The sequence below is a fragment of the Drosophila kikkawai genome, chromosome 3L (genome assembly GCF_030179895.1).
Source record: "Drosophila kikkawai strain 14028-0561.14 chromosome 3L, DkikHiC1v2, whole genome shotgun sequence".
Classification (NCBI taxonomy): Eukaryota; Metazoa; Arthropoda; class Insecta; order Diptera; family Drosophilidae; genus Drosophila; species Drosophila kikkawai.
The window spans coordinates 35,864,154-35,935,198 of record NC_091730.1 but is presented as its reverse complement, the minus strand read 5'-3'; the positions used below and the strand labels follow the sequence as shown (position 1 = coordinate 35,935,198).

The 71,045-nt window shown below is 48.5% G+C and overlaps 4 protein-coding genes across 4 annotated transcripts; all 4 read right to left on the bottom strand.

Moving 5' to 3' along the window:
- Positions 1 to 26,340: 26,340 nt before the first annotated feature.
- LOC138928481 (uncharacterized) lies at positions 26,341 to 27,282 on the bottom strand. The gene has a single exon (XM_070285561.1). The coding sequence runs from the start codon at positions 27,280 to 27,282 to the stop codon at positions 26,341 to 26,343; it is 942 nt and encodes a 313-aa protein (XP_070141662.1).
- A 273-nt stretch (positions 27,283 to 27,555) lies between these two features.
- On the bottom strand, positions 27,556 to 32,552 carry LOC121502621 (uncharacterized). The gene is made up of 2 exons (XM_070285560.1): positions 31,546 to 32,552; positions 27,556 to 31,219 (listed from the first exon to the last, which is right to left on the bottom strand). Exons 1-2 carry the CDS (start codon positions 32,550 to 32,552, stop codon positions 27,556 to 27,558), a joined length of 4,671 nt encoding a protein of 1,556 aa, XP_070141661.1.
- A 13,663-nt stretch (positions 32,553 to 46,215) lies between these two features.
- On the bottom strand, positions 46,216 to 48,051 carry LOC138928480 (serine/arginine repetitive matrix protein 2-like). Its single transcript, XM_070285559.1, has one exon. It carries the CDS (start codon positions 48,049 to 48,051, stop codon positions 46,216 to 46,218), a length of 1,836 nt encoding a protein of 611 aa, XP_070141660.1.
- A 229-nt stretch (positions 48,052 to 48,280) lies between these two features.
- On the bottom strand, positions 48,281 to 48,922 carry LOC121502622 (uncharacterized). The gene has a single exon (XM_041776319.1). It carries the CDS (start codon positions 48,920 to 48,922, stop codon positions 48,281 to 48,283), a length of 642 nt encoding a protein of 213 aa, XP_041632253.1.
- Between the last annotated feature and the right edge of the window lie 22,123 nt (positions 48,923 to 71,045).

Sequence of the window (71,045 nt, the reverse complement as noted above, 5' to 3'; positions counted from 1 at the left end):
AAAATATCCTCGTATGCCGGCGGCGGGGTGCCCGGTGGTCTGAAGTCTGGCTCGGCGTCGTCGGAGTCCGAGATCTGGATGATCTCGGGCTCCACTCCCTCGTCGCTGGAGATCTCTTCATACTCCGGCAGGAATTGCGGTGACGGGGTCCTTGGCTCGTCGGCGGATGGGTTGGAGACGGGGCGCATCGGGAGCTCTACCCCGTCCTCGTCGGGAGACTCTCCGAAGAGGTCCTCCAGATCCATTCCCTCTGCTCCCTGGGCCATCTCCTCCAGCACGCCGGGTGGAAGGTCGCCTAGGCACTCTCGTAGCGCCGCTTCCACCTCGTCGTCTGGGTCTGGCGCCGCTACAGCCCGTGACGGGACCAGCGGGGCTATGGCCTGGACGGTATGTGTCCCAGGCGCTGTAGAGGTCGGGCCGGTGCGGGCGCGTGTCGCGGTGAGGGCAGCTCGCGGCGTCGCCCGTGGTGATGAGGCTGTTGTGGCGGCCCGGCCGGTGTGCGGGCGCGTTGACGGGGCGGCTGCTTGGAGCACTGCCCGTGGCGATGAGGCTGTTGTGGCGGCCCGGCCGGTGTGCGGGCGCGTTGACGGGGCGGCTGCTTGGAGCGCTGCCCGTGGCGGCTGCCGCTTGTTGCCGGTGGGCGTCGTAGGCAACTGGCCGGCGTGTGGACGCGTCGGCGGGCCGGTTGTCTGTGGCGCTGCCTGTGGTGGCTGTAGCGGGACCAACGGCGGCGGCCCCTGGTCCGCGTCTGGCTGCTTGCCCTGGTCGGCAGGCGCGCGGGCGGCTTCGGTTGGCCGTGGTCGTGGCGGGGTGGTGTCCACCCGTATTGGGCCGAAGCGGTGGTCCGGCGGGATGTCCACCTGCTCCGCGGACGGGATTCGCCTGCGGATTCCGGCCACGCTGAGTGGCGCGAGGACGGAGGCTTGGGGCCGATGCCCCATCTGGAGGCCATCTAGTAGGTCCTCAAGGGCGAGCCCCATCCAGGCGTCGTCCCTGGGTGACGACATCGTGACGTGGTCTGAGTTGGTGGTGATGTGGCCGTGCTCGGGATCGTGGGCGGTCTGCAAAGCGCGTGTGATCAGCGCTGCCGTGCGCTGGATCCTCGAGGATGCGTGTCTTTGCTGGCGGTTGCCTGTGGCCGGTTGGCGATGGTGCACCGTGTGCGTTTGCGCTGCGTGGTGATCGATGTGTCTGTGGGGAGAAAAGAGCAAAAGAAACGGCGTTGTTAGGGGGCGCTTTCGAAGGACCCTACCCAACCGAGAGTTGCTCGATTTCTAGGTTTTGCGAAAGAGAGGGCGCATGTTTCCCCCCTAGGGGGGTAGGAGCGTTGGACAGGCGCGCCTGTCAGCAAGTGGCCCCTCTGAACATGGCCATCTTTCGTTCTGGGCGTGGCGTAGTGGCGGTGGCGTGGAGTGGGGCGTGGCTTAGTGGCTCGTGTCGGCGGCGTCTGACTGCTTTGGGTTCTGCGTGTCCTCGGCGTGATCTTCCTCGTAGTCGCTGTCATCGATCGCGCCTTCGGCGTGGTCATCTGCTTCTCCCTGTCGGTAGGGTTTCAGCTGCCCCAAACTCGCAGTACGACGTCGGCGGCTGCCGGGTACGTGTAGCTGGACGATGTTTGGTGAAGGGAACTTCGCCACTCGGAAGGGTCCCTCGTATCTCGCGGCCAGTTTGGCGGCGAATCCTTCAGCAGCGTTGGAGAGTGCGTGGCGTCTCACCAGCACTAGAGATCCTACAGGCGGCTTCCAAATCCGCCGGCGCAGATTATAGTGTCGGCCCTGATCCGCCGTAGCGCGTTCAGCGTTGTCTCGCACCACTCGGAAGATGTCCTTCAGCTGCTGGCTTCGGTCCGTTGGGGCCACCTCTGGGGTGCCTCGTCCTGGTGTGAGCTCGTCGTATAGAGTCCGTGGCAGCCTCGGTTCTCGCCCCTGCGTCAGGAAAGCTGGGCTAAATCCCGTTGTGTCGGAGACACTGCTGTTGATGGCCAGGGAGATTTCCGGCAACAGCTGGTCCCATGTATTCTGCGGGCCTCCATCCAGGTACTGGGCGATCATCGTCTTGATCGTCCTGTTGGCTCTCTCCGTCGGGTTCTGCCTTGGCGTATACGGCGCCGTGTGCTGCAGCTCCATGCCCAGCGATTTGCAGAAGTTCTGAAAAGATCGCCCTGTGAACTGCGTGCCGTTGTCGCAGACGAAGGTCCTCGGCACCCCGAATCTGCTCAGGATCCGTTCCCGGAAGGCGCGTTCAAGCTGTGCTCCAGTGGCTTTCCGCAGTGGCACCAACTCCACCCACTTGCTGAAGGCATCTAGAAACACCAACAGCATGGTGTTGCCTTGCTTCGATCGTGGAAGCGGTCCAACGAAGTCCGCGCAGAGAACCTGGAATGGCTCGTCGACCTGGCGGGTGAACATCATCCCCGCAGGTTTCTCCTGGCTTACCTTGAACCTCTGGCAACTCGCGCAGTGACGAACATAGCGCGCGACGTCGCGAAACAAACCCGGCCAATAGTATCGCTGAGCCACGCGATTACTAGTTTTCCGGATTCCCAAATGTCCGGCGGTTGGGTGGTCATGGCATTCCTCGAGGACGCGTTGGCGGTAATCCGACCCAACGCACAGCTTCCAGGGCGTGTACTCTTCCTCTTCTGGCCGAAGACCAATGCGGCGGTAGAGTTGTCCGTTCTCCTCCCTGTAGTCCGGGAACTTGGCGGGTTCTGTCCGCATCTTCTGGAGCATTTTCTGGATCCAGCGGCAGTTGACTCCTTGTACCTGTGCTTGCTGCGCGGTAGGCAGCGGTTGGCGAGAAAGGGCGTCGGCCACAAGATTTTGGGCCCCTTTCCGGTAATGGACGTCATACTGGTACTGCTGCAACTCGAGAGCCCAGCGTGCAATCCTGCCCGTCGGGTTATCGATCGAATTCAGCCATTTCAGCGAGTGGTGATCCGTCACCACGTCGAAACGGTACCCCTCGAGGTAGCATCGCATCTTCCTGATTGCCCAGACGATGGCGAGGCACTCCTTCTCCGTAACGGAGTAGTTCCTCTCGGCCGGGTTGAGCCGGCGACTGGCATAAGCGACAACTCTTTCCTGTCCCTCGAGGGTCTGCGTCAATACGGCTCCTATTCCGTATTCGCTGGCATCCGTCTGTAGAACGAACTTCTGGCCGAAATCCGGACAGGCCAAGACCGGTGCCTTCGTTAGTAGCGCCTTCAGCTCCTGAAAAGCGTGATCCTGCCTCGATGTCCACTCCCACTTTTGGCCTTTCTTCAGCAACGCGGTCATGGGTTCGACCACGTCGGCGAAGTTTGGAACAAAGCGGCGATACCAGGATGAAATCCCAAGGCACCTCCGGAGCTCTTTTAGGCAAGTTGGTGGCTTCAGCTCGCGGATCGCGGCAACTTTGTCCGGATCTGTATGGATGCCCGCCTCGCTGATCACATGTCCCAGGTAGACGATGTGGCGTTGGAAGAAGTGGCACTTCCCTCGATTCAGGCGCAAGTTCGCATTGCGCAGGCGTCGGAAGACCTCTTGAAGGTTGGCGACGTGTTCCTCCAGCGTTGAGCCTATGACGATGATATCGTCCAGGTAGGCGAATGCGTGCGGCTCCATGTCAGGCCCGATGACTGTATCCAAAGCGCGCTGGAACGTTGCAGGAGCGGAATGAAGACCGAACGGCATCACCCGCCAGTGGAATAATCCTCTGCCGGGAACGGTGAAAGCCGTACACTCTCGGCTGCCCGGGGCTACTGGTATCTGCCAGTATCCATTCTTCAAGTCCAGCGTCGAGATGAACTTGGCGTTCCGGAGGCGTTCCAGAATCTGGTGAATCCTCGGGAGCGGGTAGGCATCGGGAACCGAGTTTTCGTTGAGTTGACGGTAGTCAACACACATGCGTACGTCTCCGTTTTTCTTCGCCGCAATCACAATGGGCGCGCTGTGCGGACTCTTCGAGGGCTCGATCCGCCCGTCTCGAAGAAGCTCGTCGATCTGTTTGTCGATGATGGCCCTCATGGCCGGGTTCCTCGGGAAATATCTCTGCTTCAGTGGCCGATCGCTGCGCATGATGATGTGGTGCTCCGCTATGTGGGACACCCCTGAAAGATTCTCGAACAAGGCCAACTCCTTCTCCAGGAATTCCTCTACCCAGGGCTCTGGGTAGCTGTGGGTCTCGAGCTCTTCCGCCTCGGCGGAGTCTGGTTCCCCAGCGGGGTGACTCACCGAGTTAATGTTTCCGCAGAGAGGCGAGTCTTGCGCCGGCGTTTCCTCGGCGTGGTCCTGGAAACGGACACGCTTCTTGGAGGTGCGAAATGGGTTTCGCTGCGCGGCGGTGGCATCCGCCACCGGCAAGACGTGGCTCCAACTTGGCGGCTGGTTTCCCGTCGTGGACGAGTCTGTGCCCGAGATGACTGCCGACCTCCGGGAGGATGTGCTCTCCTCTCCGGCAGGCGTGGTGCTGGCGGTCTCCCGGTTGGTTTCGGGGGCGGTGCCCCGAGGGCGGGCGCGTGGCGCCGGTTGCGGTGGTTCTCTGGCCGTTGCTGGTTCTGTGTTGCTGGAGCGTGGCTCCGTCGTCGCTGGCTCCCGGCGGGCAGAGTGTGACTCGGCCGGCGGGCTTAAGGGTTGAGAGCGTGGCTCTCTCGGCTGCGGCGTAGGGCGTGGCCCTCCGTGGGGGTTGGAGTGTGGCTCCTCAAAGTGGACAGAGCGTGGCTCCTCGAAGCGGACAGAGCGTGGCTCTTCCCTCCGGCGTCTTGCGTTGGCTCGTTCTTGAGCCCATGGTGGCTCCGTGTACTGGTCTGGCATCAGGCTGAGGGTCTGTCCCCCGCACTGCATGGTGGCTCCGATCCTGCAAAGAAAGTCCATGCCTAGGAGAACGTCGTCAAGGACTTCGCTCATCACTAGCAGGACGGTTGGAGCGCGTTTGCTCCCCAGGTGTATATTGGCGGCGAGGGCCCGAGTCAGGTCTCGGCATGTCCCGTCGGCCAACTTGACTTGTGTGCGAATATCTCGCGTGTTGTCCGCGTGGCCTAGCTCCCGGGCTAGGTCCTCGCTGATGAAGCTATGCGTAGCTCCGGTGTCCAGGGTGGCCACGAATTCTCGTCCTTCCATGGTGATGGTGGCGCGAATCCGTCCCTGGTGTTGGTGGAGGGTTCCTCCTACTGGCTGCGTGGGTTGGACGGGTTCCCCGGGTGATTCCCGGTCACTCGAGGCCCGTTCCCGTTTCCCGATGCTGCACGCCGACAGCAATCGATAGTCCGGGTTCCTCTGCGTCCGCAATCCCAGCAGAAAATGATGCGGGGGTTCCGGCACTCGGCCGAAAAGTGTCCCGGTTGGCCGCAGTTGCGGCAGGCGTCGCGAATGTTGACTGACTCCGATGTGACAGGAGAGGCTGTGCTCTGGCTCGTGTTCGCGTTCCGGCTGGTACCTCCGTTGAAAGGGTTGCCCACTGGGGCTGCTGGTGGGGCACGGCGCGGCGTCTGCCCGGCTTCCGTCCCATAGTTGCGTCTGGCTTCCGGTCGAGGGCTCGGAGAGCGATGATCCTGGCCTCTATTCCGGCTGCGCGTCACCTCGTAGTCCACTACCAGGTGGGTAAGCTCCGCCAGGGTGCGGAAGTCCTGTCTTCGGGTGAACAGCTGGTACTCCGGCAGCATGTTGTCGTAGACGCGCTCCAACTCCCGGTCCGGAGAGAATCCAGCTCGGCGCATCTGCAAGCGAAGATCCACTAAGTATTCCTTGAACGGCTCGTTGGGTCGCTGCAGGTGCGTCCGGATCTCGTCCTCCAGTCGTTGATAATACCGCGGTGGCAGGAAAAAATCTAGAAATTCGCGGCGAACCTCGGCCCAGCTGGCTTGCTGGAGTCCGCTCGTGCGGAACCAGCTCTCGGCGCGACCGGATAGCAGCACCACCAAGGCTTGAGCCAGATATCTCCGGTCGATCCGGCAAGTATCGGCCCGCTCCTCGATGTGCTCTATAAACCCGAGTGGATCCGTCGTTCCGTCGAACGAGAGACCCCACTTCGTCATCCTGTCGATCAGGATGGCTCCCAAGCCGCCGTCGCTGGGGTGATTCGCGGATCTCGGAGGTTCTTCCGCCTTCGGGCGTCGCCCTGTGGCTGGGGAAGTACTACGCGGTAGGAAAAGCGAGGGTGGTATCAACGATGCCGACGTGGTCGGTTCCGGAGAGATGAGAGACGGATCTAGCGGTATAGGTGACTTGACGTCGCCGGTGGGTGCGTTCCCGAACCGGCGTTCCAGTTCCGCGAGTCGATCCTGGATTTCCTCGGAATTGCCAGGCTGCCGCGCAAATGCTATGAGCCGCGCGCGTTGCTCGTCCACCGTGCCGCTTCGGTCGAGTCCGAAATCGCCTAGGATGGTTTCCAGCTCCATCTTTTTACGATAGCTAATCCATGTGACGCCCATCGTTGCGAAGAAGATGATCAGGGATACGGCGACCGAGAATTAATTTGCTATGGCACAGGTCACGGAATCGAGTATACAATCGAAATTCAATTATTCTGTTTTATTTGATTTATTATTTTATTTAATTCTTTTATTGTTTATTATTTTTTTTTTTCTTTAATTATTTTAATTATTTTTATTTAATTATTCAATTATTTTATTTTATTCAATTATTTTATTTTATTTCGGCGTGTGTACCAGGCTTTTGCGTTTTGAGATCGCGCAGGATCCGCTTGGTTTTGAGTCGGTGACAGGATCACGCAGGATCCTCTGGATACCCGTGGTATATTTTTTTTTTTTTGTATGAGAGGATCTTCCCGTTGAGCACTTTGAAAGCGACGGCGAAAGAATTTTTCTCGGCACTGTCCTTGAAGGATATTATTAATTTCGAAAAAAAATATTTAAGTGTCCTCGAAGGATGTTCTTGACCACGGCGGAAGGATCTTAGTCACTGGCGTTTGCGCGAAAAAAATATTTGAGCGATGTGTTCTTTCTGATAGTTCGTCGGAGATTGATTCTTTGTTGCCCAGTGTAGCTTTATTTATTACTGCCCACGGTAGCAGCGGCGCAGCAGAGTGACTGATCGATAGCGGCAGAGGGCGTCCCTCTGCCGGCGTTGACGCGGGCGGAGATGCAGCGAAGCTAAGTTATGGCGGGAATATTTCTCGGGCGAATGCATGCAAAGCGACAGAGTGATAGCGACAGAGAGCGTCCCTCTGCCTGCGTTGACGCGGGCAGCGACGTCAAATTTCGAGCGGTGCAGCGAAGCTATTTTTTTGGCGCGAAAATCCCGCGTGGCGGGTGGAAAATTTTATTGCCTATTTCTCTTTGAGTTATGCTTCGCCGCTGCCGTCTGTCGCCGAATTGGCGCGACCTATTTGCACTGCGAAAAACGTGGCCGTTGCCAAATATTCCCCCATAGAAAATTTATATATTTTTTCCCCATATATATTATTATTTTTTTTTTCCCATGTATATATATTTTCCTGACCAAAAGTACCGGCTGGCGGGGCTTTAATCCGCCAAGATGACCAACTTTTCCGTCCTGGGCTGTCCCTGCTCCGGGCGCCATGTAAGGAAGCGTCTGGGCGGCCGGGGTGATCCTCAGCGGCCCAGAGTCCCCTCACAAAATTTATAATTTGTGAGACACCCAGAACGGAGAAGCGCCGATAATTTCTGGCAAGCTAGCGGGAAAATGGGGAAGAAATATATAGATACGGGATTATTTGACCAGGGAAGGTTGGGCGACCCGGAATAATCCAGCGGTCAAGCCCGCGTCAGCGCTCGGAGGGATCCAGCAGCAAGACGAGTGGCCCGGAGTTATCCGGCGGCCACGCCCACGCCCACGCTCGGAGTGATCCAGCGGCGGGGCGCCTTCGGGGCAGGACAAAGGCTCGGAGGGATCCAGCAGCCAAGGCCTGTGTCCACGCTCGGAGGAATCCAGCAGCGGGACCACTGACTCGGAGAAAAAAATCCAGCAGTCAGCCCCGAATCCTTGCCCGGAAGAATCCAGCGGCAGGATTGCTCAGAGGGCTCGGAGAAATCCAGCAGCCACGCCCACGCCCGCGCTCGGAGTGATCCAGCAGCGCGGCGTCCGTTGGGACAGGACAAAGGCTCGGAGAGATCCAGCAGCCGATGCCTGCGTCCACGCTCGGAGGAATCCAGCAGCGGGACAGTTGGTTCGGAAAAATCCAGCGACCAACCCCAGATCCTCGCCCGGAAAAAATCCAGCAGCGGGATGGCTCTCTGAGGGGCAGGGGAAAAAGGGGGACCGGCGGCCTCGCGGCAAGTCCGGGCTCGGAAAGATCCAGCAGCCACGGGCTCCTGTTCCCGTCCGGCTTTCGCCCGCACCCGGAATTACTCCGATGCTACGGGAAAAGCGGGAGGGGAATTGGTCACTGCCGGCGAGGGGCGCCGGCCCGCAAACGAAGGCAGGGAAAACGCACAATTTTATGCAAACACATGTTTTTATTTCTCACTTATAGTTACTGTGGCAAGGGGCGGGGTAGATCCCCAATATATTTAATGGCCGGCGGCCATGCTCACCCACGACTCGAAGCGGATGCCTTCGAAGGTCCTGCAGGATGTTTTTCACGAACACGCGGTTTTGCACTTATGACTTAACACTCTGGAGCGGCACGACTTGCGCGGTTAAGAATTAGGCGAGGATTAAAATTGACCTAATTCTTGAGTGTGGCCGTGACCTAGTTTCTGCCGGCAGCGCTGCCGCGATCGATCTTGGCGTTGCCAGGCTCTGTCACTATCGCCGACAGCGTTGCCACTTGCGCGCGTAATGCTAAGGCTTAATGCCTGTTTTGAATTTCCCTTCGCGGGGTTTATTCGGCTTCATGCCGTTGGCTTCGTGCCGGGTGGTGTGTGTGTGTGTGTGTGTATGGCTTCGTGCCGGGTTGTGTGTGTGTGTGTGTGTGTGTATGGCTTCGTGCCGGGTTGTGTGTAAGTGTGCTTAATTTTTAGCCTTAATTTTAGTCTTAATTTTAGTCTTAATTTTAGCTTAGTTTCTACATAGATACATATATATACAGTTTTTAGTGGCGACCGATCGTGTCGTCACAATGCCGTGTGATGTGTGTGTGTGTGTGTGTGTGTGCGTGTGTATGGCTTCGTGCCGGGTGGTGTGTGCGTGTGTATGGCTTCGTGCCGGGTGGTGTGTGTGTGTGTGTGTGCTTAATTTTAGTCTTAATTTTAGTCTTAATTTTAGGTGTCGTAATTATAAGCTTAGATTTTACATATATACATATTTATAGTGTTGTGGCGACCGATCGTGTCGTCACAATATAATGGAGAGCCTGTGGGAATTTAGCAAAGATTGGGTTTTAATATAAGGGCGAATGTGGCGAGTGGAGTGCCTACCTAATGTTGTCCTTATGGATCACCCTCCCCTTAATGAGAACAGATGTTCCCAGATCTGCTTCTACACGCTCTTCTGAATAAAGCGGTGTCAATTTATTCCCTAATCTTTTGTTGTTGCGAAGGCGTACTCTTTCGCCGACTTCGAAGACTCTGTTTTGCCTAGAAGGATTAACCCTATCTAGGTTGGATTGTTGTGCTTTGTCAATCTTGGCTTTAATTGCCAGCTTCATCTCATCGCTGCTTGCGTGGATGACCTCTATCGGCCTAGACTCTGTGACCGAATGTAGCGACCTGTTGTATTCTATAGTAGACCTCAGTATTAGTTCCACAGTATCCTCAATTTTTTTATCAATTTTGAGGCATCTGGCAATTTCCGCCAGGGTACTGTGAAATCTCTCAACTTGGCCATTGGAGCTACTGTGTAGCGGTGGCGCATTGACAACGTCGATGCTGTATTGGTTTTTCAGCAATGACGTGATTGTCTCTGAGTTAAAAGAGGCCTCATTGTCGCAGTATATGGTTTTGGTGTTAGAGTAAAAATTTACTAACTGTAGAATAGGTGCTCGTACATCTATTATTGCCCTGGAAGTCAGGGGCTGTACGATAGCGAATTTGGAGAATTTATCAATGCAAGTTAAGAAAATTTTTTTGTCGGTCGAAAAAATGTCGATATGCAACATTTCCCCAACGTATGATGGGATGGGCGTAGTTCCCAATTCCTGTTTCTTGGGATGGCGGTCGTATTTGGCTTTATTGCAGACCTTGCAATTTGCGACCACTTCGCTAGCTAATTTTGACATGTTCGGGAAGTAATAATCCCGGAGTATTTGTTTTGCGTTCTCCTGGGCAGCCCTATGGGCGCGATTATGCTCGGTGTTAGTGATTTCCAACTGTTCATTAGCGTTGGTTATGTCACTGACAAAGGTTTTACAATGCCAGAACTTTGTCGCAGGAAATTCCTGCCTCAAGGCATGTTGGATGCGAGCCAGGGTGGGGAAATCGCAGTGAATCGGGTTCACAACGTTGGCGTTGATGATCTCTTTAACGGATTCAACAAGCAAGTCCTTGTTATTAAAATTGATGATATGGCGAGTTCTATTTCCGAAGACTATGAAATCTCGCCGAAGCGGTTGATCCGCTTCTTCCAAAATAATTTGGTTTCTAAAGCAGTTAAGAGGTTTATCTGTGGTCTCTATGGTGTACGAGAGCGAAAGCTCACTATGCACTGTAGCCGCGTCAGACTGGGCTTCAGCCTCTAAGTTATTCAGGGGTTGCCTCGATAATGCGTCAGCTACCAGGTTTTGTTTTCCGGGTGTGTAAAATACTTTCCCGTTGTTCTCATCAATGAATGCTTTCCATCGCTTGATTTTAGCGTTGGTATTTTTGTCGGATACCGCATACGTGAGAGGCTGGTGGTCTGTGAAGATCCGTACCTCATTGTTACCGTACAGGTAATTTTGGAGTTTGGCTAATGCCCAGACTATCGCCAATAATTCTCTTTCGTTTGTGGCGTTTGTGGCGTCAGCTCGCAGTCTTTCAGCGTGCGTGAAATCATGGTAATGGGTCTTTTATTCTGGGATAGTACCGCGCCTTTTCCACTCGCTGAGGCGTCAGTGGTTAAGTCGAACGGTGATTTAAAATCAGGGTATGTCAATATGACATCTTCGGATGCCAAAATGTTACGAAGGTGGTCGAATGCATTTCGCTGGGTTTCATTAAACCTGACAGCTACTTTTTTCGACATATTCTTGCTGACCGTCCCGTTTTCCTCTTTGAGGATGGCGGTCAGGGGTCTAGCAATAGATGCAAAGTTTTTTACAAAGCTTCTGTAATAGCTCGCCAGGCCTAGAAAGGACCTGAGGCTAAACAGATTTTTTGGTTCTGGGAACTCTTTTATTGCCCTAACCTTTTCTGGGTCTGTTTTTGTCCCTCCTCTGGTAACAATGAACCCTAGGAATTCAACGCTCTCTTTAAAGAACTTTGTTTTTTCTCGTGCCACCCTCATGTTGGCTTAAGCACCGTGTCAATATGCTTGACATGTTCCGTTTCATTTTCGGAAAAAATTATAACATCGTCAACGTAGACGTAGCATGTTTTTCCGATTTCTTCCCGCAGCACATCGTCGATGGCTCTTTGGAAAATACTCCCTGCGTTTTTTAGGCCGAAGGGTAGTCGGCAGAATTCATACTTCCCACCATTAACCGAGAACGAGGTTTTCTCTCTGTCCTTTTCAGCCAGGTATATTTGGTGGTACCCTGACTTCAGGTCTAGGGTAGTAAAAAATTTGGCTTTTCCCAAGTTCGCTAGAATCATGGGTATGCTCGGCATGGGGTAGCGATCGGCGACTGTTCGCTCGTTCAGCTTCCTGAAATCGATTACTAATCGCTTCTTTTTACTGCCATTATCATCAAACCCTTTTTTATCAACTACCCAGGCAGGGCTGTTGTATGGGGATTTGGACGGCCTGATTATGCCGTTTTGCAGCAGTTCCTTGATTTCGTTGCTTACAAAGTCTGCTGCCCCCATAGGGTAGGGGTATAACTTGGAGTAGACAGGTTCGTCACTCGTAGTTCGAATAGTAGCGATGACCGATGTGTTGAAGGTGAGCGCCTCGTTAGAGGTTGAAAACACCTTAATTCTCTTCAGAATAGTTTTTTTGAATTCGGCTTTAGCCGAACTTGGCACCACTATGTCATCGATTTTTGTGAAATTGACATTTTGACAGTCAAAAAATTTGAGCTTTTCGGTGACATTTGCGTATTTTATCACGCTGTTGCCTAGGTCTAATGCTACTCCTGCTCGCGTTAGCGAATCGAAGCCTATTATAGCATCGAACGTGCTCAATGTATCCAAGAGGAAAAATGGGATGTCTAGTCCAAAAATGCGCATTATGCACTTGTATTTGACATCACTGGAGCCGTGAATAGAGCTCACAGTGAAGGGGGTTTCGACCGGCATTACGTTTCTTAGCTCCTTTACGGGCTTCACGTAATTTTTTGCCGCCCCGGTGTCGATGAGAATTTTTATTGATTTGCCAGCCAACTGTCGCTCGACGAACGGCAGTCGGGAACGCTCCCTAAAAAAATGGAGGAGGTCGTTAAGCTCGGCGGAGTCGCTATCTTCCTCGATGGTGGCAACCTCGGCCTCAGCTGTGGTGGCATAATCCGTCGCCTCCTGTTGGGGTTGGGCTATATTGTTGACGCGTTGGCGTCTTTGGCCTGATTGACGCTGGGACGAGTTCTGCCTTTTGTAGTTGTTGTTACTTTGAGGCTTTCCCCAGCTTGTTTCTTGTCTAAATCTAGCCGTTGAGGGGTCTACCTCCATGGGTTGAACTTTATCCTGGTCTAGTGGCTCAGTATCCCTGTGCTTTGGCCAGGGATTGTTCTCATGAGATTTATTTTGGTTTTGTTTAGCGACAAAGTGCGGATTCTTATCCTCGCCTCTCCATTGCTTTCCCTGACTCTTACTATTGCGCCTGTTGCCCTCATTGAAATGGGACTTGTCTTCTATAGCTTTCGCGTAGGATGCCGCGAACGCACTTCTCTCAATGCTGTTCTCGGCCTTTCGCGCTAACTCTAGTGCAGACGGAAGGTCTTTGGGTTGTGCTGGCAGCACAAGTGACTTGAGTGGTCTTTTAAGCCCTGCAATGAACGCGTGAAGGGCGTCATCCCTAACCTCCTTATTTAGGATAGTTGCTGTGTCCGAGTTATGTGACATTACTATTTTGTTAGTGACAAGCGTGAGTTTCCTCTCGACCTCGTCAAAGTATGCCATAAGGTCGGAGTCTCCTTGCCGAACCATTTCTAAATTTTGCCGTAGCACTCTCAAGGACGTTTTGTCCGCATATGTGCAATCTAGTCTGGCTATAATTGCATCGAAGTTTAGCACTGTATTGTGGGATGTGAGTAATGACCGAGCGGGTCCGCAAATTTTGTTTTTAATTATGACCACGGCCTCGTAGTGTGCCTCGCTGCCGTCATATTTCTTAAATACTTCATAGGCATCTGATGCAGCCTGCCTCCACGAAAAATACTCATCGTGGCTTCCACTGAACGTTGGCAGAGACTTTACTATGTCCAACTTGACATCGCATCTTACTGCAGGGTTTGGTACTACTCTTTGGTAGACCTCCACCTGCGGCGCTTGCACTGACAGCGCGCTAACCTGTGTTCTAACCGCATCTAGTTCTGTGGCGAAATCGGTTCTTAACCGCTGCTCCTGTTCGCTAAGAGCGGTGCTGACCGCATTTGCGACAATCGCTTGGACCAGTTCTGCGTTCATTTCTGGTTGATCTGTGTCCCTAACTTCGGGGCGAAATCCTACTTCTTCGCTACTTTCGCTATCGTCGCTATCAATTTCCTGTTTTACTTCTCTATACTCCCAACTCATTGGCAGTTAAAGGGCGCGAGGTAGATACGAGGATTTGACGATTGGGCTCAAGGCAAAAGGTTTCAACGGGCCACTTTGGTAATGTAAAGTCGATAAATTTAGCGAAAAATAATAGGTCGTCACCTAAAACACAAAGATGTTGGATTAATTTGTTCCAAGAACAAAATTAAAATACAGAACGGTGACAACAAGTATAGGTCAATTCGACTGGGTATATTATTAGCACAGACACACTGGATAACTTTGGTACGAAATTCAATGTAAGCACAGTGGGTAAATTTATAGCAAACACAAGGAGAAAAACGACTGGGACCTCTGAATGCGTATAGAAACCAACCTTAACAAAGAAATAAAATATTCCTCTGCATAATTAAATCATACAAGTGTTGATTGCCTTGGCACCAGTGTGCGTTATTTGAGACGTATGTTTATTTTTTATTTTAATGCACTTAAAAAAATCCAGATCGAGCAAAATTAAACCAACACGCAGAACATGGAAGTATATTGTAATTTAATATTTGGATAATTTATTCACATAAAAATTGCCAGTATATATAAAAAGTGACTCGATTTCTGATTCATATTTTTGTGAGTGCGTAGCAAAAATAAAAAATGAACATACCACTCAAGTGACGTACACTCGTACTTGAGTGGTTTATTCATTTTTTATTTTTGCTACGCACTCACAAAAATATGAATCAGAAATCGAGTCACTTTTTATATGTAAAAAATTCCTATTGCTGGGCATAGGAAATTGTATGGCATATGTGTGTTGTGTACGAGTAGACCTTGGCTATTGTCGGCGCTCAGCTACTTACATAATTCACAACTTCAGGGGTGGGATTCGAATATTATTAATAATATTAATCCGTTGGGCGCCAATTATTTAGTTGTCCGTGCCGGCTGGCGGCTCCTCCGCGGCAGGGGTAGAGCCGGTAGGTGATATATCCGTAGGGGGGTGGCAGTAGGGTACTGCCCGCTGATTGATTGTTGGCGGCCACAAGGATTGGCGGCCACAGCGGAGTCGGGTTGTAGCTTCGACTCCTTTGCTTCTTCCGAAGTATACGGTGGGAGATACTTATCTCCGATGTCACGGAGCTGGAGCTCTTTATTTCAAATCCAAATTAAAACTAAACTTAAGATTGAACAAAAGCTCATGCATAGCCGGATGCCCGTGGCAGACCGCTGACCTTGCACATTTTGCAGAAGTCATACGATCGCTGTCAGCCAATGAGAAGGAGCCACGGCTCGGAATGGCACAATGTGCTGGCTCAGCTCTAGGGCCAATAAGTCGGACCCAATTTAGGGTGGACCATGCATGAAGGAGAAATGTAATAATAATATTGGTAATAATAAAAAGTGATAAACATGATAAATGATTAATATTAAGAAGGTAAGTAAGAACTGGCCTGCTCAGCCTAAGCTGGGAGTTGGTTGTTAACTTATACATGTTTTCGGGTCAAAGGGTATTTACTTAGGTCTACTTTTGGGTTACTTGGGTTTATCCTATAAAAACATAAACAGTTGGATACAGCCATGGGAACTACTTAGATAACTAATTCCTGCGACGTCTGCATGCAATTGGTGTGAAGAACGTGACCGATCACGGGATTCTGTTTATGGCCCGGAATCTCACATGTGTGCGCGGACCTGCGTGACCCGGGTGTCGCGAGTTTCCCGAGTTTATTTAGGTAGATGGGCAGCGTCCAGATGCAACCTTATCAATAGATGGCTGGTGGCAGCTGCGAGCAATAATCTTCTTGACGAAATTGTACATTCTCCCGCCCGTTGAACGGATGTTCAACAATCATCACGGTTGAGTAGCGAGAGTAGCCATAGTTGCAGACGTGGTATGGTCTCGTTGATTTTGTTGAGTTACTTGCCATTTTTTAATGAAATGAATGATGCTAATAATCATTACGAATATTAGTCCAACATAAATGGCGATATGATGATGCTTAATAGGTGAAAGACTATGTGGTAGCCTGAATGTGTCCTTCGGGAACAGTTCAATTTTCCTTTGTAGCAGCTCATTGACATTTAGAGTCCTTACATCGATGGAATTCGTAGTATTGGAGCTCTTTGTCACAGTTTCTGTTAAGTCGATGTCTCCAAATCGAGCATATGATGCTTGAAGTTTAGTTTCTGTGGCTTCTCGTGTCGTGATTGTCATTAACGTATTTCGAATTGTACATCCAGGTCTGGCAGTTAACCATCCAGAGCCTTGTAATTCTATATCAGATGCGCCATCTATACACACAGCAGATAGCTTTAAGCATGACTTTGTAGCAAAGATCCATTGATTTTCGGCATACGTTCCAAGCCATAAAAATGCTCTTTTTGTAGTTATTAGATTACAAGAAGCATCTGTTTTATTATGAAACAATTTCATCTCACAACTTGTCTCTGAAGAGAACATCGCTTGCTTATTGTAGCAGATGAAATCATTCTTAGCCCGTTCTTGGCAAGTCTTAAAGTCCGCCTCAGACATTTCTACAAACCCATCATGATGACTGTTGATGGCCAGAAACGGTGCTCTTGTTTCAATTGACTGGATCCCTTCCTGAGATATGAATGGAATGGGAGTCAGTTTGTATATGTCTAAAACTTGTGACGAAATCAACGGAAACTTGACTTTAATAATGGCGTGATCATTTACAATAGCTCCTTCTCCCTTCATCATATGGTATGCCATGAGGATGTTATTTGGAGACACTGGAAGAATTTGTCCAGTCTTTAAGTGTCTTCGTATTTGCTCCAGTTGTTCTTAAGCTGTCGTGGTGATATCAACATTGGGCTGATTTTGTTGTGGCGAACATCGGTTAATATATTAATTATTTCCGATTGTACCATACACGTTGAAGATTTGACGCCATCATCGCAAGCTGAGTCGACAGTGAAGTATACCACGACCATTTATCAAATAGGTTACTGGCACTTCTTGTGTCAGCAATGTAGTCCTCAATCAACTTAAGTCGCTTAGAGTTCGAAATTTCGTCTCTCTTTATGACATTAATTGTTGAGTCTATTAAGGACGTTTGATTTTTTAATAAGGTTAATAAGTGTTCTTCATTATGTTTAACCTTTGTTATTATGCTAGCCATGTCTTTGGCATATGTTGAATCCAATACACCAAAAAGCCTACTTGCTATATTTCCAACGATGTCGAGTGGGGCTCTTTGTTTTCGAGTTCTTGCTAGTAGCATATTTCCAGCTTGCAGGTCCTCCTCCAGATGTTTCAAATGATGATACATACTAGTACATGCTTCATTGTATGGAAATTGTGGACATACGTGGCCAACTTTTGTAACTCCCATTGAGAATGTGTTTATATCATGCCAGTAGGGATTCAAATTGTAATATACTACGATGGACCAATCCGTGGTGGCAAGTTGGCCCTTTCCAATTTTTTCGAAGAAAATTCCAGGCCTTGACATAAACTGTGTCACGTTAATAGATTGTGTCACGTTAATAGATTGTGCCACAGTTAATGGTAACACTAGAAGCATTACTATCAATGTCATTGCCACTGTCTTCTTCCTCTTCGATGCATGTTCATCAACGCTGTTGTCGTCAGATTCTTTGGATACGGGGTGATTGTGTACTGGTTCTTTTTCCGGAAATAGCGGTACTATATGCTGGATATCACGCTTGAAGTATCCTTTTGCGGTTTTTATCTCCACTACTCTGACAAAATTGTCCTTTCCATGAAATATCTTGACAACTCGTCCCGAGAGTTTAAGATTGCTTCAATCTCGACTATGACTGTTTCCAACTCTTCATATGTCAGATTCGCTGTGGTGACATTTTTCAGCAGCAAATGCTTAGCTGATTTTACAGCAGCTTCCCATAATCCTCCAAAATGAAGTGCCTTGGCGGGATAAATTTAAAGTTGACTCCTTTTTTAGAGCAACTCTCAATAATAGCCTTTCTGGCTTTCTCCGAAAAGATGGCATCTTCCAGCTCTTGAAGCTTGTTCCTAGCTCCAACAAAATTGGTTGCATTATCAGAGTGCAGCGTTTGTCATGTTCCGCGTCGACTTATAAACCGACGCAGTGCTCCCAAGAATGCCTCCGTTGTAAGATCGCTTACTAGCTCCAGATGGACCGCTTTAGTGGCGAAACAGCAAAATATGGCAATGTATGCCGTATGTGGGTTCTTTCCACGAATTTTATGGTGGATTTTAAAGGGTCCACAATAATCAACGCCGGCATTAAGGAACGGCCTTGCCTGCGTTACTCTTAATGGTGGTAAATGTCCCATGATTTGTTCCATCAATTTTGGTTTGGCTCTGGTAAATTTTACACAGCTGAGTACAACATTTCGGGCAATTGTTTTTGCCTTTATAGCCCAATATCTTTGTCGTGAAGTGGCCACTAGTGCTTGGGCTCCACAGTGCATATTATCCTTGTGCACTTTTTCAAAGATGATCTTGACGATTGGGTCATTGTATGGAAGCAGTATTGGGTGCTTAGCATCATATGATAATGCAGCTGCTTCCAACATTCCGCCAACTCGGATGAGATTGTCCTGGTCTATAAACGGTGTGAAAGAGCTTATGTTGCTGCTCATTTCGACATCGCGAGACTTCTTAAAACTTTTGAACTCTGCGTGAAATGCTTCTGCTGAATGCTGCGAAGAACTAATTTCCTTGCTCGTTCAAGTTCTTCAACGTTTATTGTTGCTCCTGCAACTAGTGGTTTTCTTTTCCACCGCAGGATATAAGCTACTATCCGTAGTAGCTTCGAAAATGAATTTCCGTGATTAATATTGTATATCAGACTACTATCTTCTTTAACTGCTCCTAAAGATGTTTCTGCAGTTTTGGCTATGCGCTCAATTTTGGATGCAACAAACGGTGCTGGCCATTTTGACGCTGGTCCATACAAAAAGAGTGGCCCATAAAACCAAAGACTGTGATTTGCGAATTTGGAACCACATATTCCTCTTGATGCAACATCCGCGGCGTTCTGTTATGATGGGACATGTCTCCATTCCTTTTGTAACGATGCTTCCTGAATCGTCGTAATTCTTGTTGCCACAAATTTGTCCTTTATTGTGTCGGGCTATTTATCCAGGACAGCAAAATTTCGGAATCTGCCCAGAAATATGTAGGAACTGCTTGCATGGACAGCTGTTCCTTTACCGTGGACGTTAACTGCGCCCCAAGCACTGCTGCCTTTAATTCCAATCGAGGAAGGGTTATGTGATTTTGCACATAGTAGTTGAACAGTTACTCTTTTATCCTTGTTAACTGCTCGAAGATATACTGCTGCTGCATATGCATTTTCTGAAGCGTCTACAAATGTGTGTATTTCCTTCGTCGTCGGTGTCTTCCCTTCAAAGACATGTCGTGAAATTTTTATTTCATTCAAAGCCTGTAAGCTTTCTCGGAATGCAATCCATTGCTTCTGTAGATGTTCCGGTAATTCTTCGTTATAGTGTGACGACGCTAAATTGTCGTCACAAAATAACATTAAGTTTAGAATTAATTGTACAATTAGGATATCCCACGAAGGGAATTATTTGAATTATGCGCGCAGAAAAGGCCGATCATCGGCGATAGTGGCAGCGTCTGGCAACCCCAAGATTGATCGCGGCAGCGCTGCCGGCAGAAATTAGGTCACGGCCACACTCAGAAATTAGGTCAAGGGAATTACCGGAAAACTCTCGAGATCACCAGTCGCGTCGCTCCGAAAAGTTAAAAAGTGCGTGTTCGTGTCGAGGAAAACATCCTGCAGGACCTTCGAAGGCATCCGCTTCGAATCGTGGGTGAGCATGGCCGCCGGCCATTAAATATATTGGGGATCTATCCCACACCCGCCGCCAAGTTATTTCATCAATAAAATACCTAATTAGAAAACCATGTGCTTGAATCAAATTGTGCGTTTTCCGGCCGGCAGTGACCAATTCCCCTCCTGTTTTCCCCGTAGCATCGGAGTAATTCCGGGTGCGGGCGAAAGCCGGACGGGAACAGGAGCCCGTGGCTGCTGGATCCTTCCGAGCCCGGACTTGCCGCGAGGCCGCCGGTCCCCCTTTCCCCCTTGCCCCTCAGAGAGCCATCCCGCTGCTGGATTTTTCCGGGCGAGGCTCTGGGGTTGGTCGCTGGATTTTTCCGAACCAACTGTCCCGCTGCTGGATTCTTCCGAGCGTGGACGCAGGCATCGGCTGCTGGATCTCTCCGAGCCTTTGTCCTGTCCCAACGGACGCCGCGCTGCAGGATCCTTCCGAGCGTGGGCGTGGGCGTGGTTGCTGGATCATTCCGAGCCCTCTGAGCAATCCTGCCGCTGGATTCTTCCGGGCGAGGATTCGGGGCTGGCTGCTGGATTTTCTCCGAGTCAGTGGTCCCGCTGCTGGATTCCTCCGAGCGTGGACACAGGCCTTTGCTGCTGGATTCCTCCGAGCCTTGTCCTGCCCCGAAGGCGCCCCGCTGCTGGATCACTCCGAGCGTGGGCGTGGGCGTGGCCGCTGGATAACTCCGGGCCGCCCGTCTCGCCGCTGGATAATTCCGGGCGCTGACGCGGGCTTGACCGCTGGATTATTCCGGGTCGCCCAGCTCTCCTTGGCCAAATAATCCCGTACAAATATATTTCTTCCCCATTTCCCCCGCTAGCTGGCCAGAAATTATCGGCGCTTCTCCGTTCTGGGTGTCTCACAAATTATAAATTTTGTGAGGGGACTCTGGGCCGCTGAGGATCACCCCGGCCGCCCAGACGCTTCCTTACAATAGTAAAAAATTCCTCTTGTGTTTTGCCGCAAAGTTTGTCGATCTTGGGATTCCAAATAATTCCAAGAGTTTTGACACTGCAATCTTCATACGCAGTATCTTCCAACTGAACTTCAGGGATTATGTCATCTTTGTTTAATCCCTGTAGTAGTTGATTACTGTTTGCGCACCATTTTCGTAATTTAAACCCAGAACTTAGCAAAATTTAGTTTAGCGCAGTTCTTATCTGCAGGGCTTCGGGCATTGAATCTGCTCCAGTGATGCAATCATCCACGTAGAAATCATTTTTCAGTGCATGAGATCCAACCGGATAATGCTGCATTTGTTTAGTTGCCAAATGTTCTAAGCACTTCGTTGCTAAGTATGGTGCTGATTTTGTGTCATATGTCACCGTTTTCAGACGGTAATATTTTAGCGTTTCCGATGGGTTGTTTCTCCATACTATCAATTGATAGTGTTGATCCTTTGGATTAATCCAAATTTGCCTGTTCAATTTCTCGATGTCGGCAGTGTATATACATATTTGTGTATTCTAAAGCGTAGCAATATCGACATTAATGAATTTTGCACTGTTGGGCCTTTGTGCAACAAATCATTTAATGACTTTCCATAGGATGTCACTGCTGATGCGTCGAAAACCAAACGTAAATTTGTTGTGTGACTCTCTGGTTTCAACACACAATGATGTGGGACGAAATAGTGTGCCCTTGGTAAATTTACCAAAGGAATTTCTTTCCTGTGTCCAAGCTCTTCATATTTCTTCATGAAGTTTATGTAGCCTTCTTTGATCACATGATCTCTCTGCAGCTTTTTTTCTAGGGATAGGAATCGTCGCGTGGCAATGTCACGACTCTCCCCCAGGGCTGATGTATGCTCCAGAAATGGTAACTGGACGATGAATCTTGAGTCTTGTGCTCGCTGAATATTTTCTAGGAAGTGGGCCTCACATTGCCTTTCAACTGGTGAATAACACTTCTTTTCGGGTTGAAAGTTTTCAAGCTCCCAGAACTTCTCTAGTTGCTCATCTACTTTCTCTGCCTCCGTGAGAACTGCACAAACGGACGATGTTCTTCCTTCATTTAATATTTTTCCAGCTACAAACCAGCCAAGCTTGGTATATTGCAGTCGTGGTAGTCCCTTGTGGAGGTGTAGACTCTCTGATAGAATTATTTCAAAATAATGCTCTGCTCCAATCAGCAAGTCTATATTTCCTGGACTTCCGAAATTAGGGTCAGCCAACGTGATGTTCGGGATTTTCCAATTTTCCGTCGAGATCGGATATATCGGCTGATCAGCAACAATGTGAGGCATTACCATCGCTTCCAGTCTTGAGACAAAGTTTCCATATTTTGATTTTATCTCTACATTGACTCGGGAGCTTGACGTGTGTGCCTTTCCACATATGCCGTTTATTTTAAGCATAGAGTTCGTGGTTTTCAATGACAATTTCTGAATTGCTCTCTCAGAAATGGCATTTATCTGGGATCCAGAGTCTAATAGTGCTCTGAATTCAGCCATTTGTCCATTGTTGCCTACGACGATGACTCTTGCCGTGGCTAGGAGTACGTAGCTTTCTTGTTTGTCATTTACTGATGCTGCAGTAATGGTCTCTTGGTTGTCAGCTACCTTTTTTAAGTAAAGTAGTGTATTATGTCCTTTGTTGCATGTAAAGCAATTCCTCCTTGTGCATGTTTTGGAGGTATGATTTGCACTCAGACATTTAACACATAGTTTGTTCTTTTGCGTCCAGCTAAGTCGCTTTTAAAAAATCATTACATTTAAAAATGCTATGATTTGGCTTTTTGCAAAAAAAAAGCAATTAAATTGTGCTTCTGCTCCTACAGCACACGTGCTCGGCTTTTTGATTTTCTCACCGGATATTGCCTCCAGCGAGAGAAATCTTTGCTCTAAGATTCCAAAAATTCCTGTATTGATTGTAAATTCCTTGTATCCGGAATTGACTGCTCAAACAGCAAGTGTGTTTGGCGATCCAATTTCTTTGTTAATAAGTGTAAAAGGATTGGATCCCAATTATCCGTTTTAATTTCAATATTATTTAAAGCAGATAATGTTTCTTTTATATTATCATGCAGTGCCTTTATTCCTTTTGCATCATTAGATATGGGTGCGAAATCTAACAATTTTTGGATAAGAGTGTTGCATAGTACTCTTTTGTTGCTATACCGTTCTTGCAACATTTTCCAAGCTGTCGCATAATTGCTTTCTGTAAGCGACAAGTGACGAATTAAACGTTCCGCCTCTCCAATTAAATTAGTTTTTAAATACCACATTTTTTGAATTGTGGGTATTGTTGATTCATGAATTATTTTCTTGATCAAGTCATGAAATTGTTGCCATTGTAGGTAATTTCCATCAAATTTGGGAATCGTTACCTTTGGCAATGGTAATGCTGCCGCCGTAGGGGAACTGGCTACCGTCGCAGCTTTCCGTACTCCTCCAAAAGTTACTTAGAAGGAGACAATGGCATCTTCGGCCATCCCACCATATCGGGAATCGTCATATCCCAATTCCTTAGGATTTTGAAATTTTTTGTGTATTTGGACATGAATGTTTTTAATTTCATTCCAATATTCAAAAATAATTGCCTCAAAATGTTGGCATGTGTCGAGCGTTACTTTTCTCATGATGCGCTCCAAGCTGTCGATCAGCGCCCTTTGCTCGCGAAACATGGACTCAATTTCCAGATCCTCTTCGGTAGATGCAATTGACTCTGTCTCAGTTTTTAATGCTGCGAGCTTAGTTTTGAATATATTTTGGTATTCAATTACTAAATTTTTTATTTCGATTAAATAATTATTTATAAAATAATTATGGCTCATTGATTCTCCTTTTAAGATGGCATGTATTTTGGCATCTCTGCTGGCAAAATTTGTCCAGAGTCCCTCCAGATTTGCCAACCGCTCCGTATAGTATGCAGGTTTGATTTTCCTGCTGTCGGAATCCTTTTTGAAGTTCCTTATCAGTGATTGAATGCGCTCGCCCAGCGCCTGCTGTTCATCCAATAAAGTGGTGATACTTGACGATGCCATTTTACTTTATTAAATAAATCTTAAGAGGTATTTTGTTTTTGATGTGCCTCGACTCACACCGTAGTTTATTAATATCAGTAAAAGTTACGTAATCACGTAGAAATTACAGATTGGTTCGCCAAGTTCACCAAATCTGTGCTTTGAGTTATCTCAGGTCGCCTTGTTGACCTTTATTGTTTTTTTGACTGTCTATCGCCAAGTTGATAGCAGTTAGCACCTGAGTTCGCCAAATGAACTTCTGTTTAAATGCTGATTGGTCGCCTTGTTGACCAATTAATCACTAACGTGATTGCTTTAATTGATTTAATTGCGGTTCAAAGTCGGGGGTCACCAAATTATTACCCAGTAATCACTACCGTTATTTCTTTAGTAAATTTGCAATTAATTTGAATTTATTTGAACGAAATGCGGTTCCAAATTTTGATCAGACAATGATCCCTATGCGAGTTCCAAAGAACTAAATTTTCCAAAGAAATGGATGTCACCAATTCTGAGTAATTCTGAGCGTTGTCAAATTGGAGTCCCAATTGGAACTAATTGCGATCCAAAGTCGGTTGTCACCAATTATGATAACTTAATCACTACCGTGATTGCTGCAGTTGATTTAAATTAATTTAAATCAAATTTCTAAAAAAATGCGTTCCGAAGTCGGGGTTCACCAAATGTTGACCCAATAATCACTATCGTGAATTCTTTAATTGATTTAAAATAACTTTAAATCAACTTTCGAACAGAGTGCGGTTCGTAGTCGGCAGGGTTTGCATTTACTACTCCATAGCAGCAAAATTCATAAAAATATTGCTATGCTATTGCTACCGCTCTCGCTCTCAATTTTTTGCTACGGCTACGGCTACGCAGAGCACTGCTTTTGGGTTTTTTTGCTATAGCTATAGCGTAGTTTTTAAAGCGAAAAAACTACGAGCAGAGCAGAGCATAGGCTTGCTGATCTTCTGCTACGGCTCTGCTACGGCTCTCGCCAAAGCGAGAGCGGTAGCAATAGGAAAACGAAATACTACGGGAGTAGCGTAGTTTTTCAAACGCTGGTAGTCGGGGGTCACCAAATGTTGACCCAATAATCACTACTTTAAATCAACTTTCGATCAGAGTGCGGTTCGTAGGCGGGGGTCACCAGAATAAATCCTAATGCTGAAATAGTTTTAATTGCGTGCCTCAGGTTCAGTACCAGTGGCAATGGTCGCCGCAATAAGTACAATACCAATTGGGCTGCGGAGAAGTGAATACGCAAAGAGTTCTTTTTGTACTGATTTTATTGGATACTGCATGGGGTTTATATACATGTTTTCGGGTCAAAGGGTATTTACTTAGGTCTACTTTTGGGTTACTTGGGTTTATACTATAAAAACATAAACAGCTGGATACAGCCATGGGAACTACTTAGATAACTAATTCCTGCGACGTCTGCATGCAATTGGTGTGAAGAACGTGACCGATCGCGGGATTCTGTTTATGGCTCGGAATCACACATGTGTGCGCGAACCTGCGCGACCCGGGTGTCGCGAGTTTCCCGAGTTTATTTAGGTAGATGGGCAGGACGGGAGGAAACTTTTTACTTATCTTTTCTGCGGCGGCACCACCAAAGCTGCTAGGAAAAAAGGATTCCAGGATGATATCCTTATGCGGCTCGAAGGACCATGTTCAGGAAGGGGTGGCCAGGAAATCCTCCGCAAAAGGATCAGTAGAAAATTTGTCCCACGAAAAAGAAATACCAGAAATTCGGGGGTCAAAGATGACGTTGGCTGGAGCGCCCGTTGCATACATTTATTGAAGTTCGTTTGGGTACTAATCTTAGCTTAGCCTCAGACCCGCTGCAGACCGAGAAGCCCAGGTTAACGGCGCGAGAGCGGGAGAACCGTGAATTGGAGCGGTGTAGCCGTCCTTAGAAGCGAGCGACGATCGGGAACACGGGAGCGTGCGATAGGGAATACCGAGGAGCGGAGAGCGGGCGAGCGTTGCTAAGCTGGGAGCGCTTGAGCTTTTGAACGCTCGGTGGGCAGAGGGGGAGCAGGGGCCTCCTGGCGTAAACACATTCAATTATTATATAAACTAATTATTTATTATTTATTTATTGTATTTAATTTTACTATTATTTATTATTATTATTATTTTTTTATTTTTTAATTTTTTTTTTTTTTTTTTTATTTTTATATTTAATTACGTATTAATATGTAGTTTGCTGTTTGTTTGCTTTACTTTAGTTTTACTTTTGAATTAAATTGAGTTGCATTCCTAATAGTTTTAAGCTCATGGGATAATTGGTTCCATAGACGGATAGCGTTGACAAAGAACTGCCTCTCAGAGTTGAGCATTTGGTCTCGAGGGCATATACAATTTTTAGTCCTTTGCGAAGTTGCCGGTATTAGTTTATTGAACAAATAAGATGAGTTGTCACTATTTTGTAGAAAAATGTAAGGGCTCTAAGATTAATCCAGGAGTTTAAGTTAATGTCAAGTAGTTTAGTAGTTGAAATGGAGGGGGCAGAGTGGCCAGAAAAGATCGTCGTCCTTCTTGGAGGTGTGGTCGTCGCAATGTTGGACTGGAGTTGGGCTGGCTGCTACGTCCCACAATTTTCCCAATTAGTAGGCGAGAGCGGGTAGCTTCTATATTACGACTAACTTAGATTTTTGGAAAGGGCTGCAGGGACCGCGGAGTGGTGATTTCGCTGCTGAAGAGCAGCGAAAGAGAGGGAGACGGGAAGCGCGGAGGACACAGTGAGCGGGAGCACAAGCTTGAGCGCAAGCGCTGGCCGCTTATACTGCCGCTCAAAACTTCACGCCTTTCTGGCGTGAACATTCTCCCCCCCCTTGCGCTAGCAAAAGGAATCAGGATCGGCAGGATCATGACTCCAGAACAGCTCCGGAAACGGTCCATCCGAAAACGGTGCTCTGAGCAACAGGCAAACCATCCTCGAGTTTCAGGCACCCCGGTTGGATCAGTTTGGCAAACACATCTGCGACCAACACAAGGGAGATGGTTGCCGGGCGGTGGAATTGTTCATCCGCAAGGCGGATGTCGCCGAACTTAGCCCGTGTGGCGTCGCTCAGAGCCCGAATAGGAGTCCGGATCTTGAGGCTCGGGTCAAGCTTTAGGACGACCTCGAGCTTGAAGTTGCCTGTTCGGGATCGGAGCGTCGCCGAACAGACCTCGTCGTCTCCCAGATTGGTGAAGGGCAGCCGGAAAGCTGCCGTCAGCGATCGGTCGATGCTGCTCACCGCCATACAGGGGTCGATCATCGCCGCGGTCTCGAAAGTACAGGATCCAGAATCCACCACGACGATGGCTGTCGGAAGTATGTGGACCGTCTTCTGACGAACCAACGTGGCCACCGACCTAGCCGGAGCGGAGACCTCCAAACGTGGCCGCTCAATGGCGACCCGAATTGGCGATGAAGTGCGGGAGGCGGACCTGGCGGAATGGCGAGGGTGCGACCTGGCGGGTTGGACAGGATTGCGTGAAGGTCGTGATGGTGACGCCGTTGGCTGGGGTGTGCGTTGTGGCGGCCGTTCCTCGTGCATGTGGAGCAAGGTGTGATGGCTCCCTCCACACTTCTTGCAGCCGTCCTGGCTGCGGCAGGTCCCCTCGGAATGTTGGTGGGCGAGGCAATTTGAGCAGTACTTATTAATAAGTACTGCTCGGAGGCGCTTCTCGGCGCTCAGCTTTCGGAACCTCTTGCACTTTCGAAGAGGATGGATTCCCCGGCAGACTCGGCAGTGGTAGGACTGAGTACCTCGGGAACGTCTGCTTTCCAAGGACTGGGCGGTGCGAGGACGTGGAGTCATTGTACAAAAAACGTGTCCTGCGATGAATAGAAAAAAAGAAAAACGAAGTGTTAGCAGGGGTAGCACGAAACGTCGGACCTCGGAAACTGAGAAGCCCTAGTCCCTGGGAACGGAGGATACTTGATCCTCCGCAGGGAGAAGTATGACCTTATGGACTGGGCGCTTAATTGTCCCACGAGCTGTGCGGGTCTCCACAACTCGGATGAGGTCATCGGCTCCTGGGAAGACAGAACTAATTCTGCCGAGCCGCCATTCGTCGGATGGAAGATTGTCCTACTTGACGACTACTATGTCGCCGATTTGGAGGTTTCGGGTCGGATATTGCCATTTGTAGCGTTTGTGGAGTTTCTTTAGATACTCCTCTTTCCACCGAACACTAAACTGCTGATGTTGGGCCTTTAAATGTTGCCATCGATTGAGTATCGATTTGGCTTCGCCCTTTATCTCGGGCTCCGCCGTGGAGAGCAACGGTCCTCCAACAAGAAAATGGCCTGGTGTGAGGGCCAGCAAGTCTGAGGGATCTTCGGACATCGGGGAGATGGGTCTTGAGTTGAGGCAAGCCTCAATCTTTGCGAAGAGCGTCGCAAGTTCCTCGAAAGTGTACTTGCGGGTCGCGGAAGCTTTGTAAAACAGAGTCTTAAAACTCTTGACGCCCGCTTCCCATAGACCCCCCATATGTGGTGCCCCTGGTGGAATAAATCGCCATACGAGCCCCTGATGGCTGTATGCATCAGTCACAGACTCCTTGACGGCTTGACGGAAGTCTCGAGAAAGCAGAGTTGCTGCCCCCACAAAGGTCTTGCCATTATCCGAATGGACCCGCTGAGGACAACCGCGTCTCGCTGCGAAACGAGCAAAGGCCGCTAGGAACTTCTCGGTTGTGAGATCGGAAGTGGGTTCCAAATGGATAGCCTTCGTAGAGAAACACACAAACACACAAACATAACCCTTTGTTATGAGACACGCTCTCCCTGTATAGTTTTTGATCTCGAAAGGGCCGGCGTAATCAACGCCCGTGTACGTGAAAGCCCTCGAGAAGGAAACTCTGTCTGTCGGAAAATCGCCCATCAGCTGTGTTTGAAGTCGCTTCTTGTAAATCGTGCAAATTTTACACGGATTCACCACAGCCTTCACCAGATTCTTGATTTTAGGAATCCAATACTTTGATCGGATAAGGCGTACAATTAATTGACTACCGCCATGAAGAGTAATCTGGTGAGCAAATTGGATGAGAAGGCGAGACAGTCTGCAGTCATAGGGAAGTATTATTGGATGGCGTTCGTCATACTGCAACCCTTTGGCAGCAGTAAGGCGACCACATGCTCGTAGGAGGCCGTGTTGGTCGATAAACGGAAACAAGTTCGCAATCGGACTTGACACTGGAAGGGACCCTTTCTCGGCCAGATGCTTCTGCTCTTGGCCATATGCTCTGCGCTGCGCAATGGAGATAAAAACTCTTTCTGCCTCCCGGATTTCATCACTTGTGGGTCGTGAAGTGGGCGAGATCGAGCTCTTGCGGCAGCGTTTAAGGAATCGCAGAACGTACGTTAAGACCCGCAGAGCTTTGTCCAGTTTGGAGAAACGCTCAAGATATTCTTCGGACGGGGTCTTGCTGAAATGCACCTTGACTGCACGCTGTTCTAATTCGGTCGGATCGATGGCATTTTGGGCAGGCCATAGCTGACGAGGCCCTTGCAACCACTCTGGTCCTTGCCACCAAAGTTTGCTATCCGCTAGGTCGTTCAGGGGTACGCCTCGACTGGCTAAATCGGCGGAGTTTTGTTCGGAGGGAACATGGGCCCAACAGTCGACTGGTGTTGCCTGAGTGATCTTGGCAACTCTGTTGGCCACAAACGTAGTCCAGTTGCAAGCAGGCTTACGTAACCAGGCTAGGACGATCGTGGAATCTGTCCAGCAGCGGAGATCGGAACTGGCGGTAGGCAAATGCGGAAGGATTGCTGTCACCATTTCGGTTAAAAGCACCGCTCCACAGAGCTCTAGCCGGGGGAGGGACACGGTTTTCACCGGAGCCACTCGGGTCTTGGCTGTCAGCAGACGAGTCAAGATCTGGTGACCCATCTCGACGCGGACGTAAATTGCAGCTCCATAGGCTTTCTGCGACGCGTCACAGAAGCCGTGATGCTCTACGATGACCTCTGGCTGGTACCCAACCCACCTTGGAACGCGGATCTTGTTGAGGTGGGAATATTCTTTGAGAAACGACTGCCATCTCTGACTCATGTGCGTGGGAAGCTTGTCATCCCAGCCTAAGTCTTGCAACCAAATCTCCTGCATAAACATTTTGGAACGGATGATGAACGGAGCCAGCCATCCGGCAGGATCGAACAACTTAGCGATTTGGGATAAGACTTCCCGCTTTGTGTAGGAAGGTTCCACTATTAATTCTGGAGGGACGAAATAGAACTCGTCGGATTTTGCCCTCCATCGAATACCAAGCGTCTTGGCCGTGCTTTCGGCATCGATATCGAGGAACTCGCTATGGAGAAGGTGCTCAGCTGGAATATTGCTTAGTATGCTCTTATGGTTAGAAGTCCATTTTCTTATTGGAAACCCAGCGGAACTCAGAGCTGCCCGCAATTCTTGGACCGAATCTTGAGCGTCTTTTACGGAATTTGCGCCGGCCAGCACGTCATCGACATACATGTGATGCTGAAGAATGCGGCTGGCCTGTGGAAATGGCCCTTGGACGTCCTTTGCTAGCTGTTGGAGCACTCGGATAGCCAAGAAGGGCGCGCAGTTGACCCCGAAAGTAACTGTCTGTAACTCGAAGTCTCGGATATCTCCTTCCTTATTTCGGAACAGAATTCTTTGAAAGGGTGTGTGCTTGGAATCGACCCAAATCTGACGGTACATTTTAGTAATGTCCTCACTGAAGACATATTGGAAGCATCGCCACTTCAGGATCTGAATAGTCAGATCGGATTGCAGGACTGGACCAGCATGAAGAATATCATTTAAACTGGTTCCATTTGCTGAAGGGCTTGAAGCGTTAAATACAACGCGAAGCTTTGTAGTGGTGCTTTCGGGCTTGATCACCGCATGATGTGGAAGATAGTAGGTAGGAGAATTGTGAGTCGACGGAACTTCTTTCATATGACCCAGATCCAGATATTCCTGAATCACGCTGTCATATTGCTCTTTTAGGGGAAAGTCTCTTTTTAACCGGTTTTCGTTTCGGAGAAACTGAGCTAACGCGATGGACCTCGAATACCCTAGATTGGATCCCGAATTTACGGGGTCGCAGAACGGGAGCGTCACCACGTACCTCCCCCTTGCGTCTTTCTTCGTCGTTTGGAGAAAGTTCCTCTCGCAATAGGAATCCGACTCCTTTACCATCTTGACTGGTAGATCTTCCACCTCCCAGAACTTGCTGAGAAGCGTGTCCAGTGCCTCGTCACCTACTTGGTGTACTTGAGTCGTGAAGGATGCGACTCTGTTTGAGTTCAGCTGGGAGATCGGCCCCGTAAGCACCCATCCGAAAATGGTCTCTTGGCCTAGTAGAGAGCCGCAAATGTTTCCTCGCGTGCCACTCAGCATGACCGAAGGTAAAATGTCGGCCCCGATCAGAACATCAATTTGCAAACTCTCGTAGAATTTGGGGTCTGCCCATTGGAGAGCGGGCAGGTCTTTCAAAGAATCCCGAGCTATTGGATATGAGGGCAATTTGCCCGCCAATGCTGGAAGGACGTAGGCTGCGGTGTCTAACTGGAGACCCGGCTTAGTAGGAGATCGCACTTGAAAATGGCAGAGTCTGGTAGACTTCGCCGAAACGGATTGGTTCAGCCCGGAGACTTGAGTTTGGATGCTGCGGAATGGCAGCTTTATCAAATTGAAGAGGCGTTCGGAAATGAAAGTCGCCTCGGATCCCGAGTCGATTAAGGCTCGTGCTCGATAATTGCCGTGCTCAGAAGAACGGCTGTAGTGCCAGAGGCGAAGTAATTTTGCACCGTTGGATTGCTCGTCGATGCATTACTGCTGGAGGGTCCTGAAGATAGCTGAGCAGAAGGCGTGGAGGATCTCGAATTTGCAGGAGTTGCATTACGATGTAGCAGAGTATGATGTCTCCCTTTACAAGTGAAACAGCTGTGCGTGCTCGTGCAGTCACGTAGCTGATGGCCTCTTGCAAAACAATTGAGGCAGAGCTGCTTCTTTTTTATGTAGCCGGAACGAGCGTCGACGGACATTTGGAGAAAGCGCGGGCATAAGCGTACTGGATGATTCTCCTTGGAGCATAAGTCACACCCTTTTGGTTTGGTGCTGACTTTCGTTTCGAAGGACTGAAGCTTTTTCGGGACTGCTTGAGTCGGCTTCATGTCCTCGATGGCCTCTAATGTGCGATATCTTTCGCTTAGGAAGGTGTTCATCTCTTCCCAAGCCGGAATGTCGGATTTCGACGTCAGGGACTGTTCCCATAGAGAAAGGGTAACTTTCGGCAGCTTGTTTGCGCACAGGAACACCAGCAGACAATCCCAGTTGTCCGTGGATATTTGGGAATGTGCTAGCGCTGTCAAACACCCCTGAATCGTGGACTGCAACTTTTTTAGCGCATGACCAGATTCTTGGGAGATGGAACTCAAGTTGAACAGAAGCTTGAGTTGGCTGTTGACTAAAAGTCGTTTGTTTTGGAAACGGTCTTGAAGCGCTTCCCACGCAGAGAACCCGTCATTTGTGAGCGGGGATTTGGAGACGATGGCTTTCGCCTCGCCGCTCGTCTTCGTGAGAAGATGGAAGAGCTTCTCGACCGGTGTCAGCCAGGGGTTGTTGACATAGACTGCCGTGAATAGGTCCCGGAATGTGGGCCATCGAAGGTAGTCCCCGTCGAAGACTCCTATATCGCAGGGAGGTAAGCGGCAACCGGAGGAAATTATTGGCTGGGAGGGTGGTTGCACGGCTTGAGGCGTGGCACTGTCAATTGTCGCACTGATCTCTGCTGAACATGACTCATACACCGAATAGCAATAGTCATATTTGCTCTGCAGCACGGACACCATTTCGAGGGATCCCTCTTGGGCAATTAGATCGGAGCACGTGTCGTACTCCGTCTCTACCTTGTCCCATAAGGCTCTCACTTGTTGCAGGCGGACTTGTAACAGATGTAGGGACGGGAAAGCTTGACCTGGAGTATTGATCTTTGCTTCAAAAATGCTCACACGATCGCTGGCGGCTATGAATTTGCGCAACGACACGGTTGCGGCCGTTGGCGGTTCGGCCGTTGGCTGTTCGGCCGTTGGTTTTTCAGCGGATGCCATTTTGTGGCTGCTAGAGCATGTCACCCTCAGGAATTCCGGCTTTGAAACAGAGGGAGACTTTGACTTTATGGCAAGCGAAGAGTCGCTAGAAGCTTTTGCCACCGGACGAGAGATAACTATTCGTGGAGCGTTTGACGGACTTGTCGATCGACGATCCGTCCCTTTGGAAGGGAAAGCCGAACTTCTGATCCTTGGATTGGAGGACCTGGGTGCTGAATGGGCTCGAACGGGCCGCGGAGAGGATGGGTTCGACTTGGCCGGGGAGGAGATTCCCTTTTTATCTCCCTCTATGGGCATACTCAGCTATGCCCTATGAAAAGAGAAGGCCTGCCCCCCGCAAAAAGAAAAGCGAGTGCACGGAAAAGGAACTTTAATCCTTAAACGCTGTGGAAAACCCTGCAAAGCTCGCAGAAATAAAAAAAAAAAACGGCAGGAAAAGAAAATAGCCAAATCTAGCTATGGTCACTCGCTAGCAAAACGAGGGAACTGAGCTGTCAGTGACGGATCTACGAAACTCGTGCGGATAATAGAATATAGCGTAGAACTTTGTGAGAAAAAAACCACCCGCCAAAACTAGCTGGAAACCGCTAATAAATTTGGCGGAATATGCTAATAACTTTCGGGAATTATATGGGGTTTTCTTTTGTTTTTTTTTTCGGAACTCACACAAAGATCGTAAAGAACTACGTGAAAAGAAATTCACAAAATAGCTGAAAAAATAGCTAAAGGAGGCCAATGGGGATTAATATGCAGGAACCGCACGAAAAAAAACCTAGCTAAGAAATCGAAACTAGCTAAAATATCGGCTCGACCAAATCCTAGCGGCGTATAAAAAATGGCTAAAAAATAGCTAATGGAGGCGAGTGGAGATTGCTATCCTTTATTTCCAGGAACCGCACGAAAACCTAACACCGCCACAAAAAAAAACTAAAATGAGGAAAATAGCTAAAAATTTGGCTTGACCAAAAAGCTAGCTGGTGCAAAAATAGCTAAAAAGAGTGGCGGTATTTGTTAAAAAAAATTTTAAAAAATTTTTGGTTTCCTTAAAAAATTTTGTTCCAGGAATTATTTTTATTTTATCTCGTGGGTGGACGATGTTTTCCCGTCGGCACTTTGCCTTTTCGGAAACGTATAGGTGCAAGTGTTTGTGCACGCTTAACGAGCAAAGAGGAGACGAAATAGAAATGCACTGTATGTGCGTATGTATGAAGCTTTGGAGTTTAAGCAATTGCTCAGCGCAATTTGGAATTTCTTTTGTTATATTTTTAAATAAAAACACTGAGGAAATTGTCGTATGCAAGTTTTTGTGTGTAATTTTATTTATTTTATTTTTTATTTAACAAAATATATATTTTGGATTCAGATGTTTTTTATATTTGCGATTTTATTTTCTATTTATAAAACGGGAAGGGGCGGATTTTATTTTATATTTATATTTGGGTGTATGTTAAGGTATGTATGTATATGTGTAAAGGCTTTCTTTAAAATTTTATTATTAATACTATTTGGAATTGCAGTTAGTGACGGACGTATTTTGGAACTGAGTGACGGAACGTGAATTTGTACGAAAAAAATATATATATATTTGTGTATATATATATGCACTTGGACACCAGCGGATCACAGCACGACTATGTAGGGGGCCAATATTGGCAAAGAATTTTGCACTTTAAAAACGGAAGAAAATTTACTGTGGCTGGGCGTTTATCACTATGTGCACATATGTATATATATTTTTTTCACTTTTCACTGTCACTTTTCAATTTTCTCGGATCGAAGAAAAAAAATTAACGCCTTGGAAAAGGAATATGGCGACCACGGACGAATGGACTTTGGACTTCGTACTTATCTTGGTATCCGCAATGGGGCGCTGGAAATTTAAATTCCGCTCGCAGGCTCGAAGGACCATGAAATGGAGGGGGCGGAGTGGCCAGAAAATATCGTCGTCCTTCTTGGAGGTGTGGTCGTCGCAATGTTGGGCTGGAGTTGGGCTGGCTGCTACGTCCCACAATTTTCCCAATTAGTAGGCGAGAGGGGGTAGCTTCGCTTCAATTCAATTTTATTCACTTCACTTCTATATTACGACTAACTTAGATTTTTGGAAAGGGCTGCAGGGACCGCGGAGTGGTGAGTTCGCTGCTGGAGAGCAGCGAAAGAGAGGGAGACGGGAAGCGCGGAGGACACAGTGAGCGGGAGCACAAGCTTGAGCGCAAGCGCTGGCCGCTTACACTGCCGCTCAAAACTTCACGCCTTTCTGGCGTGAACAGTAGTCAAGTGTGATACATGGTCAAAACGATTTAAATTAAACACATAACGAACAATGGAATTTAAGGCTGTGACTAATTTTCTCATGTCCCGTGAGTCGCAAACCCCAAATATTTCTATACCATAAAACAGGGTGGGAATAAGAATGGTTTTGGAAATCAGGAGTCTTATGTGTTCGGGTAAAAGTTTCTGGTATTTGCCAATTGACGCAAGATACAATAGACGCGACCGGTTACTTTCGATATGTGATTGCCCCAAGACAGGATGTTGTTGAACGTTAGTCCCAGACTAACTGCATGATCGACATAGCTTATAGGTATATTATTTATTATTGGTTTCGTAAGGTCATTCGTATCAATTGGCTTGCGACTAATTAAAATAGATTTGGATTTTTTCGGGTTCATACTTAAGCCGTTATGTTCAGCCCACGTTTGCACTATGGACAACATTCTGTTACAAGTACATACATACATTTATTTCACGAACAGGACTACTGACATATATCTGGACATCATCGGGATATAAGTGAACTTCACAATCTGACAAGACATTTGGTAAATCATTGACATATACATATATAAAAGTTGAATAGGGTATTTAGCTTGGTACAAAGAATATTGCGATTCACGGAGTCAAAAGCCTTACTATGGTCAAGTAGCGTCAAGATTGTAACATGGTTTTTGTCAAGTTGTTGTCTGATGTCCTCTGCGATGTCCGTTATTGCTGTTAAACAGCTTGCCTTCCTACGAAAGCCAGATTTATTATTATGTAGAAGGAGGTTTATGTCCAGGAAACCTTGTATCTGACCGGCCAGTACGTTTTCGAACACTTTTGAAAGAAATGGAAAAATGGAGATCGGTCTGTACTCATTGTTTGGTTTAGGAATCGGTAATTATTCAACCAATTTCCACGCAGTTGGGAATGAGGACTGTGTAAGAATATAGTTAAAAATATAGGTAACATAGGGCAGTAAACTTGGTAACAATAATTTTAGAAATTAAGGATTTATATTGTCTAGACCTTCCGCATTGGATTTAACTTTAAGTATATGTCGCAGATTATTTTGTTAATTCAAATTATAACGATTTTTGTGGGTACACACTTGATGCTGACAAACGACAAACATGTCTTCCCACTCTCTACGAACATCTCGTTGCTGCTCCTCCACATCTTGCTGATCGATGTCGTTTTGTATCGACAAGACTTGTTTGAAAGACGTCTCCAATATTGACAACCGGCAATTCAGTTCGGCTGCCGAAAGTCCATGGCGTGGATCCACAGTAGTCCGAATTCGAGTAATGTTTCTACGGATATTAGTGCGTTGTTGTTTTAAAAGTTTTAATGAAGCCATGATTGCAAATTAAGTTGCCAAAGACTAAAACAACTGCAGCGACACTACTGTTATAATCTGGCAACCCTCCAATGTAAATACGTACGTGTGTGTTTCACTCAGTTTGTAACTTGAAAAAAAAAAAAAAAACAGCAGTGCCAATTTAAGTGAAATTGATGTGAAAACAACATACGAACAGCAAGATCCAAACGAAGGACTAAGAGCGAGCAAGATGGCTGTATGCAACTTAACGGCTTGGTTGACGATGAGGCAGAGGCGTAGGCAAGAAATGTACATAGTTAGAACAGCAAGATCCAAACGACACGCCTAATACCAATGTAACGGTTCTTTTTTTATACGGCAGTGGCGTACGCAAAGGGGTATGTATGCTGGTGGTGAAAACTCCGGAAAAGTCGCCGCTAGCGCCCCCCGTTGACGAGTGCAGTTGGCCCTGATAGCGCCATCTAGCGGGCAGTGGCGATCGCACTGCGGGTTGTGGAACTCGGGCGGTTCGGGACTGTGATCGTCCCAAGCACGGTCACTCGAGTCGTTTGGGAACCCGGATGGTTCGTGACCGTTGTCGCGTTAAGTGCAGTCACGCGTCTGGGTGGGGAACCCGGATGGTTCGAGCCCGTGATCGCGCTAAGCGCGGTAGCTTCGCGGGGTCAGAACCCGGATGGTGGCGCCCTCTGACGGGCGCGCGCCAGTCGTGAGGTTATGGTTCCGACTACGGGGTGGGGGTTCCGCCGGGATGCGTGCGGCGGCCACCGAGACTACTATCCTCAGGAGAATCTAGGGATATGGGAGCTACGACTCCGGCTGGGCTCGGAGGCTATGAGAATCTACTGCTCCGGATGGGCTCGGAGGCTGCGGGGAACTAATACTCCGGTTGGGCTCGGAGACTACGCGTGTTGCAGCAAGTGATCAGGCGCAACTACGGCCCGGAGGAACGGACTGGCGTTGTAGGCGTGGAATGTCTCCCCGTTCTCGGTCTGGGAACGTGTTTTCGGTCTTTGCGCGTGACGGCGTCGATGCGGCGATCGAACGCACGTCTGTCCACGGCGAATTCTCGGAGGAACAGTGAAAAACCTAGTGGTCGCACTTTAGCGACGCGTCGCACTTATCGATCGGCTTAGCCGCTATCGATTGGTCAATCGATTGGCCTATCGATCGCGACGAGTGCGATACCACGTGAGGGGGAATCTTTTCGAGTGTCCAGGCTAAAGAAATTCTCGAGGGTTGCCACTTAGTTTTGTTTTGGGTTTCTCTATTTATCTTAATGCTAATGAGGATAATAGGCATGTTTACTTAGCTTTGATCAGCATCAACAGCCGTGTCGATCTAGCCATGTCCGTCGAAGAGGCCCAGCAGGTATATAAGCGAAACTACGACAAAAAGCGCAAGCGTGCTCATATCTGCAGGTTGGGTGAACTCGTCGCAATCAAGATCAATTTGTCGCAGGAAGAAAGCTGGCTAGTCCGTATTTAGGACCGTACGAAGTCGTCCAAATAAAGTGAAATGGCCGGTACGACGTTCGAAACTTAACGAGTACCAGCTGCGATAACATGAAGCTATGGAGGTACATAGCCGATAACGACGACGAGTTGGCTTCATCTGGGTCAGAAGAAGATGAGCAGGAGGGCCGAGTGTAAGGTGTTGAGGTACAGTCTGGCAGCGAGTACACATTTTTCGTCGTTGCGAATGGCAATCAGCCGATCATGAGAGCAGCGAGTCCAAGAGGGAAAGTTGCAGAGTCACAAGAGGAGAAGAGAGTCAGTCGCTGAGAGAAGTCGTAAGGAGCAGTCGTGTTTCCGGAGTTATTTCATTAAATTGTTAAGAAAGCTACTAAAGTCGTATGAAGTTAAATATAAGTTGTCAAAGTTGCTAAAGTCGCCTACGGTTGTTAAATCAAAGAAAGTTGCAATAAGTTTATGTTATTCCCCACTTTTTGTAATCCATCTCAGCCTTACTTAATATATCTAAATAAGCTATATAATAAAAACTCTACATGTATATATGTATATATATGTATATAGGTTATATGTTGCGGAGCTCGGACTTGAAGTTTCCCCTTTTCGGCTATATAATTCCGGGAAAAAATGTCACGAATCGTGTATTTAAGAATACTAAATTAATCCTTTGCAATCCTAAAGAAATTATTATTAATTAATAACACAGGAACACAAAATTAAACTTTGTGAAATTTCCACGAACCATTTCAAGTTTTCCATGATATTTGGGTGCTCCTGAGTAAAAGTCCCATACAAAATTATTTTCCATCACCTACAGGTTTCGCGGTATACCTAAGAATACAAAAAACCTATGTTTGCCGACATTTTGAATAACGTGGCCTATATAATTGGACTTACCTTTATTATTTTTGGTAGGACCTACTCTCAATACATCACGGCACTACTAAAAAATAGTCCCAATCGTGGACCATTGTCCATGTCTTTGGAATTCGACGCCAAAGTTGAAACTCCCAAAATTTTCAACATTTCTGTTATGAAAAAACAATTCTGAGAATTAAATCTTCCATGGGACTAATTTTAAATTTTCATTGAATCTATTGCTCATTTTATTCTTTAATTTCGGTTTAAAGCGTTTTCATGAGGACATTTTATTGGATTTATTAAACGAATAAAACCGATTTTTTGGTTTTATTATCTACTACTATTTGCTGTCAAATTTCAAATAAGTCAAGGCAACCTATAAAATAGTAGTAGGTACAAGATCTGGACCATAGGAGAAAGAAATCTTGATTGTTTTAAGATTATGAAGAACATCATCTTTGTTGATTATAGGCATAAAAATGCAATTGGAGTGCAGAATTGGAAAAGAATACTCAGAGAGAGGATTTTAAATGGGAGAAATTACCTTAGTTGGAAAAAAATATATATCAATTTCCATTACGAATGCTAATTTCCATTAAATATATGTCTTCTTTGTATTTACTTGCAGATTTGGTCAATAGTTTATCACAGTTGGTTGACATTTGTTCTTTTGATATGGGCAAATATTCTATGGATGATACCTAATCAGCGTCGTTCAATGATGCGATCAAGCTTTTTTGTGGTCCTCTATGCCGAATTTCTCCTTATTACCCAATATATATATGGCATGAATCTCAGCAAAGATGAGTTGCCCACAAAACTAATGGTAAGGAATTTAAATAACTTTGATATGTTGAATAATTTAGGTGTATTCTTATTGAGGTAGTCACATTGAGTTTATTTAACATTTTTGAAAAGGCATTGCAGAACTGTGCGTATACGCCCTAGATTTTTGTATTTGTTTATAATGAACTCTTTTCCCATCCTATAAATTAAATATTCTTGCTTAGCTTAAACAACCGCATCGATCCAATCGTGTCCGTCTTTCCGTTTCTATGCAATTAGTTTCCCAGTTTTAGAGTTATCTGAATGAACATTTTAATATTCAACGGTGGTCGGAGAAATTTTATGACCCCTATGTTATGTAAGTATGACGTCCACAGTAAACGCATAAAATCGGGTTAAAATAAATTTTTGCATTACTCGGTTTAAACTGGGATGCAAACGACATATACTGGTAGAGTCCTACTAATCAACTCACCCTCTTTATCTAAGCGTAGAACAATGCTGGGTATTACATATATTTATAACCTAATCCGTGGAAAGTGCTGACTTGTTGAGTCAACTTAATTTTTAGCTACCGAGTAGAAATACTTGACCCTTTAATACGCTAGAACCCTTTGAATTGTAAGAAACCTAATTACAATGATTTCAACTCCATAACATCTAACGTTGATAGCCATCCTAAAAGGTTAGGTTAGGTTAGGTTAGGTTAGGTTAGGTTAATCCGGACGGCCCTCGTGGGGCCAATATGGTCCCTAGCTATCGGGGGAAATTCCAGAATGGACTTAGAGACTATTTATGCGGGTATTGAGATCCTTGAAGATCAAGGTGTTTTTCGCAAAGCCAAGAAGTTCGCCTGGCTCCCCCCTGGAGGTATCTTATAGCGATGCCAGAACCTGAGAGCCTAGGTATGTCATTCGGTTGCCTCGGGTTCATCACATTTCCGGCATTTGGCGTTGTTGGTAATACCAAGCATGTGCAGCAGACAGGCAGTGACCTGTAAGAATACCCACTAACATTCTGCAGTCCTTCCGCGGAAGATGCAGCACGTAGTGGGTGAGTTTCTCGTTGTGCTCTTTGCACATGATTTTTGATATTCTGCAGGTTGCGGAATTACTCCTCCACCTGCTTTTTGCGCTTGCGTCAGCCCGTCTCTCTAGCTCGCTTTGGAGCGTTCTTGGGGAGATAGGGACGTTTTCTGTTCTTTCACTCGCCAGTCCAACGCCTTCCTTTGCAAGTTCGTCCGCGGTTTCGTTACCGTCTATGCCTTGGTGGCTGGGAACCCAGTAGATCCTCACTGACTTAGTCGTGCTTAGGCTATCTAGTGACTCCCTGCTTACCAGTACATTTTTGGAACTGACCGCTGATGATTGCATGGATCTTATCGCGGCTTGACTGTCTACGAACAAATTGACCGCATCATGTGGACGGTTTATGCTCTGCGCAAACTCTGCTGCTTTCCTGATGGCGAATACTTCCGCCTGGAATATACTGCAGTAGCTTGGTAGCTTATACGACAGCCTCATTTCAGGGTCTGAACAGTATATGCCCGCTCCAACTCCTCCTTCCATCTTGGAGCCGTCGGTGTATATATTGAGGTGATGAGCAGAGTCCTGGCCTGACTTCCAGTCACTTGGTCCCATAAATACTGTTGTGTTTACATCCGGGCATGTTCTGGGTATCATGTAGTCAGATGTACTGCTTATGTGTCGACCAATTGAACTGTGCCCGAAACCTTGTAGCGACCAGTTTCCTGATGCAACCAGACGTTGTGCCGCCTTTCCTGCTGTCAGTTGCGCTTGGATATCTAGGGGATATATACCGATTATGGTTTCGAGTGCTTTGGTGGGGGTTGACCTCAGCGCCCTTGATATGCAGAGCAGTGCCTGCCGCTGTGTTCTCTCCATAAGCTTATTATAAGTTTTATTCTCCATGGCTTGCCACCACACTAAGACTCCATACAGCAGAGTCGGACGCACCATCGATATGTAGACCCAATGCATTAGAGCGGGTGAGGGGCCCCATGTGCTGCTAAGCATCTTCTTGGATGCATATAGCGCTATGGTTGCCTTTTTTACCCTCTCTACTACATTGGCCTTCCACATCAGCTTGTTGTCAAGTACAATGCCGAGGTATTTGACTTGTGTTTTCGGGGTCAGCCTGGTTTTGTTAATTTTCGGGGGAATCCACTGCGGCACCTTGTATCTCTTCGTGAAGAGAAAAAGGTCCGTCTTATCCGCATTGAAATTGAGTCCTACCTTCTCCGCCCACTCACATTTCTCCCTGAGTGTTGTTTCCATGATCGAGCTGAGGGTCGATGGACAGACTCCCGTGATAAATATGCTTATGTCATCCGCATAAGCTGTTATCTTTGGTGCTTTCCTCTCAAGGCTCTTGATGAGGTCGTCTACCACCAGATTCCATAGGAGGGGCGACAGAACCCCACCTTGCGGCGTGCCTCTGTGCGCTCCCCTTACCATGGAACCGGTGCCCCAATCTGATTGTACCCGCCGACAACTTAGAAGATTCCTTATCCACAAGTTGATAGCAAGGGACGAGTTGGTGGATCCATTATTGCGTCCGTGCTAACGTTGTTGAATGCCCCGGATATGTCCACGAACACTCCAAGTGCATACTCCTTATTGTTAAGGGCTCTCTCAATGGTGGCTACCAACGAATGTAGTGCCGTCTCCACTGATTTCCCCTTCGTGTAGGCGTGCTGGTTGGTCGACAGTTGTCTCCCTACATCGTTCCTGATGTATAGGTCCAGCAGCTTTTCCAGCGTTTAAGTAGGAATGAGGTGAGGCTTATCGGTCTGTAATCCTTGGGGCTCATGTGGCTGCACTTTCTTGCTTTGGGCAGGAAGACAATCCGAGAGGTCCTCCATTGGATAGGGATATAGCCCGTGCTTAAACAAGCTGTATGTGTTGCGTAGAGCCATTGGGTGATCACTTCCTTGGTCGCCTGCAGCATGGCTGGGAATATTCCATCTAGTCCTGGTGCTTTTATCCTCGCAAAGGAGTCTATAGCCCAGTTGATTCTATTAGAGGATATTAGATCTTTCTTTCTCCGCGAGTTTCTCTGCGCCTTGCGTATTTCTTTCATGTAGTCCCTAAGTAGGACTTTGTATTCCTCATTGATGATATCATCGTTGCGTCGGAGTGAAAGGTCCTTATTTCACCAGGGTGGCCTGGTCCTCTTTCTTGTGTCCGATATAGTACATGATGCGAGGTACAAATCCAGCAGTTCTTTTGAGAGGGTCTCTAGGGACTTTTCTATATCTTCCGCGGATTCTACTATGCCCGGAGAGATCGCGAGCCGTATCGCGATAGTCTCCTTAGGTCTCCTTAGGCCGGCGTTGCCGCTTGCTCCCCAGTGCGTCCATAGAGGCGCTTTCGGTTAAGCGTTGCCTTTTGTTGGCAAGCGTCTCCTCCACCTTAGGCCGGCGTTGCCGCTTGCTCCCCAGTGCGTCCATAGAGGCGCTTTCGGTTAAGCGTTGCCTTTTGTTGGCAAGCGTCTCCTCCACCTTGGCGAATCCGCCAGTCGAACTCATGTGGGGGAGTTTATCGAAGTGAAGCCTCCCCTCAGCGATTTTCTCCTCAGCCCAGGTAAGCTTTGCCATCTCCTCTGTGGATAGGGCAGCTTTTTCCTAGAGCCGATCCCGAATGCGAAGCAGCCTTGTACAGCGCCTTGAATGAAGGGAATGATGGACCCTGCGCTGGGAGCTGGTGCCTGGTTTCGGTGAGTGGAGAAGCTGCACGCCCTCAAGGTCCGAGTCTGTATCGACTATGGCACGTGAGCGGCTGCCAGACACCTCCACCCATGGCTAACGGCTCACTTCCTTAGGCTTTTTAGGGCAGAAGGAGTTGAACCGTGGCCTTTGCTAGACACTGTATTATCGCGGACGGGGCAAGCAGCAATGTTCGGGCTAAATAGTGCCCATTGCCCAGACGGCATTTTCGGGAAGGGTTTAGATGGAGGATTTTTGCAGGCCAAATTAATTCCGTCCCAAAAAACGTACCAACTTCCTTGGTATCTCCCATCACAATGCAAGAGGCTTACTTAGTAAGCTTCCTAAATTGTATTCTGATAGTGTCAAATTTGCTTTCGAAGCTATTGTGTTCACAGAAACCTGATTAAAGCCGGAGATTCTGAGCTCCGAAGTTTTTCAGGTGTGTTCACAGTATACCGGCTAGATCGGCCATCAGACGTGGGGGAAGTGTCCTTATAGCGTCCGACTTCACTCTTACGTCCGAAATAATAATTTTCGAGGAATGCAACGATGTTGAATTCTTTTGAGTGAAGCTATCAGTTAATGGTAGTTCCATTTTTGTTACATGTTCCTTTATTCCTCCATTGTCGGAATTTCCTATTTATTGGAACCGCTATACAGTTGATTTCCAAAAGACTTTCGGATAGGGGCCACTTAGTAGTTCTTGTTGATTTTAACACCCCAGGGGCTATTTGGTCCAAAGATCTTTCCACTGATACACTTCTTACCACAGCACATCATGATTTTATTCCTGGCTTGTTTGAGAACTTAACCCTCTAGTGCCCAAATTTTTTTTTTTTCAAAAAAAAAATTATTTTTGGATTCAGTATGTATCAAAAGTGAATGTTTGCTTTGGAAAAAATTTTACTTTTGCTCGGATCCAGTTTTATATGACTAAAACCTTGGACGGCATGAAGGCAGTTCTGGGAAGATAGGCCAACAAAAAATTAGGTAAAAATTTTTTTTTGTTTAAATGTTTATTATAAATGTCATTGAGGCTGTCAGCAACACAGCAAAATTTTTTTTCTAATTTTTTTCCAATTTTTAAAAAAAGTATTTACATGTTGTAAGGATGCGTTTTGCTGGGGTCGGCGTCTCAGTCCGCCCAGAGTCCTCATCAGATAAATTTATTTATCTTTGAGACAGTTGAGGGGGGTTTCATAATATTATATTTGGGGAAAACTCTTACTCGGGTCACCGAGTCGCGTACCGTTGGCTATGCCGCGACGGACGCTTATGGGGGGAAATATATATGAATATGAGAATCTATAATGCCTATGTATGGTTACGCTCTGGCACCATCGTAGCCAGCCCTGGTGGTACAAACTTTATGCGTGTGCCCGAAATACTCACGGCCGGCGCTGTCGCGGCCAATCCTGCCCAGAAATCCTTCTACGAAAATGCCCGGAGTGCTCACGGTCGGCATTAACGGAGGTAACACTGGTGGACACAAATATTGTCACTGGCCCGGAATACTCGCCGACGGCACTGTCGCAGCTAATTCTGACCAGCGAAACCTACTACGAAAATGCCCGGAATACTCACAGACAGCAAAATCGGAGGTAACACTGGCAGCCCTGACTACTGCACAAATGCCCGGAATACTCGCAGACGGCACTGTCGCGGCTACTTCTGGCACGCAAATCCTACTACGAAAATGCCTGTAATACTCACAGACAGCAAAATCGGAGGTATTACGACCAGCCCTAACTACTGCGCAAATGCCCGGAATACTCGCAGACGGCACTGTCGCGGCTACTTCTGGCGCGCAAATCCTACTACGAAAATGCCCGGAATACTCGCAGACGGCAGAATCGGAGGTATTACGACCAGCCCTAACTACTGCGCAAATGCCCGGAATACTCGCAGACGGCACTGTCGCGGCTACTTCTGGCGCGCAAGTCCTACTACGAAAATGCCCGGAATACTCGCAGACAGCAAAATCGGAGGTATTACGACCAGCCCTAACTACTGCGCAAATGCCCGGAATACTCACAGACGGCACTGTCGCGGCTACTTCTGGCACGTAAATCCTACTACGAAAATGCCCGGAATACTCGCAGACGGCAGAATCGGAGGTATTACGACCAGCCCTGAATACTGCGCAAATGCCCGGAATACTCGCAGACGGCACTGTCGCGGCTATTTCTGGCACGCAATTCCTACTACGAAAATGCCCGGAATTCTCGCAGACGGCAATATCGGAGGAATTACGACTAGCCCTAACTACTGCGCAAATGCCCGGAATACTCGCAGACGGCACTGTCGCGGCTATTTCTGGCACGCAATTCCTACTACGAAAATGCCCGGAATACTCGCAGACGGCAATATCGGAGGAATTACGACCAGTCCTAACTACTGCGCAAATGCCCGGAATACTCGCAGACAGCACTGTCGCGGCTATTTCTGGCACGCCATTCCTACTACGAAAATGCCCGGAATACTCGCAGACAGCAAAATCGGAGGAATTACAGCCAGCCCTAACTACTGCGCAAATGCCCGGAATACTCGCAGACGGCACCGGCGCGACTAATCCTGTCGAGAAAACTACTGCGCACATGCCCGGAATACTCGCAGACGGCACGATCGGGGCTTGACACTTGTACCAATAATTCTAACACTTTGATTAGTTACTTTACATTTATTTTCTGGATTTTTCCTTTCTAATCCCTAGCTGTCCCTGTCGCACTCTTTATGCTCACCCTGCTTGCCGAAGCCAGTGTTTCTGTCTTGTTGCTCGCTTGTTTCCACTTGCTGGCCACGTGTCGGTTAAATCTTGGACTTGGTGTTGTCTTCGTCGTTTTCTCCGCTGTTCTCCAAAACTCCGAACTTTTCTCGCCGCGCACAAAATTTCAAGTCCCGGAAGTTAGTGTGGCTGTTGGTCTCGTTGCCAAGAAACCTCCCCTGTGGGATTTTATCGGGGATTTCTTCTTAGTATTTTTCCATGGCGTGATCGTGGTTGGTGTCCTGGCTTCGGCGGGAAATTCAACTATTCTCCTAACTTATTCGATAGTTTTGGGTTGCCACTTATTTACTTCAAGTTTTGTCTCTTAAAACTACTGCTGTATATACGCTTAAAAACTATTGAGTATGAACTTAAACTACTTAATTCTAACTATATACATATAAGAAACGTAAAAAAATGTGACGGTCAAAAATGTGAGTCTTCACACCCCCCCTTTACTTTGGGGTGGGTGAAAAGACGGTGACGCTCCCACTCCTGGAGAGATGGACTCTGTACGGCCTGCCGTCGATCTTCTCCTGGCGTCGTATATCCCTGTTTCTCGGTAATCCCAGCTCTCCCTCTATCCAGGTGCGTAGGGTTACTGGGATTTCCCTTCCGGCCGTCTCCACTCGCCACTGGGCCGGGGCCACTACCATGGAGGGTCTTAGCCGTTCCACGGGTCCGGATCTCGGTGTCGGCTCAGGGGAGCTGTCCGTGGAGGAACTTCCCGTTGATCGTGCGGCTCGGCGTCGTTGGTTAGGGCGTCCCGTGTGTTCAACCTCTCGGACCGCTCCGCATGGGATCTCCTCCCTGTTTTGAGGACCTGCCTCCAGTCGTTGCCGGCTGATCCTGGCCCTGTTTCCATTGGGTCGGCGTCTCCTCTTTGCTGCTGGCTGCGGTTGCGCGAAGCCGGTGTTGCTGCTGGGTGCCCGGTTGTTGTCGTGGTTCCACTGGTGTATGGCTGCCCGTGCCCTGGCTGCTTGGCTGGATGTGCTGGGGCCATCTAGTAGCAGTTCGTCGCTGAGTCGCCGGGTGTTGTTGTGGCTCGGCTGTGGTGTAGTTGCCCGTGCCCTGGCTGCTTGGTTGGATGTGCTGGGGCCATCTCGGAGCTGCTCGTCGCTGGATCGCCGGGGGTTGTTGTGGCTCGGCTGTGGTGCAATTGACCGTGCCCTGGCGGCTTGGCTGTATGTGCTGGGGCCATCTCGGAGCAGCTCACCGCTGAGTCGCCGGGTGTTGTTGTGGCTCGGCTGTGGTGTAGTTGCCCGTGCCCTGGCTGCTTGGCTGGATGTGCTGGGGCCATCTCGGAGCTGCTCGTCGCTGGGTCGCTGGGTGTTGTGGCTCGGCTGTGGTGCAGTTGCCCGTGCCCTGGCTGCTTGGCTTGATGTGCTGGGGCCATCTCGGAGCAGCACGTCGCTGAGTCGCTGGGTGTTGTGGCTCGGCTGTGGTGCAGTTGCTGCTGGCAGGTGTTTCTTGGCCATGGTGCGGGGGCTGTCGTAGGGGCCTGGCCCGAACAGTTCCTGGTATGATGGAGGTGGCGTCTCTGGCCGGGGTGTTACCTCCCTCCACAGGGGCGTGCTACGATCGTCGGAATCCGAGACTTCTATTATCTCCTCCGTGGTGGCGCTGGACAGTCGGGTTCTTGTTTCGGAACGCGCTGTGGCGAACGACCGGGCCGTGGTTTCCGTCTCGTCGGCACTGGAGATGTCCTCGTACCGTGGTGGTGGGTTGGGCATCTCAACGGTCGTCCTGGCCACTTCCCTGTTGGAGGGCAGCATGGCGTCCCTGTCAGACCTGCTGGGCAGTGTGACCTCGGCGGAGGAATCACCCGAGCTGGGTAGCAGCACGTCGCCAGATGAATCACCCGAGCTGGGTAGCAGCGCGTCGCCAGAGGATCCGCTGGATCCGGGTAGCAAGGCGTCGCGTGAGGATCCGCCCGAACTGCCTGGGATGGTGCCGCTTGATGTCTCGCTCGTTGCATCGCTGGCAGTAGTTGGTGCTGCGACGTCAGCAGGGGGTCGCTGCCGTGGCGGGCTCGGGTTGCGGTAGCTCCCAAATCTGCCGTCTGGTTCGACGTCTCCATCGCCCAGCGGGTCCCCTGGTGCGACGCAGAGGTCGAGGACATCATCCAGGGAGAGGCCGGTGGCCTCAGCCTCCAGGATCAGCTGGTCTGGTTCCCAGAGTGGATCGCTCAGGAGGTCTCGTATTGAGTTGTCCAGTGCCTCCTGCATCTCCACATCGTCGTCTGTATCTACGGTACCCGTCACTGGGCGTCTCGGGTCTCTTGAACTCATGGCACTGCGGGTAAAGAAACTTAGTATATCTTAAATATGTGATATCCCTATGAGTGCGAATGACTAAACTAAGCCTAGCTCCTTCCTATGTAACTCGTGTTTTCTTAGTCTAACAAGGTTTTAGTGATAGTAAATAATAAAAAAAAGTTTTGAGTGGCCAGTCATTGAGTTCCCCTCGATGGGGAGGGACGTTGGGTAGTCGCGACTACCAGCAAGTGGCCCCCTTTTCTCAAGACTTGGTCCCCTCGGCGGCAGCGGGTGGCTCGTCGTCGTCGGTATCCTCGTAATGGTATTCCTTTACGTCCCCTAGTCCGGCTGTGCGTCGTCGTCGACTCCCAGGCACCTGTAATTGTAAAAGATTAGGAGACAGGAACTTGTGAACCTTGTATGGTCCATCGTATTTGGCCGCCAGCTTTGCAGTGAATCCCTCTGAAGCCTTGGATAGTACGTGGCGGCGGAGGAGTACCAGTGATCCCACGGCCGGTCGCCATTCCCGGCGTCTGAGATTGTAGTGCCGTCTTTGTTCGTTGGACGCTCGCTCGCTGTTGTCTTTGACGATCCGGAACAATTCCTGCATCTGTTCTGCCTTCTTTCCTGGTGGTGGCTGATTTGACGTGTGAGTCGGCGTGGCTTGATCGAACAATGTATTGGGTAGTCTCGGTTCCCTCCCTTGCACGATGAAGGCGGGGCTAAATCCTGTGGTGTCTGAAACGCTTGAGTTTATGGCCAGTGAAAGTTCGGGGAGTAGCTCGTCCCAGGTGTTTTGTTGTGCTCCATCCAAGTACAGGGCCAGCATTGTTTTTATGGTCCTGTTTGCCCTCTCCGTTGGGTTCTGCTGTGGAGTGTAGGGAGCTGTGTGCTGAAGTTCCATCCCAAGGTTTTTGCAGAACGTCTTAAACGAACGGCTGGTGAACTGGGTCCCGTTGTCACATACGAATGTATGTGGGACGCCAAAGCGACTCAAAATTCGATTCCGGAACGCTCGTTCGAGATGGGGTGTCGTCGCTTTCCGGAGTGGGATTAATTCTACCCATTTGGTGAATGCATCCAAAAATACCAGTAGCATGGTATTTCCATAACGGGAACGGGGAAATGGGCCCATGAAGTCTGCACATACTACGCTGAACGGTTCTTCGACTTGGCGTGTATACATCCGGCCGGCGGGTTTAAGTTGGCTTACCTTGTATTTTTGGCAGGTGGGGCATCGGCGTACGTACTTGGTGACTTCCCTGAAGAGTCCTGGCCAGTAATACTTAGCTTCCACGGAACCTGGTATTCCTCCTGGGGTGTATTCCCCGTCATTCGATACAGCTGGCCTCCTTCGATCCGGTAGTCCGGGAATTTTCCCGGTTCCTGAGTCACTTGAAGTATCATCTTGCGCACCCATTTGCATTGGGATGGCTCTACGTTGGCTTGTACAGTCCAAGGGCTGACGGGAAAGAGCGTCGGCTACTATGTTGAATTTCCCTCGTCGATACTGAACGTCGAACTGATATTGTTGTAGTTCGAGGGCCCATCTGGCGATTCGTCCGGTTGGGTTGTCGATTGAGTTTAACCATTTAAGAGCCAGATGGTCCGTCACGACTTCGAACCGATATCCCTCCAGTAGCAACGCATTTTGCGAATGGCCCATACGATCGCGAGGCACTCCTTTTCTGTTACCGAGTAATTTTCCTCGGCTCGGGTTAATCGTCGACTGGCATAAGCTATGACCCGTTCCACCTCGTCGATGCTTTGTAGTAGGACTGCTCCTAACCCGTGATCGCTAGCGTCGGTTTGCAGGGAAAACTTCTGCGTAAAATCGGGGCACGCAAGTACTGTGGCTTCGGTGAGTCGGGTTTTTAGAGTCTCGAAAGCTTGCTCCTGCTCCGTGTCCCAACTCCATTTCCTACCTTTCCGGAGGAGTGTGGATATCGGTTCTACAATGGCTGCAAAGTTCGGGACGAAACGGCGGTACCACGACGCGACGCCGAGGCAGCGTCGCAATTCACGGACATTCGTAGGCGGTTGTAGTTCGCGAATCGCGGCGATCTTATCAGGATCAGTGTGGATCCCTGACTCGCTTATCACGTGACCCAGGTATTTTAGACTCCGCTGAAAGAAACTACATTTGTCTCGGTTGAGTTTCAGATTAGCTTGCCGGAGTCGCCTAAATACTTCGCGCAGGTTTTCGATGTGTTCGTCGAGAGTCGTGCCGATAACAATGATGTCATCTAAGTACGCGAAGGCTGAAGGTTCTAACTCCGGACCTATGACGCTATCGAGAGCTCTTTGAAACGTCGCGGGGGCCGAATGTAACCCGAATGGCATCACCTTCCAATGGAAGAGGCCTCGTCCCGGGACGGTAAAAGCGGTGTATTCCCGACTGGCAGGCGCGACCGGAATTTGCCAGTATCCACTCTTAAGGTCGAGAGTGGAAATGAACCGCGCGTTCCGTAAGCGTTCCAGAATGTGATGAATTCTGGGTAGGGGGTACGCGTCGGGGACTGATCGCGCGTTCAGTTGTCGATAATCCACGCACATTCGGATATCGCCTGTCTTTTTCCCGACTAGAACTATTGGTGCACTATGAGGGCTTTTTGATGGCTCGATCCGTCCATCCCGCAAAAGTTCATCTACTTGTTTGTTTATAACCGCTTGCATTGCTGGATTTTTAGGGTAATATCGCTGCTTAATGGGCTTGTCATCCCTCATAACGATGTGATGTTCCGCGATATTAGAAGTGCCCGCCACTCACCCTCGGATCCATGGTATCCGGTGCCGCTGTCAAGCTCGTGTTGGTGTCGATGCTGGCTAGGCTTTCCTCCCTTCGGATGTCCGTTGATGTTGATCCGTCAGGCCTAACGCCGTCTTCGCTTTCCACAATTGGTTCTCGGAACCGGACTTTCCTAGTTGGTAGAGGTGTCTCTGGTCCTTGTCAGAAAGGATTGTGTTGCCGAGCGGCCTGGCTGCTGGTAGGCAAGGCTGAAGTCCAGCTAGGTTGGGCCTCCCTTACCATCGGGTCTCCGTGTCGGTTTCGATTCCGTCTGGCACGCTTCGGTCGTCTGTGTTTGACTGTGGGGGTCTCCTTAGTGTCCTCGTTGCTCCTGGATATTCCGGGGGGATCAGCCACGCACTCCTCGTTCGGTGCGTCGTTCTTCGCCGACATCTCCGGGTTTTCCTCGATGCTTCGCAGAATTCCAGAAGGAGCAGCCACGCACTCCTCGCTCGGTGCGTCGTTCCTCGCTGAGATTTCCGGGTTTTCCTCGTTGCTTCGCCGGATTCCAGAAGGAGCAGCCACGCACTCCTCGTTCGGTGCGTCGTTCCTTGCTGAAATTTCCGGATTTTCCTCGATGCTTCGCAGGATTCCAGAAGGAGCAGCCACGCACACCTCGCTCGGTGCGTCGTTCCTCGCTGAAATTTCCGGATTTTCCTCGTTGCTTCGCAGGATTCCAGAAGGAGCAGCCACGCACTCCTCGCTCGGTGCGTCGTTCCTCGCTGAAATTTCCGGATTTTCCTCGTTGCTTCGCAGGATTCCAGAAGGAGCAGCCACGCACTCCTCGTTCGGTGCGTCGTTCCTCGCTGAAATTTCCGGGTTTTCCTCGTTGCTTCGCAGGATTCCAGAAGGAGCAGCCACGCACTCCTCGCTCGGTGCGTCGTTCCTCGCTGAAATTTCCGGGTTTTCCTCGTTGCTTCGCAGGATTCCAGAAGGAGCAGCCACGCACTCCTCGCTCGGTGCGTCGTTCCTCGCTGAAATTTCCAGTTTTTTCTCGTTGCGTCGCCGGATTCCAGAAGGAGCAGCCACGCACTCCTCGTTCGGTGCGTCGTTCCTTGCTGAAATTTCCAGATTTTCCTCGTTGCGTCGCCGGATTCCAGAAGGAGCAGCCACGCACTCCTCGTTCGGTGCGTCGTTCCTCGCTAAGATTTCCGAATTTTCCTCGTTGGTCAATTCCGCCCTCGAATCCAATTGCAAGTGTTCTCCTCCGCAGCTACTGATGGCCTTGATGCCACAAAGGAAGTCGATTCCCAGTAGTATGTCATCTAGCACCGTGGACATCACTAGTAAGAACAGTTTTACCTGCTGTTGGCCCAGGTGAATGGTTACTACAAGGCCCCTGGTGAGGTCTCGATGGGATCCATCCGCCAATCGGATCCGGGTGCGAATCTCTCGCCAATCTCTTCCACGTCCGATCTGTGCCGCCCGCTGTTCGCTAATGAAACTTCGGGTGGCTCCCGTATCCAGGGTGGCCTTAAACGCGTTTCCTTTGATACGGACCTGCGCCTGGATCCTACCCTGCTGTAGTCTGATTCTGATTCCGGCATTATGGTCCCATGCTGTATCTCGGCACCTGGTCCGTTCGGCCCCTCCGGGTTTGAGGGTGTGTGTACAGCTATCGGACCACCTGTAGATCCTCGGTGGGGTGCACTAAATCCTTCGCGTTCCTGATTACCCATTTGGTTTCCTTGTCCTCGACTTCTTACGATCTCGAAGTTTACCACTAGTTGTGTCAGCTCGGCTAACGTGTGAAAATCCTGACGCCGTGTGTACAGTTGGTACTCCGGCAACATATTTTCGTACACGCGCTCCAGTTCTTGCGCCATGGTGTATCCCGCTCGTTGCATGAGTATGCGGAGGTCGATCAAGTAGAATTTGAACAGCTCACCTGGTCTCTGTGTATGCGTCCGTATCTGGTTTTCCAGCCTTTGGAAGTACAGTGGTGGTAAGAAAAATTCCAGAAACTCCTTCTTAAAAGTTTTCCATGTCGTGCCCTGCAGTCTGCTCGTTCGGAACCAGCTCTCTGCCCTTCCGGTTAGGAGCACTGGCATTGCCTGGGGTAGGGCCCTTAGATCGACCTGATACGTGGCTGCTCTTTCTTCCATGTGTTCCATAAATCGGAGTGGGTCGCCAGATCCATCAAAAGTAAGCCCCCATCGGGCCATCTTGTCTACCAATGTGGCGCAAGAGGTGCCTTCTGGTCGCGCGCTACGACGTTCGTCTGCTTGTAGCAGCGACACCAAATTAGGAGCCGAATTGGTCCGTGGCAGCTGGAGGGTGTGACTCCTGCAGTCGCCCGATACCTTTTCGCCCGTAGGTTCAACCATGACGGCAAGCGGCGATTTTTGGTCGGGAGTAACGGCATTCCCGTATGCCGCTTCCATTTTCGCCAATTGTCCTTGCGTTTCTGGCGACAGATCCTCCCGCTTCGAAAATTCGCTGAGTCGTTGGCGTAATTCTTCGACGGTTCCAACGCTACTTAGCCCGAACGCGGCGGTCAGGGTCTCGAGTTCCTGTTTCCGACGATACGAGATCCACTTGACACCCATTACGTGAGGGTATATACGCGTGACGTTTAGATTCTCGACGATGGCACACAAAAAAAATTTCAAATATTGTTTCGATGACCACGGACTACTGTGTTGTTTTTCGTTTGAAATGCCAGCCGCGAATGTTTAATTAATTAATTTTTATCTGCATGGTGCACGTGGTTCACGATTTTTAGTTGTACAATGCACGCGGTTTTATTCCTCGGCGACGCACGACTGTACTTGTTTTGCACGATGCTCACGATAAAAAAAAATGTTCTTGTTGTTTGCTAGTCTTGACCGATGTTGACTGCTTGAGCTCTCACGAACTGTTTTCGTGACGATGAGTTCTCGTTGTTATATACCCGGTGGCGGCGCGATCACGTTGCTTCTCGTCGGTTTTTTTTTTCGGGTCAAACTCACGCACGTGGTTCTCTGCTTACTATGGGTATTATGAGCGTGCGATCTCAGAGGTTAGGTAGAGCCCTGTTTGTACTACTGTCACTACTATTACTACTACTTTTGTTAGTATTTTCCCCATTGAAAATTCTTTTTCGTGTTTTTGGATATATTTTTTATTTATCTTGCTGGTTCCGAACTTTCCAATTTGACGTTTCTCTCAATGTATTCGAAATTTCTTCTCAACAACAAAATGCAACAAAATTTCTCCCAGAATTTTCTCGGTGTATTTTCCCCTTGACAGAAATTTTCCCAGTGGTAGAGAATAAAATGATCTAGTGATTCTTTAGGCCACGATGGTTGGAATTTTCCCCCAAAATTTCCTCAACTAGTCCCTGCTCGGGCGCCAATCTGTAAGGATGCGTTTTGCTGGGGTCGGCGTCTCAGTCCGCCCAGAGTCCTCATCAGATAAATTTATTTATCTTTGAGACAGTTGAGGGGGGTTTCATAATATTATATTTGGGGAAAACTCTTACTCGGGTCACCGAGTCGCGTACCGTTGGCTATGCCGCGACGGACGCTTATGGGGGGAAATATATATGAATATGAGAATCTATAATGCCTATGTATGGTTACGCTCTGGCACCATCGTAGCCAGCCCTGGTGGTACAAACTTTATGCGTGTGCCCGAAATACTCACGGCCGGCGCTGTCGCGGCCAATCCTGCCCAGAAATCCTTCTACGAAAATGGCCGGAGTGCTCACGGTCGGCATTAACGGAGGTAACACTGGTGGCCACAAATATTGTCACTGGCCCGGAATACTCGCCGGCGGCACTGTCGCAGCTAATTCTGACCAGCCTACTACGAAAATGCCCGGAATACTCACAGACAGCAAAATCGGAGGTAACACTGGCAGCCCTGACTACTGCTCAAATGCCCGGAATACTCGCAGACGGCACTGTCGCGGCTACTTCTGGCACGCAAATCCTACTACGAAAATGCCCGGAATACTCACAGACAGCAAAATCGGAGGTATTACGACCAGCCCTAACTACTGCGCAAATGCCCGGAATACTCGCAGACGGCACTGTCGCGGCTACTTCTGGCGCTCAAATCCTACTACGAAAATGCCCGGAATACTCGCAGACGGCAGAATCGGAGGTATTACGACCAGCCCTGAATACTGCGCAAATGCCCGGAATACTCGCAGACGGCACTGTCGCGGCTATTTCTGGCACGCAATTCCTACTACGAAAATGCCCGGAATTCTCGCAGACGGCAATATCGGAGGAATTACGACTAGCCCTAACTACTGCGCAAATGCCCGGAATACTCGCAGACGGCACTGTCGCGGCTATTTCTGGCACGCAATTCCTACTACGAAAATGCCCGGAATACTCGCAGACGGCAATATCGGAGGAATTATGACCAGTCCTAACTACTGCGCAAATGCCCGGAATACTCGCAGACAGCACTGTCGCGGCTATTTCTGGCACGCCATTCCTACTACGAAAATGCCCGGAATACTCGCAGACAGCAAAATCGGAGGAATTACAGCCAGCCCTAACTACTGCGCAAATGCCCGGAATACTCGCAGACGGCACCGGCGCGACTAATCCTGTCAAGAAAACTACTGCGCACATGCCCGGAATACTCGCAGACGGCACGATCGGGGCTTGACACTTGTACCAATAATTCTAACACTTTGATTCCGAGTTACTTTACATTTATTTTCTGGATTTTTCCTTTCTAATCCCTAGCTGTCCCTGTCGCACTCTTTATGCTCACCCTGCTTGCCGAAGCCAGTGTTTCTGTCTTGTTGCTCGCTTGCTTCCACTTGCTGGCCACGTGTCGGTTAAATCTTGGACTTGGTGTTGTCTTCGTCGTTTTCTCCGCTGTTCTCCAAAACTCCGAACTTTTATCGCCGCGCACAAAATTTCAAGTCCCGGAAGTTAGTGTGGCTGTTGGTCTCGTTGCCAAGAAACCTCCCCTGTGGGATTTTATCGGGGATTTCTTCTTAGTATTTTTCCATGGCGTGATCGTGGTTGGTGTCCTGGCTTCTGCGGGAAATTCAACTATTCTCCTGACTTATTCGATAGTTTTGGGTTGCCACTTAGGGCTAACTTAAAATTATTTACTTCAAGTTTTGTCTCTTAAAACTACTGCTGTATATACGCTTAAAAACTATTGAGTATGAACTTAAACTACTTAATTCTAACTATATACATATAAGAAACGTAAAAAAATGTGAAGGCCAAAAATGTGAGTCTTCACAATGTTGTATTTCCTACAAAATAATTATTTTGTCCGATTTGCACAAATTTTCAACTTCAAATGAATACAGCAGCTTGCGCTAGCTCTAGTATGTATTCCAAACGCAACGAACTTAATTTTTGGACTTTCCTGAATTAGAAAAAACGGAAAACCGTGTGAAAAGGAATGAAAATAATAAAATAACGGTGTTTTTAACATTGCCCGTCTAGAGGCGGTCTTGGGCACTAGAGGGTTAATTCCTAAGAGCCCTTGCTTGATCTTTGTCTTGTCTCTGATCCTGCAAGAGTAAGGGTAGCGCCCCTGACGCAACCAGAAGTTCCCTATAATCCTACTTTCGAGGTGACTATCGACATTGTTTCACGGAAAAAATCTAATTGTCTAGCCCAAGAAGTCTTCTGCTTTAGCAAGACGTACTTGGTACGGCTGAATAATTTCATAAATGATTATATGGTCCGATCTATACATATGCACTGACATGGCGGAAGCCGTGGATATTTTTTACAGTGCTATGAATACATTTCTGTTGAATGTGTTCCGTTATACTGTCCGTCAACATCAAATAAGTCTTCTTGGTAGTGATGCTAGTTCGACAGAAAACATCGATGTCGATGCCCATCGATGTTTTCAAAATAGACCATCGATGTATAACTTAACATCGGTATCAAAAAAAACATCGAAAACCATCGGAAAATAGCGCTAAAAATAACATCGATGTTCGATGCATCGATGAATTTTGTAATAAATTACAAAGGGCTTATTTTTATTATCTTATGTCTGATTAAAAACTGAAAATAAGCTACCGTAGTAATTATATATTCTGTTCTTATTTTTATACCCTTGCAGGGTATTATAATTTCAGTCAGAAGTTTGCAACGCAGTGAAGGAGACGTTTCCGACCCTATAAAGTATATATATTCTTGATCAGCATCAACAGCCGAGTCGATCTAGCCATGTCCGTCTGTCCGTCTGTCCGTCTGTCTGTCTGTCCGTCTGTCCGTCTGTCTGTTTCTACGCAAACTGGTCCCTCAGTTTTAAAGCTATCTAAATGAAACTTTGCATATAGGCTTCTATATACTCTCACTGCTATATATGTCGGAACGGGCCGGATCGGACGACTATATCATATAGCTGCCATATAAATGTTCGATAAATTTTTACAAAAATAATTATAACTTCGCTGTTTTTAAACATTTTTGCATAATTTTTTAGATATGGCCATTTTGTATAATTTCAAAATTTTGGTAAAAATTTTATGAAAATCGGACGACTATATGATATAGCTGCGATAGGAACGATCGGGAAATTAATAGAAATAAAATTATAGCTTCGTTGTTTTTCATCGTAATTTTATCTACTCTGAGATATAAGCTTTTTTAATTATTCTAGAATTTTGGTATAAATTTCATAAAAATCGGACAACTATATCACATAGCTGCCATAGAAGCGATGTATACAATATACATATAATACTGGGAATGTAAAACTGTAACTGTCAAACTGTAAACATAATAAGTATAGGTAAAATGTAATAAAATAATATCTGCAAGGGTATACAAACTTCGGTGTGCCGAAGTTAGCTTCCTTTCTTGTTTAGATATGAAATGACATAATTAAAAATTACATCAATATTGATGCTTCCATAGCACTCTTTCATTTTGTTTGAAATTATAAAAAGGGCAAAGAAAAATATAACAAAACTTTTATAGCAGTCTTTCAATTTGTAAGTAGTTATCCAGAGGCACAAAAAATTTAAAATAAATAAATAATAGTTAGGACCAGTTAGGACCAAACTGAATAAAATCTTTTTATTTATGTTGATACTCCACCCCCTCCCTGACCTCAAGCCGGCTCAACACATATAAACCAAGGAAAGGTCGCCAAAAACCACAACTAAATAAATAATAAATATTGTGGAATCAGAGACCGATGTTTCGTCAAACATCGATGCATCGGTTAACATCGACATCAACAAAAACATCGAAAAACATCGGAAAACATCGCTAAAAAAAACATCGATGCTCGATGCATCGATGTTTTTAGCATCACTACTTCTTGGTTTACCAAAGAGTTGACCCGCCTCAAAAATAAAAAATCAAATCAGTATGCTACATTTAAACGTACGGGTTCTCTAACTGTCCTATCAAGTTATTTATCAGCTCGGTCCTCTTGTACCGGGCATAACGCGCTGTGCTACAATAATTATTTGACTCGTTGCAGGTCCCAGTTTTCTGAGGACCCAAAGCAGTTTTATAATTTTGTTAAATCTAAGCGTAAACCCATTACTCATCCGTCCTCGCTCTCTTTTGGTAATTCAACAGCAGATAATGATCAGGCAATAGCCGATCTTTTTGCTCAGTTTTTTGAAACCACTTACTCCAACTTAATAGATCCAAATCAGGCTTATCCTTACATCATCCCCAAATCGAACCAAATCTTCAGTCCTACCATTAACGAAAGCTCTCTTCTTATAGATCTTCATCGTGTTAAGCCAGTTTTTTTTACCAGGTCCCGACGGAATACCAGGCTGTGTGCTTAGGAATTGTGCCGAAGCCCTGTGCAATCCACTTCTCAAATTGTTTACCTTATCCTTAGAAACCTCCCACTTTCCCCTTATTGGGAAGGAATCATTCGTTATATATATTACAACCAATCTGTTGGAGCTCACTTTCTTTATTATAAAGGGCTACCGAAATAACTTTCAGACAGATGTAATCTATACTGATTTTAGTAAAGCATTTGACTCTGTTAACCATTCTCTTCTTGTTCGGAAGCTCGATTTAATGGGTTTTATATTGATCTTCTTAATTGGATCCCATGCAATCTAAATGGCAAGACGCAAAAGGAACTTTTTATAAATAGACTATCTTATGTTCTTAGGGTTACATCTGGCGTCCCGCAAGGAGTCATTTGGGTCCCCTTTTGTTTACTTTATTTATCAACGATCTGCCCGAAGTTTTGACTCACTCCAGAGTACTTATGTACGCTCATGACTTTGTGTGGAATAAAACAATTTCCCGTGTCGTTCCTAAGCCTGCAACTTATACGCTGAACGGCTGCTGTTTGAAAAAAATTAATATAGTTCATGATTTGGGTGTCGTCTGGATCCTAAACTTGACTTTATCGATCATATTTCGTGCATGGTGAATAAATCCAGGGGTGTGCTTGGTTTCATTAAACGGTGGTCTCAACACAACTCAATATTACAAAATCTTTTTATACTTCACTTGTTCGTCCTATCTTAGAATATGGATCCTGCCTTTGAAGCTCTCAGTATGGCGTTAATAAAACTTCTTGCTTTACGCTTTTTAAACTGGGATGCAAGCCAGAGGTTACCGTCTTATTCTAGTAGACTCTAACTAATTAACTTACATTCTTATATAACTTAATCCGTGGTGACGTGCAAAGTGCTGACTTGCTGGGTTAGCTTAATTTTCATGTACCAATAAGAAACACTATATCCTTTTTATCATTAGCTTTGCCCCACTGTAGAACATCCTTTGAACTGCATGAACCTTTTAGAGTCCTCTGTACAAAATATACCTAATGATTTTTTAATTTTAATTTAATTTTAATCCACTTAGAACGCATGCAAGCAACCAATCCGGCAGCACGCCAGTAGTAGTTTCCTCGCATTCTTTTCTATTAATTTCCTTTGCGCCTACTAACTGCTAAGATGAACAAGCACGTGCTGGTTGTCGCAAGTTCCACTTGATATGTACTGTACATAGTGCATCAACGTCTTGCAATTGACCGAAACTTGCGGCCGTGTTTGGTTTTCCTATTAACGTGATCGTGCGATCGGCGAAGCGCCTTCGCTACCCGCCAGACGGCACCCGTAACACACACCACCGCCACCAACATTACGCAAAGTGAAGTTCGCGCAATTTCTGACCCGAACCACGTCGTGCCGCGTCCGCATACGCTGACGGCAGAGCATCTATTGCGGTAAGCCACGCTCCTAGGTGCATTTTCACCCCCATACAAATTCCTCCTACAGGTCGCATCCCTTTTATATAAATATTCTATAAGTTTCTTGGCCCTGACTGAGGTACTACCCTGGCTAGGGGACCTGATAGGGAGAATTACTAGAAAAAAACTACCACCTGTATGGGGAGTGCGAAACCCCGGAACGAGTGACATAGCCTGAAAATTGCGAAAAAAAAAATAATAAAACTCGAGAACAAACACCGCAACAAACTAGTAATTGCGTCCGGTATTAAGCCCGCGAGTTTACTCGCACTTAGATTCCAACATAGCGCCCTAGTGGCCCAACGACAACGCCAACCGGAGAAATTATTGTACAAGAGACAGAAAAGAAGAAGAATAAATTGAAGCCATGGTCCCGGTTGAAGGCAGAATTACACGCTTTTTCTGAGGAATTTGGGTTCTCCCCAGACGGAGTCGTTGAAGACTTACCGCGAAATTTCGTCACCGTCATCAAAGAGCCCGAGCAAACCCAAGAGGTGTGGGCTCGACTCGCTGACCTAGAAAGGCGATATACCACTAGGGCTCCGAGCCCTGTGCCTCTCAGAGAAGAGAGGCCGGGACCCAGTGGCTTTTCTGCAAACCTAAACACCGGATCGATCTGCGGAGTCTCTTCAGTGGGACGTCCTCGTACTACCTCATATTACTACTACTAGCTTCGTTGTTACAACCCACGAGTTTCGCTGTTAACGTACCTTCTCCTTCGACTATTCCTCGAAAAATTTATGCTGAGCCGAGAAACGACCGGCATCGTCGGGACCGTGTTTGCGTTCCGGAGCGAATTCGGAAATGGGGCCTGTAATTCGATGGGTATTCAGACCCATTGGCCTTCATCGAACAGGTTGCAAGCCGGGCCCTATCCTATGGGATCGACCTAGGACTCCTACCACGAGCTATGGCGGAACTGCTGACGAGCAGGCCACGTTTCGACACGAATTCCTGGGGGGGGGGAATCTATTGTGGCATTTTTATCTCTTGGTGAACAGAATGAGGAAGACAATCCGAAAGGTCCTCCATTAGATAGGTTTATAGCCCGTGCTTAAACAAGCTGTGTATATTGCGTACAGCCATGGGGTGATCACTTCTTTGGTCACCTGCAGCATGGCTAGGAATATTCCATCTAGTCCTAGTGCTTTTATCCTCGCAAAGGAATCTATAGCCCAGTGGATTCTATTACAGGATATCAGATCTTTTGGGCGATGCTCTTCTTCAGTTGCTAGGTCCTGGTGCTTATTCGAATCGGGTACCTCAATGCATCCTGGGAAATGCACATGCATTAGTGCTGTTAGGGCCTCTTCGCTGCCCTCAGACCACTGTCCGTCGTCGCGTTTGAGCTGACTCTGTATGGTTGGCTGCTTCGATAGCAGCTTCCGGAATCCAGCCGTTTCTGGGGCAGTCTCTATATTGGAGGAGAAGTTTCTCCGCGAGTTTCTCTGCGCCTTGCATATTTCCTTCTTTAGTCACTTAGTAGGACTTTGTATTTGTTTACGCCAGGAGGCCCTTGTTCCCCCTCTGCCCACCGAGCGTCCAAAAGCTTAAGCGCTCCCAGCTTAGCAACGCTCGCCCGCTCTCCGCTCCTCGGTATTACCGATCGCACGCTCCCGTGTTCCCGATCGTCGCTCGCTTCTAGGGACGGCTACGCCGCTCTAGTTCACTGTTCTCCCGCTCTCCCGCTCTCGCGCCGTTAAGCTGGGCTTCTCGGCCGGCAGCGGGCCCTTAGGCTAAGCTAAGTTTAGTACCATGTATGCAGCGAAATAAAGCTGATCGACTACGCTGAGATTACCCACGACGCCCCCGTTTTTTTATTTCTACTTCGCCACTACTTCGCTCGCGCCGTGGGAATTTTCCACCTTCTAAAACTCCAATTTTCCCGAAGGAAGGAAGCGCCGCCCCCAACATTTTGGTCCATCAGAGCCGGATTTTTTGGATTCCGGAGTATTTTCAACTCCGCCCCACCAGCAGTTATCGGCGTTTTTTCCAAAGATAAGTACGAGCATTCCGTCTCCCCCCTCTCTGCCGATCTTCAGCAGTGGTCCGAACATTGAATTTCGTTCACTCTGCTGCAAGATTTTCGGTGTCGACTCCAAGTCCGAGTTTTCCTGACACAACGGCAGTTGAGAAATTTCCATTCCTCCATTCTCGTCGTTTCGTGGAAATTTTCTATCCGCCTCCGCTTTGTGTGTGTCGCCATATTCCTGGCTTTTTTCGATTCTCCGTTCCTCCGTTGCTCCGGTGTACATACACACATACTCGCGCGCCAAATATCGGCAGCTCTGCGAAAATCAAAAGGCAAAGTGAAATTGTGTGGTGAAAAAAAAAAAGGCATAATTAATATTAGGTAGCCGGAAAGTAATTGTTTCGGGAGTTCCCTGTTCGCCGAACAGTTCGCCGCTGCCGCGATATTTTTTTTTGTGTGCAATTTTTTTCTCCACATAATTTGTGCTATTCCGCCAATCCAAATACAGTCCACATCTCGAAGCTCCACTGTGAAACACAAGCCTTACACATACACATATATTTCCATATGCATGCATGCCCATACAATATATTTTCCGCCTCCTACACAGGAACGACCAATAAATAAACATTTCAAAATTCAAATAAAATAAATTAAAATAAAATATAAAATATATTAAAATATATATATAAACCGCGACAAAACAACAAACGTTTAGGACAAAACGGCAAATCAATTCACGGGTGCGATTACGACTGTGTTTTTTTTTCCGCCTTTTCCAAATTAACCTGTGTTTTTTATTGGGGTTGTTTTTGCCGGCGGCAGAACCCAGTGCCCGTGTTCTTCCAAACGAAAGCCAAGGTTTTAATTTCACCTTTCCGGCTCCGTAATAATTTTCCGAATTATTAATTAAGTATTTGCGGCCAATAATTTTCCGAATTATTAACTAATTATTTGCGGCCAATAATTTTTTTCGAATTATTGGTGGATTAATTCATTTATTGCGGGAAGAAACCAAACATTCGTGGGTCGCTGTTTAGTCCTGTTCTGAGCCGACCAAAGCCGGATACAACTTTCTCATCCGAGACACCTAAATACAGAATTTTTGTTCCTCGACATTCCGGTCGACGTTCGTTGTTTTATTTATTTTTCGTCCAAGTCGGCGCCCGACGCCCTTACTCGAGTGATTTCCTCCTTCACGAGTTTTCGTCAATTCTTTTCTCGGTTGTGCCCGAGGCTCTCAGAACCTGAGCCCGGCATTTAATTCTTGAATTCACCCGCGGCATCCACTAGCAGTGTGACCGTAAGCGAGCACATTGTGTTCTCCGAGTGCGGAATTTTCTAAGATATTTTGTACTGCATAAGTTATACAATTCCGCGGCTTCTGGCAGTTCCTAGTGCGCCCCTTTGCCAAAGTGACCCCAAGTCCCATTCCAAAACTTGTTTTCCGTCACGTTTTCGAACCATTGAGTTCGGGACTTGTCCGTTTTCTGCGGCGACCAACTGATTCGCGGCCCATTCGACTTCAAGGATGCCCACGGGAGACGAGGAACAGACTCCTCTGATTCCGGCAATTACTCTGGAAGGGTCCCAGTCCGTATCTCCTCGGCCTGATCAGTTAAAGCCAAAGGCGGCCACTGCCACTCCAAGGGCAAAAGGTCAAGAGGCACTCGACACTGCCCCCAGTACCTCATCCAGATCTACTCTGTCGGTAGCCAAGATGGCTCAATCCGCACTCGATATCGCCCTCCGCAAGTTCATTTCCACAACGGACCGTGTGAGCCATTTCGAGGCTGACATCAACATTCCGAGCGCCCCTGAAACCGATAGATTTTCCCCCGCCATGTGCAAGGTTCATCGGGATCAGATTCGGGCCCTGTGGGATAAGGTGGAGAACAGCTATGAAAACTGCTCCGACCTACTTTCAGTGTCCTCCGACCGTACAGCCACCGCCACTGAGCTTGAATCCAAGTACAGTGAGTGCTACTCCGTATATTCGAGGTGTCTTGTACAGCTGCAGGGAATTATCGACAGGGCCGCCGCCCAGTCCACTCCGGCTTCCGCCCCTATGCCCACACCCCCGTCCATGGGTTGTCGATTGCCACCAGTGGACACAGAAGATTTCGCTGGCGATTATCTTCGGTGGCCCACCTTCAGAAACCTTTTCACCGCGATATATATTCACAACTCGCGCCTCACACCGGTGGAAAAGTTGTTCCACTTGTTATCCAAAACAAGTGGCGATGCGCACGCCATCGTATCCAAGGCCCCTCTGACAAATGATGGCTTCATCTCCTCACCGACCGCTTCGAGAATCGGCGGCTACTTGTCAACAGCCAGTTGAAAATCCTTTTCAACATTCAGGCTGTCCCCCATGAGTCCGGAGCCGCTCTAAAAGAGCTGCAAGGCACCGTCCAAAGTTGTCTGACAGCCTTAGAGATGTCCTCCATTCAAATCGAGGCGTGGGATTGTCTCTTAGTGTATATGGTTTCCTTAAAGCTTCCCAAAATCACACTTTCGATGTGGGAGCAATCCATACACAACATGGCTGAAATTCCGACCTGGAACGAGTTAGATTCGTTTCTGACAGAGCGGCATCGCACTCTGGAAGCGATCGACGACATCAGGCCTAGCAATTCAGGGCAAATTCCGCCAAGACCGACAGCTGCGAGCGCCCCAGTGCGCAGGCTGAATTCCTACGAGGCCAGAGTGGCTCCGGGCCCAAGAGGGTGCGATCTCTGTTTGAGGGAGAACCATCCTATTCGCCTATGTCCGCGTTTCCTTGAAATGGATGTAGATGGTCGCTCCGACTACATTAGGAGAAAGCAGTTTTGCCTGAACTGCTTTGCAAGAGGGCACCAGCAGCGGGATTGCACTAGTGCCCATAGCTGCTTGACGTGCCGCAGCCGTCATCACACCCTTCTGCACCGCGATAATCCCTCCGCGACCGCACCAAGTCCGACGGCGCCACCCAGGCCTCGACCGGCGCCTACTCCTCAGGGCACGAGCTCCGCTCAAGATCACACTGATGTGCAAGTGTGCTTCGCATCCAGCTCAAGAGCCGTTCTACTGGGCACAGCCCTCATTAACATTTGCCATTTAGGCCGCGATTTCCAAGCGCGAGCCTTAATCGACTCTGGTTCCGAGGCAACCTTCATCACGGAGAGGTTGTTCCGTCAAATTAGCCCACCATTTACGCCAGTTCAGACCAGAGTGTCTGGGCTCAACGAGACAGTTGCCGCCCAATCCACCAAGCTCTGCACTCTCGCCATCCGAGCGCCTTCCAGACCCGGGCTGCAGCTGGAAACTGCAGCTTATGTTCTTCCGCAGTTAGCTGGGAAGCTCCCCTCGTATCCGATTCCACGAGACCTACTGAAGGAACTTCCTGACGTCCCGCTTGCTGATCCAACGTTCTCCGAGAGCTCCGAAATCGACGTCCTGATTGGAGCTGACATTCTTCCGTCCGTGCTTCTAGACGGCTCCAAGAATAACATTTTCGGCTCTCTCCTGGCGCAAGAGACGATTTTCGGATGGGTGCTCTCAGGCCCAGTGTCTTCAGAGGCCACGAGCGGCGTGTCTGTGTTCTCGACACGAATTTCCGTCCAGTCAAACCGCTCGGTGGACAAATTCCGTCCCATTCGCAGTGCCGCTGTCTTGGAAAGCAGGCGTACCCAAAGCGCGCAGTCCTACCGTTGCCGAATCTGCAACGGGTTCCACCCGCTCAGGAAATGCCAGCAGTTCCTGAAGCTCAGCGCTCATAAGAGGCTCCGTGCGGTTCTCGACAACCGCTATTGTTCAAACTGCTTGGCCCACGAACATTCTGAGGGAACCTGCCGCAGTGGTGACCAATGCAAGACGTGCAATCAGCACCACCACACACTCCTGCATAAGCATGACCATCCAGGGCATGCACCCCGTTCGCAGCAGCGGGCACCTTCATATGTCAAATTCGCACACCAACGACCATAGCAAAGGTCGTCCCTTTCCCGATGGAAGCGCCCGTCTGCCCGCAATAACCAGTCGCCTGTCACTCCGATGTTATATGTAACTGTGGTGTTGTAGCTCTATTCCGTGTTCCAAATCGCAAGGGTTCTATTACTAATTCCGATTTTTATCTCCGTCCTATTCCGCCAGTAATAGCCAACCGCATGTCTCCACATCCACGCAGCGCCATAGCGCTGGAGCGCAGATGTACTCGAGGTTCCAGTTCCTACCGATCCCGAGTCTGCAACAAGATCCATCCGCTCAAGATCCGTCGCCGATTTCTCCGACCAGCGAGGTGATTGCTGCACCTATCCGAACAGCCAATGGATCCGCGCCAGTCGCGTTAGGAGGCGCGACGGTCCCGGAGCGCCGGTGCCCGGCCTCGGAAGTCTACTGCTGCTCCTCGGACCTTGTCTCCACGGCAATCTTCAGCCGCTCCTCGGCCCTCGTCCGGCACTCCGCGGCGTTCTGCAGCCGCTCCTCTACCATCGTCCAATCACATACGAGGGCTTCATTTCCATACACCGCGATCTCTCTGGAAGGCAGACGTCCCCGAGGTACTTAATCCTACCGTAGCCGAGTCTGCCAACGTTCATCCGCTACGGAAAGTTCAACGTCTTCTAGCGCACAGTGATGCGTCCTGTTCGCGGCATTCGACGCCTCCGCCTTGTTCAGCAAGCTCCTTACGACAAGTTTTCGCCTCTCCATGGCAATCATCCGCCTCTCCTTGGCACTCATCCGTCCTTCATCGCTACTCGTCGCTCCAGCATCAACGATCTACGCAGCGCTCTGACGCCCCTCCATACCATCGTCCTGTACGGGTTTATTGCAACCCGAGTGATTGCAAGGGGGGGGAGAATGTTTACGCCAGGAGGCCCTTGTTCCCCCTCTGCCCACCGAGCGTCCAAAAGCTTAAGCGCTCCCAGCTTAGCAACGCTCGCCCGCTCTCCGCTCCTCGGTATTACCGATCGCACGCTCCCGTGTTCCCGATCGTCGCTCGCTTCTAGGGACGGCTACGCCGCTCTAGTTCACTGTTCTCCCGCTCTCCCGCTCTCGCGCCGTTCAGCTGGGCTTCTCGGCCGGCAGCGGGCCCTTAGGCTAAGCTAAGTTTAGTACCATGTATGCAGCGAAATAAAGCTGATCGACTACGCTGAGATTACCCACGACGCCCCCGTTTTTTTATTTCTACTTCGCCACTACTTCGCTCGCGCCGTGGGAATTTTCCACCTTCTAAAACTCCAATTTTCCCGAAGGAAGGAAGCGCCGCCCCCAACATTTTGGTCCATCAGAGCCGGATTTTTTGGATTCCGGAGTATTTTCAACTCCGCCCCACCAGCAGTTATCGGCGTTTTTTCCAAAGATAAGTACGAGCATTCCGTCTCCCCCCTCTCTGCCGATCTTCAGCAGTGGTCCGAACATTGAATTTCGTTCACTCTGCTGCAAGATTTTCGGTGTCGACTCCAAGTCCGAGTTTTCCTGACACAACGGCAGTTGAGAAATTTCCATTCCTCCATTCTCGTCGTTTCGTGGAAATTTTCTATCCGCCTCCGCTTTGTGTGTGTCGCCATATTCCTGGCTTTTTTCGATTCTCCGTTCCTCCGTTGCTCCGGTGTACATACACACATACTCGCGCGCCAAATATCGGCAGCTCTGCGAAAATCAAAAGGCAAAGTGAAATTGTGTGGTGAAAAAAAAAAGGCATAATTAATATTAGGCAGCCGGAAAGTAATTGTTTCGGGAGTTCCCTGTTCGCCGAACAGTTCGCCGCTGCCGCGATATTTTTTTTTGTGTGCAATTTTTTTCTCCACATAATTTGTGCTATTCCGCCAATCCAAATACAGTCCACATCTCGAAGCTCCACTGTGAAACACAAGCCTTACACATACACATATATTTCCATATGCATGCATGCCCATACAATATATTTTCCGCCTCCTACACAGGAACGACCAATAAATAAACATTTCAAAATTCAAATAAAATAAATTAAAATAAAATATAAAATATATTAAAATATATATATAAACCGCGACAAAACAACAAACGTTTAGGACAAAACGGCAAATCAATTCACGGGTGCGATTACGACTGTGTTTTTTTTTCCGCCTTTTCCAAATTAACCTGTGTTTTTTATTGGGGTTGTTTTTGCCGGCGGCAGAACCCAGTGCCCGTGTTCTTCCAAACGAAAGCCAAGGTTTTAATTTCACCTTTCCGGCTCCGTAATAATTTTCCGAATTATTAATTAAGTATTTGCGGCCAATAATTTTCCGAATTATTAACTAATTATTTGCGGCCAATAATTTTTTTCGAATTATTGGTGGATTAATTCATTTATTGCGGGAAGAAACCAAACATTCGTGGGTCGCTGTTTAGTCCTGTTCTGAGCCGACCAAAGCCGGATACAACTTTCTCATCCGAGACACCTAAATACAGAATTTTTGTTCCTCGACATTCCGGTCGACGTTCGTTGTTTTATTTATTTTTCGTCCAAGTCGGCGCCCGACGCCCTTACTCGAGTGATTTCCTCCTTCACGAGTTTTCGTCAATTCTTTTCTCGGTTGTGCCCGAGGCTCTCAGAACCTGAGCCCGGCATTTAATTCTTGAATTCACCCGCGGCATCCACTAGCAGTGTGACCGTAAGCGAGCACATTGTGTTCTCCGAGTGCGGAATTTTCTAAGATATTTTGTACTGCATAAGTTATACAATTCCGCGGCTTCTGGCAGTTCCTAGTGCGCCCCTTTGCCAAAGTGACCCCAAGTCCCATTCCAAAACTTGTTTTCCGTCACGTTTTCGAACCATTGAGTTCGGGACTTGTCCGTTTTCTGCGGCGACCAACTGATTCGCGGCCCATTCGACTTCAAGGATGCCCACGGGAGACGAGGAACAGACTCCTCTGATTCCGGCAATTACTCTGGAAGGGTCCCAGTCCGTATCTCCTCGGCCTGATCAGTTAAAGCCAAAGGCGGCCACTGCCACTCCAAGGGCAAAAGGTCAAGAGGCACTCGACACTGCCCCCAGTACCTCATCCAGATCTACTCGGTCGGTAGCCAAGATGGCTCAATCCGCACTCGATATCGCCCTCCGCAAGTTCATTTCCACAACGGACCGTGTGAGCCATTTCGAGGCTGACATCAACATTCCGAGCGCCCCTGAAACCGATAGATTTTCCCCCGCCATGTGCAAGGTTCATCGGGATCAGATTCGGGCCCTGTGGGATAAGGTGGAGAACAGCTATGAAAACTGCTCCGACCTACTTTCAGTGTCCTCCGACCGTACAGCCACCGCCACTGAGCTTGAATCCAAGTACAGTGATTGCTACTCCGTATATTCGAGGTGTCTTGTACAGCTGCAGGGAATTATCGACAGGGCCGCCGCCCAGTCCACTCCGGCTTCCGCCCCTATGCCCACACCCCCGTCCATGGGTTGTCGATTGCCACCAGTGGACACAGAAGTTTTCGCTGGCGATTATCTTCGGTGGCCCACCTTCAGAAACCTTTTCACCGCGATATATATTCACAACTCGCGCCTCACACCGGTGGAAAAGTTGTTCCACTTGTTATCCAAAACAAGTGGCGATGCGCACGCCATCGTATCCAAGGCCCCTCTGACAAATGATGGCTTCATCTCCTCACCGACCGCTTCGAGAATCGGCGGCTACTTGTCAACAGCCAGTTGAAAATCCTTTTCAACATTCAGGCTGTCCCCCATGAGTCCGGAGCCGCTCTAAAAGAGCTGCAAGGCACCGTCCAAAGTTGTCTGACAGCCTTAGAGATGTCCTCCATTCAAATCGAGGCGTGGGATTGTCTCTTAGTGTATATGGTTTCCTTAAAGCTTCCCAAAATCACACTTTCGATGTGGGAGCAATCCATACACAACATGGCTGAAATTCCGACCTGGAACGAGTTAGATTCGTTTCTGACAGAGCGGCATCGCACTCTGGAAGCGATCGACGACATCAGGCCTAGCAATTCAGGGCAAATTCCGCCAAGACCGACAGCTGCGAGCGCCCCAGTGCGCAGGCTGAATTCCTACGAGGCCAGAGTGGCTCCGGGCCCAAGAGGGTGCGATCTCTGTTTGAGGGAGAACCATCCTATTCGCCTATGTCCGCGTTTCCTTGAAATGGATGTAGATGGTCGCTCCGACTACATTAGGAGAAAGCAGTTTTGCCTGAACTGCTTTGCAAGAGGGCACCAGCAGCGGGATTGCACTAGTGCCCATAGCTGCTTGACGTGCCGCAGCCGTCATCACACCCTTCTGCACCGCGATAATCCCTCCGCGACCGCACCAAGTCCGACGGCGCCACCCAGGCCTCGACCGGCGCCTACTCCTCAGGGCACGAGCTCCGCTCAAGATCACACTGATGTGCAAGTGTGCTTCGCATCCAGCTCAAGAGCCGTTCTACTGGGCACAGCCCTCATTAACATTTGCCATTTAGGCCGCGATTTCCAAGCGCGAGCCTTAATCGACTCTGGTTCCGAGGCAACCTTCATCACGGAGAGGTTGTTCCGTCAAATTAGCCCACCATTTACGCCAGTTCAGACCAGAGTGTCTGGGCTCAACGAGACAGTTGCCGCCCAATCCACCAAGCTCTGCACTCTCGCCATCCGAGCGCCTTCCAGACCCGGGCTGCAGCTGGAAACTGCAGCTTATGTTCTTCCGCAGTTAGCTGGGAAGCTCCCCTCGTATCCGATTCCACGAGACCTACTGAAGGAACTTCCTGACGTCCCGCTTGCTGATCCAACGTTCTCCGAGAGCTCCGAAATCGACGTCCTGATTGGAGCTGACATTCTTCCGTCCGTGCTTCTAGACGGCTCCAAGAATAACATTTTCGGCTCTCTCCTGGCGCAAGAGACGATTTTCGGATGGGTGCTCTCAGGCCCAGTGTCTTCAGAGGCCACGAGCGGCGTGTCTGTGTTCTCGACACGAATTTCCGTCCAGTCAAACCGCTCGGTGGACAAATTCCGTCCCATTCGCAGTGCCGCTGTCTTGGAAAGCAGGCGTACCCAAAGCGCGCAGTCCTACCGTTGCCGAATCTGCAACGGGTTCCACCCGCTCAGGAAATGCCAGCAGTTCCTGAAGCTCAGCGCTCATAAGAGGCTCCGTGCGGTTCT

Coding starts and splice junctions, on each gene's coding strand:
- LOC121502622 (XM_041776319.1), bottom strand. CDS start 48,922: ATGGAACTTCAGCACACAGCTCCCTACACTCCACAGCAGAACCCAACG.
- LOC138928480 (XM_070285559.1), bottom strand. CDS start 48,051: ATGAGTTCAAGAGACCCGAGACGCCCAGTGACGGGTACCGTAGATACA.
- LOC138928481 (XM_070285561.1), bottom strand. CDS start 27,282: ATGACTCCACGTCCTCGCACCGCCCAGTCCTTGGAAAGCAGACGTTCC.
- LOC121502621 (XM_070285560.1), bottom strand. CDS start 32,552: ATGGCATCCGCTGAAAAACCAACGGCCGAACAGCCAACGGCCGAACCG. Junction 31,220..31,545: donor GTCAGCACCAAACCAAAAGG/GTGTGACTTATG, acceptor CTGGCACTACAG/CCGTTCTTCTGAGCACGGCA.